This window comes from Uloborus diversus, unplaced genomic scaffold (genome assembly GCF_026930045.1).
Source record: "Uloborus diversus isolate 005 unplaced genomic scaffold, Udiv.v.3.1 scaffold_12, whole genome shotgun sequence".
Classification (NCBI taxonomy): domain Eukaryota; kingdom Metazoa; phylum Arthropoda; class Arachnida; order Araneae; family Uloboridae; genus Uloborus; species Uloborus diversus.
Genome location: NW_026557876.1, coordinates 4237462 through 4289489, shown reverse-complemented (window position 1 = coordinate 4289489; position 52028 = coordinate 4237462). Strand labels below are relative to the sequence as shown.

At 33.1% G+C, this 52028-nt stretch overlaps 1 protein-coding gene across 1 annotated transcript; it reads left to right on the top strand.

The window, feature by feature from the left end:
• Positions 1-13692: 13692 nt before the first annotated feature.
• On the top strand, positions 13693-49885 carry LOC129232434 (14-3-3 protein zeta-like). The gene is made up of 4 exons (XM_054866580.1): positions 13693-13844; positions 38529-38838; positions 49066-49189; positions 49872-49885. The coding sequence occupies exons 2-4, from the start codon at positions 38545-38547 to the stop codon at positions 49883-49885; spliced, it is 432 nt and encodes a 143-aa protein (XP_054722555.1). The 5' UTR covers positions 13693-13844; positions 38529-38544.
• The last annotated feature ends 2143 nt before the right edge of the window (positions 49886-52028 follow it).

The window sequence follows — 52028 nt, the reverse complement described above, 5'->3', positions numbered from 1 at the left end:
TTGAGGTTCTATTAAAATGACCAACATTCATACCCTGCTATTTTTTAAGACAAAATTATATGTACAAAAAATAAAGGTTTGGGGGGACTGTAAAAATATTCTCAGTTATTAGAAAACGTCTATCTGTAGAGCAACGTTGCTTAACGTCGCAAAATTGAATCCAGCAATATGCATGTCAAAACTATCAAAACATGTAATTTAAAGGCAGAAACACCAATATATAAACCAAGAAATGAGTCATTTCTCGCGATCGAAATTGTTAAAAAATGTATCTATTTGACCTCATCATAATTAATGTTCATTTAAAAACATCCATATTCGGGGAATGAGCCTAAGAAAAATATGTTCGTACCACTTTATAACGAAAAACATGTTCATAATATTTTGAAACCGAAGGTATTTTAATTACTAAACGATTTAAACAATGCGTCAGTGTTTAATGAAAACCATGTTCCTATAATAATGTTACTATTATTAAAAGTAACTTGGTTGCAATATTTCCTAGACTCCTCTTGCAAAATTACAAGCATTAGAAATCCCACAATTGCAAAATTTCCATCACAACGCAAGTGTAAACAGCCACCGCCATCTTGACTAGGAAGCACTTCTCACCTCCCGAGAAAGCGAACTCACCACCTGCCACCCGGGTGAAAACGAGAATGCTCCTTCTCGGCAGCTAAAGTCGGCAGCAAGACGTTTAGGATAGCTTCATGGTAGGGAGAAATGGTGCCTCACGGAAAGTGACGTCACGCACGACGAAAAACTGGTTTTCTGACCAGTTTCTCGTTAACGACTCCCTTCTAGATATAATCATTGTAAGGCCCCTGTTTCGTCGCCCACGATTCGGATTTGCATGTCCTTTCCATTCTCTAGCAGAAACGGAAAGTGACCTCTCGGTTGACCTTTGCCGCGCATTTCGACCCCTCCCTCCCGAATAGAACGTGAGATTGCAGCGCAAAGGAAAGACAAAATGTTATCTGACAAATTGTAATCCTATGATGTTTGTTTTTATTTTTAATTAAACAATTTAAAAAAAAAAACGCTGTTCAGTTTGTTTGGACCTGCAGGGTTCGTACGCTCCTTCAAAACTCCTCCATTATTCCTTCATTTGGGAAAATTTTTTGAAGGGCCCTTCAAACTCCTTCATTTTGGTTTGAACTCCTTCAAAACTCCTTCTTTTTTTGTTCAAGACTGCATAATCTTCCTCTATGACAGTAACTTATAATACTTTGATCAACAATTAACTTTGTCACAAGGGCGATTTTAATGTAGTCATTTCGTGCATTTATTTTATTTTCATAAAGATGTAATTTACAAATTGATCATAGTTAAGTCATAAAAGTTGAAGGTGAAAATTTTATTAGATGACTAAAACATTTCATAAGTGAAGTAAAACATGTTTGAATGGTGCTTTTCTATTTTTTCAAGTTTTATGATTATTGTTTTTTCCTCCACCACACTCTTGCAGCAAAAGTCAGGTTGTCTAATTATTATTTAAATATTCAAAACTATGTAAATAGATGTCCTACATTTAACTGATTGTGTTAAAAAAACAATTGTTTAGTAAATCGTAGTTATGATATAGTAAAAAGGGTCATCCACGAGTGATGCCATGCCTTGAGGAGGAGACTTGACTCATGAAATTGTGACAAGGGAAAGAGAGAAGGTGACAAAAAGTGACATCACATAGTTATTGTAACTATGTTTATAAAAAAAATATGACATGTGTCAAGAGGAGGAGTTAGCTGAAGTGTGACACTTTGTGATAATGGGGAAGGGGGTCAAATATGTTGAAAAAAAGTGTGACATCATTTAATGACAGCCTATTAGTACTCCTTCAAAACCTCATATCACTCCTTCAAAACTCCTCCAAAACTCCTTTATTTTATTTCTGAAATTGGGTACGAACCCTGACCTGATTTGGCTCACCAAAAACGGGGAGGGGGGGGTCAAAAGAGTTGTAGGGAGTTGGAGAGGCGCCCTGAAAATCTGATTTTTTTTTTCTTTTTACTTCGTTCTTCGAAGTAAAGGAAGTATTGTATTCGCGAAAAAAATTTCACCCAAAAATCGGCCTCCATTTCCATTTTGCTCGCCCCCGAATGGATAGTGAGTTTTTTTTTTTTTTTTTTTCAACCCTACCACACGTGGATTTTTTCCCAAGAACGTGTAGACTCCCGAAGTATCCATTTTGACGAGCCCCGAATTAATTACAACGAGTTTTCTCGTGACGTCTGTATGTACGTATGTATGTGTGTATGTATCTCGCATAACTCAAGAACGGTATGTCCTAGGAAGTTGAAATTTGGTACGGAGACTCCTAGTGGGTTCTAGTTGTGCACCTCCTCTTTTGGTTGTATTCGGAGTTCCAAATAGGGGTCTTTCTCACCTTTTTGCGGGGAAATCAATGTTAATTTCAATGCAAACTCAAGTGGTGTTATAATTTTGCAAACACTTTGCAATATATCGCCAAGCTTTTGGTCGCCACGTTTTATCGCCAACTTGGCGACAAATTTGCCGTTTTTTTTTTTTTTTTTTTTCTTTAAATCTGGTTTCATTTTGGCCACTATTGGTGATATTTATAGAGTTAACCATTGAATCACATTCAAATGTCCAATATTGGGAATCTGTTTGAAACTTTTTTTTTTTTTTGCTTCAGTTCGCAATAAACTTGGAGTAAAAATATTTGAAGTGTTTCTTTGCTTACTCTAAGGCACTGTTATCATTAAATTGGCGTAAAAGGAATTCGTGATGCACACATCAGCTAAAAATAAAATTAGTCTGTATAATTGGATTAACATGAGCAGGACTGACTAAATGACCTCTAAAAATGCAGAATTTGGCGTAGAAATTTGGAGCGGATGGCCACTAAAGCCTCCCCTTTCCAATTCAGAGTTCTATTCTTATGAAACAACATGAGACAACACCATTTATTTGGAAAGGTTTTATATTCGTGAAATAGGTCAATCCGCTGAGAAATATATCATTGCGCAATTCATCGTTGATTTTTAATTCCGTAAAGTGGGGAGACAAGGCCCTTTTTTGCTTTTGAGAGTGGGGGGGGGGGGGAGCGTACGAGCATCACCTCCTATCGTATTTTCCTGCTTATAATCCGCGGATTATCTGTTGAAAAAGGCAGAGTTCATGAGGTGCGGATTATACGCTGCCGCGGATTACCTGTGATTTCTTTTTCTGAACACCAACGCATTGAACCTCAATATTTACAGTAGGATTCACACCGATAGAGACCGTACGCCAACTGAATGTTGTTTATCTTACAAAGCATGCATGAGCCTTCTTCTCTGCCTGCCTGTATGTTGGTTATTTTACTTTGCTTGAATGTTCCTCTTACGCGATTCAGGCAATGTAAAATAAACAAGAACACAGTGAATTAGGGAGCCATTTGCACAAGATTAGGCCGTTTGCTCCTTTGTCTTTCTTGACTGTATTTCAAGTAATTAGCCAACTATAATCCATGATTTCGAGAAGAAATCATTACATTTTAGAAATTTGACATTGATTTTGTGATTTTTTAAAGGAACATTCTAATTTTTGTTAAAGGAAATACGAGGGACTTAAACGTTAGTTTGAAAAGTGTAAATGATGTCATCTACTATTATTTTTTGCAAGTTTTTTTTTTGGGGGGGGGGGGGGGAGAGGCTAAAAACGTAGTTGCTAGAAAAAAACCATTGTGTCTCAGCTCGACAGGCTTTGCACTGTGTACAACCCAGGAAATCATCAAAAAGACGGTCCCCCAAAACTGATGCTGATCGATTACGTAAATGCAATTTGACGAAAAACAACTTTAAAGAAGTTAAAGTAGTATGAAAAGGTTTTTACCTAAGTGATTGTTCATATAAATCGTCTTAGCGTTTTGTTTTTGAGTAAACTGTGTTTTAAACAGAAAAGAAGTTATTTGTTTTTAAAACGCAGATTTTTGCAAAATTTTCTATCTTTTAACATTGTTCTGTGACTGCTGGTTTTCAAATTTTGTTTTTGGAAGCTGATGATTTTTTTCTCGATTTTTGTGAAAGTACCTATTTTAAAATCAGATTTTTGTTAAGGGTACTGAAAAATGGTAGTAAAATCAGCCCGTATTGGGGCCCTGAGAGAGGTGTCCCTCAAAGGAGATGCTACTGTACTATAAAATGGTAACAGTGTCAGGGACAGATACAAGGGAAGGACGATGGGGGCGATCGCCCTCTAGGGACTCTCCACCTGTAATTTTTCGAAAATGAAGTTCAAAAAAGGCAAATTTAGACTGACTCAGGGCTGGCAAGTTTCTGCCGGGGCGGTTAAAACCACTGGTAGAAACCGGTTAAAACCGGCATGGCAAAAACCACTTTCTGCCACATTTTCGGCAAAAACTGGCAAAAACTCTCAAAATGGCAAATAAATAAATAAATAAAAAACTATTGACAGACAGTAGAAAATGCATGGAAAAAATAATTAATTGTTAACCAAAGCAGTTTAATTAACAATATTATCACAATTCAGAATCAAATGTTACATTGTTTGGACCCTGCTGTTGCTTCTTGGAAAAGATGTTTCCAAAAATCTAAATAGTTTCTCAATTTAATATGCACGAATGAAAAACTTTAGAATATTCTTGCAACAGAAGAGCTATCAGGCAATGCATCAAGGAACAAGCAATATTCATGAAACTTTCAAATTGTATATTTTTTGGTCCATCATGCAGTAACTAGGGTAGTGGTTAAAATTCGAGTGGAAAAATGAGTTTCGAGAAGTGGGGCCAATTTGTTTTGCAAAGCTGTGATATCGAGTACAAAATCTAGATTAATATTGGGAAGTAAAATTTGACACTTTCTTCTTGAAGCACATAATTTCAATCACAAGCAACTTAGATGAAGCTTATTTGCGAGCAAATTACAAACAGTAATGCCAGTTTAATTCTGTATGTCACTCCTCTATCCTAAGAACCCATCTGATTTTCGTCCTTTGTTGGATTAATCCAAATATTACGAGCATCAGCAATTGAAAAGTTCCCTTTCTGAACTAAATGAAGGGCACTAGCATAACATTTTATTTTTACAATGATGAAATGAAGTTTAATTTTTTAGTTTAAACAAATATCATTTAGTAATTACTTTAGTTTTTTAAGACGATTTTAAGTTTCTGCCGGTTTTAACCGGTTATAACCAGTTTCTGCCACTGGCACGGCAAAAACTAGTTTCTGCCGGCAGAAAGCCAACCCTGGACTGACTCTCATTGATGTTGGCTGAAGGGAGGTTTGGGTTCGGGACTCTATCTCGGAACTGTTTCGGAATTCAAGTCCGAAACCTTGGCGATCAATATTTTTTTGAATCGGTATACACGGTAAAAAGTAACTAATAAAAATCAAATGTTTGTATGTGTCCTTGAAGAGTTCACTGACCGCTTGTCCCTCTGTATTACAGGCATCTGCCACACCTGTGGGGAAAAGGTGACTGGAGCTGGACAGGCCTGCCAGGCGATGGGCAACCTCTATCACACCAACTGCTTCATCTGCTGTTCCTGCGGTGAGTCGGCTTTTCAGTCCTTTCAAATATTGGGGGGGGGGGGGGGCGCTACTCGCCAATATAGTAACCATGACCACCCAGTTGGGGGTCATGGAATACTTGGAACTTGGTGGGTACTTGGACTTGGGACTGGTTGGAACTTGGGTGATAGTAATATGAACCACCCAAGTAGGGTGGTTCAAAAATATAGGTAAGAAAAAAGTTTCTCCTAGATAACAGGACAAGGGCGGATTCAGGGGAGGGTCAGAGGGTCAGCTGACCTCCCCCCTCCCCCCCATGATAAAAAGCAATTTCTATATACAAAAGTGACGACCAGCAACAGGCTCTGGGCCCAGCTAGACTGGTCCTAGTCAATTTTCAATCCCCAGTGAAGATCAATGGCCCTCTTAAAACTGTCTACTCCTTTGCTCATTACCACCTCTTCCGGTAAGCTGTTCCGAGGTTCCACTACCCTGCTAAAATAATGATTTTTCCTAATATCCATCTTGGCCTGAGATTTGAATAGCTTAAGACAATGACCCCTCGTCCTGTTTTCAGTGCTAAACTTCAGCTCCGTAACATCTTTCATTTTGATAAGTTTAAACAACTGAATCATGTCCTTTCTTTGCTCAAGACTGTACATTTTTAGCCTTCTAAGCCTGGCTAAATGAGAAAGTCCATTTATTAGCATTGTAGCCCGCCTTTGAACCCTTTCCAATACATTAATATCTTTCTTAAGATAAGGAGACCAAAACTGAACAGCATACTCCAAATGAGGTCTTACCAAACTTCTGTATAAGGGCAGAAGAACTTCTTTAGATTTGTTTGAAATAGATCTATTGATAAACCCAAGCATCTTATTGGCCTTGTTACTAGCAATGCTACACTGTTGACTGTACTTTAAATACTGACTTATTAAAACGCCCAGATCAGTAACATTTTCTGCCTGACTAATGAGTGAACCTTGCAAATAATAACTTGTACACTTATTTCCATGCCCTAAATGTAGCACTTGACATTTCCCAACATTAACAGCCATGCCCCATTTATCAGCCCACTCCGTAATATGATCTAGGTCCTCTTCCAGCTGATTTGCTTGTTCTTCATTTTCTACACTCCCCATAACTTTGACACCATCAGCAAAACTATTCATGTTTCCAGAAATATTTTTATAAATATCGTTCATGAAAATAATGAACAAAACTGGCCCTAACACTGATCCTTGAGGAACCCAGATTATTATAAAGGCGGAATTATTATAAATTTTATTTTTCCTCTACTTATTATTGTTGAGCGTCAATTTGTAGTCCTGGAAAATTTGGTGTAGGTAATCAATGTTAAATACCTTTTTGCTTAGTCCTGTTAGACTTATCTTTTGAAGTCTAATAAATGCAAATTCTATTACATGTAATGTAACTTTGAAAAGGATAGGGGTCCTAAACCTCGGGGGCTGACTCTAGGCCCATGCTTTAATCAGGGCACGTTGAATACAAACTTTGCAACGTATGTGTGCAATGCTGAACTTCTTTTAACTTTGTTGCACAAAATGTTAATGCTGCGACGTTGTTCCTTTCTTGTTTTCATTGAAACGAAAAGTTTCTCGACAGAATAAATACAGTGAAACCTCAATAAGTAGTCGACCGGTTAAGTGGTCACTCCGTTTAAATGGTCGTTTCTCTTTGGTCCCGAAAAGGTCTCATTCACAGTAATGTAAAACGATCCTCCTTTACTGGTCACCAAATTTAATTTTACCCGCTTAACTAGTCACTCAAAAGTTGTTTTCTAAAATTCCTTTTCCTTATGGGATCTTAGAAAATAGTGTCGGACTTAGTTGAAAATCTGTTTGATATTCATTTTTCCTTTAAATCACGATCCTCGGTTCTGGTCATTCAAAGCATAATTCTTGCTGTGACTCTGCCAAGTGTCGAGAATATGAATCTAATTCCTTCCAGCAAGACGACAAAATCTAATACCTGGTGAAAGTTAATCAGTATTTAACATCCGTTCAAAGAACCACAAACACAGAATTTAAAGCTTGATGTATGTTAGAAGAGATAATTCTTTTCCCTAAGCAACAACTTCATCAGTCAACATTGAAGGATGGTATTAATGTACTGTAACTACATTAAAATAAGCTGTTGTTATTAAGTAATGTATAGGTAAGAGAAAACAAAACAAAGTAACTATCATTAGTATTTTTCCCCCTTTTTAAAATGTCCACTAATTTATAGGCATTTATTGCATAGGCTATTGTTTTTCTCACAGAATTCTACTGCTATTCATGAATATTTGTAGGGCATTTTTTTTTTCTTCCTTAATTTCCCACTCCACATAAGTAGTCACTCCGCATAAGTGGTCAAAAATTTTTAGTCCCTTGAGTGACGACTTAACGAGGTTTTACTGTATAAAAAATGTGTTATTTTCATTTATTCAAACAATTTTATAATTATTTTTCACAATAACAATTTGTTTATTGGTGTACATGTACCGTATATACTCGCGTATAGGTCGATCTCGCGTATAAGTCGACCCCCATACTTTCCAAAAACATCGCGAATTATTTTCAAAGAAATTTCAAAATAATGAACACATTTATTTACAAATAAAATAGGAATTAAATAGGAAAACATTTCTAAAAGCCTTCAAACTCGGATTCCGAGTCGGACGCAAAAAAAAAGTTCATTAAAGTCCGCTTCCGTCATCACCGCGTCATCGTATACATCGGCGGCTGCAGAATCGTCAATGATATCAGAGGTTGCGTTCGACGAACCTCACCGGTAAACCGGTAAGTAACCAGTTACTAACCGCGGCGTTCTAACCGGTCGCTCCCGGTCGCATATATGGAATTCGTACTCGCTAGACCCCCCGCTGCGAACGAGTAGGCGGAGCTAAGAATGCAGCTTTGCTACCATTCGGTCGGTCTCATTTCGCGCATAACTCTGCCATATGATAAGCAGCATTTCTTTAGCAGAAATAATTTTACTTTTCATCACTATTTTAATAGTTTGGCAAAGTGAACATTCAAATGGATTTCAGTTTTTATTCTAAAATCCTTTTATTAATTGGTCATTTACTTCTAGTTTTTTTTTTTTATTGAAAAACTAGTGGCGCCATCTATGAAACACAACTAAAATCGGAATAATTTAATTGTTACTTAAATTACTTTTCCGTTTATTTAAAGACAAAATGCAAAAGAAAAGATGAACTGTCTACTGCTACAAATGAATATGGTATTTCGTATTTTGCGGTATATCATAATGTTGGGGGGGGGGGTGAAAATAAAATTGGTAGTTAATGGAAATTATTAATGGTATTATGTAGTTATTTTCAACAAAGTCAACATCTCTTTTCATACTTAGTATAAAAAAAAATTCTGCCAAAAATTTTAGTGAAAGATGGGGGGGGGGGTAAGTGCTCCCCACTTTGAGAAAGTAACGTTTTTGCTATGGGAGTGTTTTTTTTTTATGCTTTCCGATTAAATTTGCATTGAGTACACACCCATTGCCCCTCTCCCTTCCCCCCGAAAAAGTCAAAGTGACAGGAACAAACTTCCCTTTAAAATCATTTAGTTGCTACAAGGGAAGACTATCAAATTTACACATAGCCACCCACATTCTTAAAGCAGTGCAGCAAAGCAGTTTATAATTCTTTCAAGGTAAAATTCAATGAAAAATATTTTCCAATGAACAGCTTCGATTCTTGTAAATTTAAACTTACAAATACAAATTAATAAAGAGAAATTTGCAAAAATATTGCATTGCTAGAATAGCATATTAGCACCTAAAATTGCTATTGACTTTCAGCTCAATTTATTCTTTTTTGGAAAAATTCTGAAGTCAGTCGTAAGTTAGTGATGACTGATGAGATGAGTCAAACTCAGAGAGGCTCCCCCCCCCCTTTTTTAACTTGGTGGTGTAAAGAAGCATTTGAAAATTATATAGTATTTGTTAACGTCAATTTTATCACTCAGTGGCTATAATTCAAGCTAAGTGCAGATGAAAAAGTAAAGAAACTGACAAATGTGAAAAATATGAAGCAGAACAACCCCGCAATAACATGCTCCATGACTTTTGATGTGCAGAAAAGCTTTTTTCAAAACCAGAGGTGCAAATGACTGTTTTTTGGGTCATGAGTATGCGTTGAAAACAATAACATAAGAGACAATAAGGCAGTTCGAAGAAAATTCACAAACTTGTTTGGTACTGTACAGAAAACAATAGCATGTATGAATGGATATTTTTGATTTTTTACACTAACTGGAGTTTTTACAAGCACCTGGGTATAACAAGCAAATATCAAGGTCCCATCACCCTCGTTATAAGCGGATTCAACTGTATAGTATCCAAACCTCCCCAAATTTTACTCAAAATTAACAATGAAAATATTTTAGTAAACAATCATTCATTTCTTTTTCCACTGACATAAAATATAGCTGAACAGGCCAGTAGCCTTCATTTCTAATTGCAACAGAGTGATTGCGATGCATGTATTATAGCTGCCGGCCGCAAATTTCATCAATAACTTGAAAACTTTCTCAAAACCTAAAATACTGTGTAAAATTGTCTTTGTGTAATAAATTTGTGACCTGTTTTGCATCCATCAGTTTCTGGTTTTATGTGCATGAAGCGCATCAGCCTTGAGTTTGATTCCATATGTTTCTTATGATTCTTGCTTCTTATCTATATAAAATTTTGCCAGTTATAAAATTCTGTATTCAAAATGTAGTTTCTAAATGCACTACCCTAAAATAAAATTTTCACATTCATTCGAACATTAATTTCGAAGCTATAGGCATTTATTTGAATTATGACCACTTTACCCCATTGACCACTTTCCCCCACCAGACCCTATATCCCGTAGGTAAATTACCAGACATGCTTTTCAAAAATATAAGAAAATAAAATTATATAACCAAGAGAAAACGCAAGTAAACACAGGCAGATCAGGAGAATGACAGCGTAGCAGGGGCGACAAATAGGGGGAGCAAGAGGGGGCGGTTGCACCCCCAAATATTTTGCGCAAAATATTAAGAAATCGGGAAATTCAATTCACATAACGCGCGAATCAGTGATCATATGCAATAATTAAAAAAAAAAAAAAATCTGCAGACGATCTTTAGTAAAAGTTGATGAAATTCGAGACCTGTCCAGACACGAGCAACTGTTTTTCGCTATTTAGGGTAATAACTTAGAAATTCATGAATCATTTTCAGAACTTCCAGAATAAAAAACAGATGGAGAATAAGTTTGTTTCAACTGAAGAAGAAATTTCCTCATATGGGTTAAATGCCTCATACTTTTAAGTTCAGAGTTAAGATGATGTTTCTGCTTCTAATGTGAAAGGGCAGTGCACAGGTGTGACGGCCCGATTTTTACGAGAAGTTCCTTGGTATTTTGAGTTCATTGTTGCGATTATATTTAAAATGTACGTTCAGTTAGTGAGTGAACATTGATTCCTTCTGTTAAGAGGCATATTTGAGCAATTCAATACATTGTATACTTTCATGGAAACTTCTTACAAAAGACACGATATTTTTGAAAAAAATTCGTGCATCAACAAGTACTTTTGTTGGGTTTACTTTTGTATTTCTTTAACTGAGAGGTACAAAATGGTATTCAAAAGTTAAAGCTAGAACTCTTGATTGAGCTCCTATTAAGAGTTTCTTGTTAATTTAGAATTATTAGACCCATTAAAAAAAATATTTTAAAAAGTGACAAAAATTCACATGATGATGCAAAGTCCTATGTTTGGCTCAATATTTTGTATCAAATAATAGATTCATTCAGTTTCTAATGAAATTAACACAAGATTTAGCGATAAATCTAAGTTCAATATTATATGTGCAGGTTATTGAACAAGATAAATAAAACATTTCAGTTACATGTAAAAGTTGTTGAACGAAGCAAAAAGAATTGTTTTGTGAAGAGCCAGTGTACTTCAATGATGAAAAATGAAGACTAGAGCACAAATTTTAAACTTGCGTGGTTTTTTTTATGAGAAAATTTTTAAAGATGCATTTTCTAACATAACTTTGTAGCTTCAATTATTTTTCACCAATTCCAATCAACTCAGCTAACTGTGAAAGATCATTTTCGTGTCTCAGAAGGTTAGAGATTTTTTTTTTTTTTTGGTGCATGATGGGACAAGCAAGACTTTCATCTTCAGCTATACTGCCAAGAGCATGCCACTGGACATTGACGGAATATAGTACCAAGATTTCCTTTTTTTTCTGGATTCCAAAAATCGAACATTAAAAATTTACTTTAGAAACGGCAGTATCAAGATCTTTTCCGTTACAGTTTGCTATAAAATAAATTAAAAGCGTGGAAATTATAATTTGAATTTCTTTAATGACCTTACTTAAAAAAATGTACTGGTATTTTATTCCATATTGAGAAAATTCATGTTTAAAAAACTCGACCCCCCAAATGAAATGTTGAAATGCCGCCCCTGCAGCGTAGGTACTTCGCGGTTTGACGCGGGAAAACGTTGACGTGAGAGCGCGCGAAAATGTTAACTCCTCCCACTTGCTCGCAGCATGGGGTCTAGCGAGTACGGATTCCATATATGCGCCTCGCGTTTCGAATACGGCGGCGGCGGCAGCATCTTACACTTTGAGTTGTTTTTTGAGTGCTACTCCATCTTCGAGTGCTCTGGCAGATGATTTTTCGAATGCTACTCCATCTTCGAATGACGAAGATTCCAATCGACCGATCGATTTTGACGAGTTATGGTCGACTATCGATGACGCGTATAATGATGCAAAATTGTTTGAACCGGCTACTCCAGCTCCGACCCATAACGACATAGAACATTATTACACAGAGTTTGTAAAAGAAGTAGAAAATTTATACCATGATGTCTAATATTTGAGTCCCCATGTATTTTTTTAGAATGTATAATAAAGTTTTTAGATGTATTTTTTTAGATTTTTTTTTTTTAAAGCATATATCCGTATTACCCCGGAGCATCCGATCATCCGAATTGTCTTTGGTCCAAGTCAGTCCGGATACACAGAGGTTTTACTGTAATATTATTAATTATGCAAATATTTCCGATTTTTTTTGCATGTCTAATGGTCTCATTAACACGAAATTTACAGAACCAATCTTCTCAGTCACAGAGTTTGTAAAAAAAAAAAAAAAAAAAAAAAAAAAAAAAAGAAAATTTATACCATGACTGTAATTAATTTGATGTTTTCTTTTTTTTTTTTTTTTACCCGCAGCAGACCAATCTTCGCAGTCACAGAGTTTGTAAAAAAAAGTAGAGAATTTATAACATGACTAATTAATTTGGTGTTTTTTTTAAGTGTATCTTAACAGAATAATCTTTTATTTTAAAGATCGGTTAAAATATAATATATTATCGATATTTTGTTTTTTTTTTTCATTATCGTTTTTTTCTCAGGGGTCCCGTCGCTCGAAAAATATTTTGAGTGACTGTACATCGTGATAAGTAATGTAAGTTATCTGCTCCCAAAACAAGCCCAAATAAAATTTTGTACTTTTTCTTTTTTTCATTTTATGCTGCCGTTTTTTTTTTAATTTTTTGCTCCCCCCCCCTTTTCTAATTATGAACCCCAATCGCCGCCTCTGATTTGAAGCCATTTCCCCTTTTTTATAATGAAAATGAATTTGATATCATGAAAGTTAAATAATTGTGATTTCCTTTTTGAAGTTCATTGTAGCCATGACATTTGAAACAAATGATAGAATCATCTGTAATTGAAACTGAAAATATTTTAAACCACTGTAGCCACTCGTTCATCCAGGAACAAAGCATGTCCTATCGCACTTTTTCTTTTTACTATTTGTAGCCATTTACAAACAATTTCAATTCTCTATAAATCTAGTATTATGGCATACTTTCTCATCACCGGCGGGAACTTGTGCGTCCTCTCGCGGTTTCCTCTTTTGGAGGGCGATATTCGTAACTAATTATAGGAACACTGGCCGATCGGAACACTACTCCTTCTAGGCACTATAAGCTGTTCATTGCTCGCTGCAGTTATCACTCCAACTAGCACTACCTCTTCAAATGAATTAATAGCCTTTTTCAAATACATCTCATTTTTCTCTACAAAAAGAGCTCGTATACAAACTTTACGTCTTAATCAGTTGTTTACTTTCTACGTTATTTTGGCTACTACGAATTTACAAATAAATTAAATTCATTATTTCCACATAAGCAAGAATTCATTGTTATGGGGCGATGAAGTGAAGTCAAAGTCAAACTGAAGCTCTGCGTGACCAATAGAAAATCGAAGTCTTGTTACCCTTTACTCACCGGTATTAATTGCTGTACTATATCCGTATCGAATAATTTTTGCCTTTATCTTTGCATTATTGGGTAAGCATTTTATTTTTCCATGTGTTAGATGAATTGGCATACTACTTCTACATTTTAATTTATGCTTATTGAGTGCGTTCCTTTGGTACAGGTTTTCACGTGTATAACGCTAAGCATGCATTTCTGTTAAATACCCGCCATCTTTTTAAAAAAAAAATTTTATGTTTCTAGAAATTAAATATTTTTGCTTGCTTCTGAGTTAAACTTTGCTCAGAAAAATTAAATTCATTGCGCTAATGATGTAATTTTTTTTGTACTGCATCCCATTTATGTGCATCACTTTTGATAGTGAACTTCCAAATAGGCTATGAACTAACACTTTGTGCTCTTATTATTTAAAGTCATATTTTTGTCGTTTCTGATATACATTCAGCAAAGCGAACAATTTGGAGTGACTTTATTGTGTGAAATTATTTTAATGCAGTACTATTACGTTAAAATTGCTATTGAGATATTTGCCTGTAGATGGCAGTGCAGCCTAATGATTAAATATATCTTGATCAACTGCTATCAACAGCTTTTCTAAAGGTAATATCTAGACTATAAAGTTATATTTTTAACGTTTGCTCTTGTTTATGCAATCTGTAGTACTCATAGACCTTCTCTTTTCGTCAACGATCCTAGCTGCTTAGGATCTGTAAAAACGCTCATTAAATCCCTTCCGAGTTTTGTTTACCTTGTGCTTGGACTCGCTTTTTTTTCTTAAATAACCGTGACTTGAATAGTTCCCCCCCCCCCCTTAAAGTTTTGTCTTTGATTTCATGTCCTTATTTTTAATTTTTTTTTTTTTGTTAATTGATAACTCCTGTATTGGAATCTAAATGACAGAAGTTTGACCGACTCTTCCAGGGTGAGTTTTTACTTGAAGTTTAAAGCAGACTGAAGATAATTCATATTGTCAAAGTGTTTAGACAGAAATATAAGATTTATTGTTACTTGCATATATTTGCCAAAACCAAAGTTATCTCCAAATGTCAATAAGGAACAAAAAAATCTTCATCTGAAATGGGTGGAGAAAAAGTTTAGGATTCTATCGTTGGCAGTCTACTGAGCATTTGGCGAACGTTTTGGTTTTGATGAAAATGATTAACAGAATTATAAGCCTATTAATTTAAAGAACAGTACAGTGTTGTTGTCGTAATTCAACCTTTGACATTGACTGTTTACCTCTTTTTTGGGATGCAAAAAAGGGGTAATTGCCACAGATTTAAGTTGGAATAATTTTTCCAAATGACTGAAAGTAACATAAATCAATTCAGCACTAATTATTCTTCCATATGTCCCGAAAAGATGGTAACCATCGTCAATGCTGGGAGTCAGCTTATTGGAGCAGCAATATACTTCTTAAAAAAGTGTTTCGCTCTTAGTGTTTCATAAAAAATATAAAAATGAAGCATTACTGATTTGGCTGCTATTGGACAGCAATATAATGAAATTTACGTTTAACCCTGCTCTGTGCAATAACTAAACCATTATGTTTTGTAAATTTCAGGGGAAACCACCTAAATACTCAACAACATTGAAAATCGCTTAGAATTATGTTTTTGATGCTTTAATTTCAAAAAATTACTGGTCCCAATATTACAAAATATGGCCTTGCAATTGCATTTTTAAGAATTTAGTTTGAGAAAATATTCGGGCAAAGGTCTCCATGCCGCCTTTCTTTAATATCACCAGGGTTCGAAAATATCAGATATTTTAGTATATATCTGATAATTTCAATTAGCACAAACTAAAGTCTTCAAAATAGTAAATGCATCCTCAAATCACTATTTATTTTCTTATATTGTTTTTACAATATGTAGACTTAAAATTACGGTTTCTTTCATTATTTATATATCAATATTTCATTTAACATTTTTATCAATTTTAAGAGTTAATTTAGCATTAGCTGTTTTACTCGTTTTTCTTCTGTTGGCTACTTTTTCACAGTTATGTGATTCAGACATAAAAAATATGCATCAGCCAGTGCACAGTCATACGACACTTTCTTTTTTTCTGACTAATGTTTAATAGTTAATTAGGCACTTGTAATATGAATTAAAATGGTTACATTACTAATAATTTCATGAAAATGAAATAAAAAAAGAATATATTACTTTGTTATATTAATGATGTATTAATGCATCATAAAAATATAGTACATAACTTTTTAGTTATTTTGAATAGTAAATGAACAATATTATGATGATTGATATAATTTTTATAGTAAATACCATAGTTGAAAAAATAAATATCGAAAATATCGTATTTTCAAGATAAATATCGAATATATATCATGATATATATCGGCAAACCCTGAATATCACAAGCAATAGGTTTTTTAAACGACACACTTACAAAACATTTAAGTGGGAATAGCCCCTAAATATGAAACATTGCTTAAGTGTTTAGACCATAATTTTGTAAAATTTTCCAAGGTAAGGCTTCAGATCCTCCTTCCCTTAAATCTACAAAGTTTGTCTGAAATTACATTTTTGAAACTTCATTTTCCAAAACTGGCAGGGGGGAGGAGGAATTGATTTCAATCTATTTAAAAAAAAAAAAAAATCGATCAGGGACAGTCCCTGAGCTCCATCTTTTACCCTAACGTCAATAAACATGGCCTATAATCGTGTTTTTAAGGCTTCAATTTCTAGAAATTTCTACTGAGACCCCTATACCTTTTTTTGCTATAGCATCTGCAGAGAAGTCTAAAATTGCGTTTTTAAAACTAAAAGTGTTAAAATTTTGACCGGACCCCTCTTTCCTATCTGATCAAAAAAAATTTTTTCAGTGTCCCACCCAAAACTTTTTTCTGGTTACGTCACTGTATGCAAGAGAAGAATTCAAAGAATTTTGGTTTGAACTAAGCAAAGGAGAAGTAAGTGCCTTTTGTTTGATTCTAAAGAGTTATATTCTCAATTTGTATCTGCATCAATGATACAAAAGAAAAGACTGTTTTGGAGACTGGGAGGTAGGAATATTTTCGTGCACTAGGAAAAAGTTGAGAATTGTTGCAATGATCCTCTGTTTTGTGTGTCTATGACTGCATCTAAGTATTTTCCTGAGAATTATCCGAGGGCAGCCAAAAATCCTCAGATCCTAAAATCGACCTGAAGGAAAAAAAAATTGTATAATCTGTGGATAAGGTGTAACAAAAAGTTTAGTTGCTCAATTAGTATGTTTGATCCAAACTAAAACATAAAGTAATTACTTTGAAGGTATAATCAAAATTAATCTAAAAAAAATTTTTTTTTTGTGAAATCATGATTTTAGTAACGTTAATTATTAGAAAAACAAAGAGTCGAGACAAAGGAGCAAACTGTCTAATCTTGTCCAAATGAGGGATTCCTCTTTCACTTTGTATTGTTATTTATTTTACATGGCTTGAATCCTGTAAGAGAAACATTCAAGCGATGCAAAATAAGCAACATAGAAGCAGCGAAACAACATTCAAGCTATGTAAAATAATCATTCAGCCAGCGTACGATTTCTATTGGTGATTCCTACCGTAAATATGGAGGTTCAATGCGTTGGTGTTGAGAAAAATAACAAGTACTTTAGGTGCCTCAATTTTCATGGACTGATACCGTTTCTTTTCTCAACAGGCAAGTAAGACGCAATGTGAATATGGCAAGATCATAGAATAGCTAGATTTTTTTGGTGTAATGAAGTAAAAACTTCACTCCAGTATTATTAGGGTAGAGGCAGGTCTATTATTTAGGGGGTCATGGAGATTCCCCCCTCCCCCCGGTTTTGAAAAGTTCTTTCATTAAGTAGGAGTGATTTTCATTGCTTTCCGATAAAATTTGCTTTGAGTATTCACCCTTGACCCCCCTCCCCCCTGAAAAAATTCAAAATTATGGGAAGAAGTAAGGCATAAAAGTATCAGTAGGGTTATTCCATGTCAGTTCAACCACACCCCAACACCCACCATCTCAGATTTCAATGAAACTTTGTACACTTCTATGGTTCATAGTCCTAAGTAACCTCCTAAAATATTTCTTCTCTATTGAAAATAGTTTTTATTTTATGACCCTTCAAAGTTTTGAGATTTTGCATTAGTTGTCATTCACAGTTCTCTTAGAATGAACTGCAGCTGTTCGCAAAAAAAATTATTTCTCAACAACTAAAGATAAAAAGTTTTTGAAAATTTTCACATTATACATTAAGACTTCAAGCATTTTAGAAAAAAATATATCAAATCTAAATTTATATTCAGCAATTAAAAAAATTAACAAACTGAAAATTTTAAAAAATTTTCAATAAAAAAATGATTTTCAAAATTTTAATTTTTTGGGATGAGGGTCTAAATTAAAATAATTTATATATATTTTTAAATGATCAGTAACATGTGTGCTAACATATAAAATGAAAATCTTTAGGGGACTTTGAGGGATTCTGCCTCCTTGCCCCCCTTATTTTGATAAAAGAAAAAAAAATCGATCACAATCTTACAATCTTAGCTAATTACTAATAGCATCAAAGAAAATTTGAATAATGACATACATTAGTGTTTGAACCCAAATTTAAATATTTTAATGCTCAAGCTTTTTTTGAATTGAAAGTAGTTAATTAAATTAATAATAGACAATAAAAACAAGTTATCGCGAAATTCGAAATTTTCCTACAACAATTTATGCATACTAAAAATTATTGTTTAGTATGCATTAAGGCAACATAAAAATTTTAAAAAAATCATCTAATTCTAATTTATAACTAAGCAATTAATACAAAGTATTACAAATCCAATAAATACCCAGCTCATAGTTCTTAAATTCCTTCTACCTTATGTCTGTTTTCCTGCTAAGAAGATTAGAAAAAACATATGTCATTCTAATTGTTGTGTTGTGTGTAATCAGATCTAGGCCAAATACAAGTAAAAATTTGATATCTGTCCAGTAATGATTCCCTTTGCCCTGTCCAGTAATGGGCAAAGAACGGACTAAAAGACAAATTCGAAGTTTGACACTTCTAGTTCGCAGAGCTTTTAACTTGTTTCATTAATCTAATATCAAACTGAAACATGGATTTGTTTTCCGCTTATCAAACAGATTACCCCAGTAAAGTTCAATTTCCCATGCCTTCTGCAAAAGATTTTTCTGTATTCGCCCCTGAAGGGGGGTATGTTGTTTAAAGCCACTTTTTATTTTATGCAAATGATTTAGAGTAGTATTATGATGATACTACTCTAAATATTCCTGTTTAAATACAGTGAAACTTCAGTAACTGGACACACTGATAATCCCTGTAACTTCACATTTATTTTTCTTAGGGTTGGCCCAGTGCCAAATTCAATGGCTGAAAATCTATCTAACTTGACACACATTTGCGAGAACCCCCTATCAGTCTGCACCCAATTGCTATTCTAGTTCAATTTTTGCTACCAACATTCTTCCATATTAACTTTTTCTCAGAGTTTTAGGAAATTTCTTTTAGAGAATTCTATCTTTTATCCAGGGGAGTAAGCAACCACTCTGAGCTATTAGTGTAATTCTAAAAGGATAGCATAAAATATACCAAACTGTAGAGAAAGAAGGCACCATTATACCTGTATTCTAAACAAGTGTGAGCAGGACTTTTTATCTTTAACAGACATGACTAACAAGAACTTTTATCGCTTTTCAACAATTATGTATTTATTCTTCATAATATATTAAAATATATTATTGATTTTACTATATACTTTTCAAAGAAAGAAAACGAAAAGAATAGAAAATTCCTTTACTAAAATTAGTTTTCATAATATGAATATTAAGCATCAGTAAGTAAGTGATACACACAGAAACTCTTTAGGAATTAAAATTTTTAAACCCCAGTAAGTTAACATCCACTTAAGTCGAAATTTTTTCATGTTTCCTTGGTTTGTCGAGTTATGGAGGTTCCGTTCATGGGTGCAAGACCTTCCGTCTCAGGACGGATTTCAGTCTTGGACACAATTTCCGAGACGGAGGTGGGGACGGAAAGAAATTCGATGACTTTCTTTCAGTTTTTACGTAAAAAAGAAAAATTTGAGAGTTTGAAAAATATGCTTTAATATTACTGAACCGCTCCATAACCACGAATTTACATCGACATTTTCTCGATTTTCTGCTACGGGTTTGTTTTCTTTGCAACCTGCTTTTGGAGGAGTGGCTTTTAGACTTGTGTCATTTGACTGTTTTTAGGTATAGCTCTGTTGTTTCCAACTCACTGCATTGCAGACCGCGGAGTTGCTCGCTATTATCCCTGATTTTTTGAAATAATCAACTCTAATTGAAAATTTAGCTTTTTCTCATGCTATTTTCAATCATCCTTTCGGTTTTTTTTTTCATTTGCGTTTTTTTTTTTCAAACTTTACACGCATAAAATGAAAATTACGTACGCTCTTAAAATGTTTTAAGAGTTGAATCTGAATCACCGATTGAGAATGATTGCTGACGAGATGAAATGTTTTCGCCACAGAAAGGGCGTCCACATACCAGGTAAAACGGAAACTATCGGGGGTTTTGAAGATTTCAATGAAAATGGGAATTTTGGAAATAATCGATGGGAAATTTCAAGCTGGTTGGAAACACCGATGGGCAACCGTTCCTGCATTTTTGACAAAGACTTGAGGAATCACTATATTTCAGTGTCTTTGAACCTAACATTCGCTAGACTGGAAATATGGGGTACGATTGGGGACAATCTAAGAGGGGGTAGGGCTATTCAAGGGCTCCAGTATGAAATATCAAAAAACTGAATTAAAAGCAGTTTTTGAAGCTAGGAGTGGTTTGATATTTCTCCTTTGCAAACTTTTAAAAATCAAAAAGTTCTAGGCTGTCTTTAATGATGTAAAAGTGGGGAGGGGGAGGTTTTAAAAAAAATCGAAAACTGGAGTCTTAAAAACACTAATTTAGGCAATCTTCAGTGAATTTATGAGAGATGGTTTTGGTGTTCTAACATGAAAATGTTTTGGAGCTGATGCATTAAAAACTATTTGAGACTATACTTATATGACAAAGGGAATTTGGAACCCTCCCCTGAAAAGTGTTTGTAATTGAAGTCTTAAAACTTTTAGGCTATCTTTGAAGAAGGAAGGAGGGGCTCTTTTTAGGCAAAATAACGAAACTGGAGTCTTAAGAGCGCAACTTAAGACCGTCTTGGGGTTCCCCTTCCCCGAAAAATATTCAAAGATGAAGTGTTCAGATCTCAGCTTTAAGTAATCTTTGGAGTACTTAAGAAGAGGGAATGCGAAGGCTTTCTCTCAGTAAATTTTAGAATTCAAATTCTTAAATCTTCGGTGATGAAAAGGGGGAACCACAAATTTAAGTCAAATTTAGTAAGCTTAGGAGAAGGTGTCCGGGGGGGGGGGAGGGGTCTCTTTTCCCGAAAATTTCTTTGCGCTGAAGTTTTGAAATGTTATTTTGGCTATTTTGGAATGAGTTAAGGAATTAAGGGGTCTTTCTCGAAACATTTTCGAAATTGAAGTCTTAAAACTTTGGGTTGTCTTTGGCGATGCGTGGATGGGAGTTGCTCTCTCAATAGAAAAATAAATCTTAAGCACAAACTTACACTGCGTGGGTATTCCTCACCTCAGCACGAAATATTTCCATTTCTGAAACTTTAAGTGCTTTGGGCTATCTTTGGATGACTTAAGGGGGGAGGGTATAGGAAGATTCTTTCAAAAAGTTTCCAAAATGAAAGTATTAAAACTTTTAGGCTGTCATAAGTCATGTTTATAGGTAAGGGGGTACTACTCCTAGAAAAAAATTTAGAAACTGAAGCCTTAAAAATTGAAATTCAAGGCATTTGTGGTGAACTCAGTGGAAGTGGTTCGGGAGTTCTCTCCCGAAAATTTTTTGATGCTGAAATATTTAAAGTGCCACTTTTAGGCTATATTTGAGTGCCTTAAAAGAGGGATGTGATTCGAGGACCCTGCCTGGGGTTAGGATTCAGATCCCCTATTTCTTTTTTTAATTAATGAATATTGGAAAGTGTACCTTGTTTAAAAAATATATCTACTTCACTGAAGCGGTTTTTTTTTTTTGGCTAATTTCATTACCTGCTATTTTATAAAAGAATTATTTTTCAAGTGAAGGCTATATGAGGGAATGGTGCCAGTTCATATCATTTGTCGGCCATACCCTTCCCCCACTTTTCCTTCTTTTCTGGTTTGTTGGCGCTACCTTGGATAAACTTTCCGATCAGAACTGATTTATGTTGCCAAAGTGAAAATCTTATGTCCTAAGCGGTTTTATTGCTGCAATAAAAATGTTAACGTTCGGGGAAAAAAACTAATGGTGGGGAGCTGCGAAAGCTTTTACTCCTAACATTATCCAACACCATCTAAAATTGCACTTTTAGAACTTCAGTTTTGAAACTTTGCTGTAGGAGGGTTCCTGAACTCCATCCCTTCAATAGTGCATTCAAAACGCTTATAAACGGTATGAAAGATGGAGTACAATTTTGTTTTTAAAGCTTCAATTTCGGGGAGAGCCCAGAGTGCTCCCCCCCCCCCCGCCCCTTCTCTAATATTTTTGAAGGTCGTGCAATATTGTGATTTTGGGACTATCAGTTTGAAATAATTGATGTAAGAATCTCTGAACCCCTTCTTTCTTTAATCTTTACCAAAATTTCCCACCATTACTTGGAATTACGATATCAAAATGCTTAAATATTACAATTTAAATGCTTAAAATTCAAATCAAATACAGATTCCAAAACAGGTCCACATTGTAAAAATCTACAACATTTATACACATAAATTTTTCCTTAAGCCCACATGCGGACGGGGGGCTGAAAATATTTTCCGTCTTGAACACATCACCTAACTTGCACCCATGGTTCCGTTGTAGTTTGAATTAGCAGATTTTATACCAATATCTTTTCTCTATTCTATTTATTGCACTTAATTGCATTGCACTAGTGTACAGTACACCCCCAAAAGCAGTTGAGGAAAAGATGCAAGTTATGTGTTGGGAGGGGGGGATCCGGACAAATATTGTTTTTTTCCCTTGCAAATTCTAATTTGGTTTCTTATTCTCATTAAAAAATGTATAAAAATCCATTGAATATGAGAGATGCGATTTATTTCCTCATTTGCTATAAAGGGAGGGAGGAAGGTAATTTACTTTATTTAGAACATATTATTACTAAGCAATCAGGCTATTAACTTTTAAGGGGTGTTAACTGTAATTTCAAGAAAAGAAAAGGATGAATTTGTTGCTGTACAGCAGTAACACTAAAATGAACAACAGTTCCACTATAGCAATTTTTCTCAAACATAAGGGTGGCGGTGGGTGGGGGGGGATCCTGAAAGTGCTAGAAACTGCATGATTATGAATTGGTGTTGGCTTAATTTTTGTTCGCATATGCTACCTTAGATTGGCATATTTTTTGTTCAATTTTAATAAAAAACTAATAAATTTATTTTATGGGAAACATGCCAACGTTGAACGAACTCAGACTTTGAAAAATTGTTTCTAGTGTTTGAAATTTCAATATTTTTGCATATTGCAAATATTTAAATATATTGACTAATCGAATGTTATTTTCATACATGCTACCTTAGATTAGCATATTTTATGTTTAATTGTAGTAAAATATAAATTTTTTTTACGGGAACATGACAACATTGAACTTAATTCGCAAAAATTTGCTTCCCTTGTTTGAGATTTCAATTCTTGTGCATTTTGTAAATATTTATTTTTATATTTTTGGCAATTTAGAAGTTATTTTGACACTTGCTACATCAGATTAGTTTATTTTCTTTTTTATTTTAATAACTAAAGAATTAATTACTTTGGTCTTGTTTAATTATATGCTTATTTATTTTTTGCAATTTTGTATTTTATTATCTTTCGCTAATTTTCGGTCATAACAGATTTTTTGAAAAAAAAAGCAAATGAGCAAGCACCTAACAAATTAAACTTAAAGTTTGTATTTTAGATATAAAGTTGAATTATATACTTTTATATAAATTTGAATTTATAAGTACATCATTTTCTTTATGGCTGCTAAAATAATTAAGGTGTGTAACATGGGTAATTATGTTCTGATTATTCTCTGGAAATCCAGTAGTGTTCGTTATGCTTTTACCTCCCTATATCTCTGATTTTCCTCTTTACTTCAAATGTTCAAAATTACTACTTTAGTGAGGTACTTGAAACAGCTTACGGAAAGAGGCTGTAATCAGCCAGAGGGTTGATACTCGTTCCTTAAGGAGGGTCATAGATCTTCATTTGGATCCAATAAATTGACTAGGACTAGCCTAGCTAGGCCCAGTGCCTGTTGCTGGTTATCAACAGGCACTGAGTTTGGTATTTCTATGCAGAATATTTTGACTTAATAAACTATTTTAACATAAGAATTAAATTGTATGCATATCAAAAGTTATTGTTGCTCATATGTATATTCAAGTAATAAGAGTCTTGGTTTTAAAAATTACTCTCCCTCCCCCTGATTTGCTCTTTGAAACTTTCAGGTAATTTTTTATGAACTCACAAACCATAATCACACCTGAATATTATTCTCCTTCTAAATTTAAATTCTAATTTCAATATTAACCCATTTGTTCCCAAAATAAAACTACTTGTGTCATAATATATGTCAACTTCTTGTGAACTTTTTCAATTTCGAAATATTGCTCTATGAATCTGAACTTGCACATTTATTGATTATTACAAGTTATTCAGTGAAAGCTGAATAGGCTCAAGTTTACATTCAGAGTATTTATCATTTCTTAAGCAGCTTTTGTATATTTTAAGGTGTGGAGACTGGACTGTGAACTTTCATAAACTTTTTTACTAACTTTTAAATTTACTCGATGACAGCTGAAATGCCTTATTGGCTGAACAACTAATACATACATACGAATAATTGATTTGCATACTTTTAAATGATTTGCGAACCTCTAATATTTTAGAACTTAATAGTGCAACCTGAAATTACTTTCTGGGTGGTGTTTTTGTCCTAACGGCCCTTATATTGTAATAAACCACCGTATTAATATTGGAAATAAATGTTGAAACCAGGGGGAGGGGATTTCAAAAACTTCTCTCTGGCAATGCCATTGAACTTGGGTATTTTGATTTCTTCCCTTTTTTTTTAATATTAATTTTCTGATTCTAGAAAATACGCTTCTTTGAATGTGGAGAAAAATTAAACCTCTTAGGCAGGGATGATTGTGTTCCAGTATTTTACCGAATTTTCGGACGTATTTCCGGTATTTTTATATCCGAAAATACCGGAACTGTGTTTTTTTTTGTTATGCTTTTATCTCCCTACCTCCGCAATCTTTTTAAATTATATAATACTCATCAAATATACCTGCAAGAGCCTTAAGATGGACACCTATCCCTTAAGATGGACAAATGTTAAGATAATTTGTATAACACCAGCTCAAAAGTAACTTTGTAACCCATTAAAAATTTAACCAAATGTACACACAATATTTTGACTCCGAACTATTTATTTAATACATTTAATACTATGGCAAAGGTGCACGGGCCAAAGATTACCCCCCCCCCCCCCCGTTCTCGCTTTAAAACTTTCAGGTATTTTTTGATGAACTCACAATCACCCCTGCTCTTAGGATCTGCTTCTTTTTATGACTGAACTTTTAAGACATTTTCAGAAAAACTTTCGATACAGTAGATCTTTCATCAAAGTGTCTCTTGTTGTAGAAAAAGCAATTTTGTTTTCCTATACTTTTTTGTATTATTGCTTTATTTCTATGTTTGCAGCATATGAAATCTGCATACAATATTTTTAGTATGAATTGAAAAAAAATTTTTTTGTCATGAAAAGTACTTGAAAAGTGCTTGAATTTTTTTCTCCCTGAAGGGTATGAACCCTGATTAGTCGTAGCATGGAAAATGTCACAAATTTGGAAACATTTAATTTCCCCAGCTGTGTTTTTGTAAATAACTTGTTTTGCCATGTATATACATATTACTTTTGTATATTATAATATGTAGCATTGTTATTTCAGTTCAATGTAATTTTTATCGCCCCTCCCCATACTTACGATGTTTGGGGGAGGGAGTTGAGCACTCTCTTTCAGTTGAAATAAGAAGTCAAAATGCTTCCGGTATATTACTATCCACAAGTCTAAAAATATTGAGTGGTGTCCTGTTATCTATTAGAAACTTTTTTACATGTATTTTTGAACCACCCTAGTTAAGCTATTTACTTATTCACTAAAAAATAAACATACAATCTTCCTCAACTTACATTAAGTCAAAACAGTGAGAAAAAAAGAAATATGTATGCGTTTTATAAGATAAGAATTCTAAAAAAGTCTTTTTTTCAGTCCTTGATGAGTTTTATTAAAATATTTAAAATACAAGAAGCATACAGTTTCCTTTTTTTCTTCGTGCATTTTATTTCAGGTGTTATTTTTCCAAAAAAAAAAGTAAAATAATTTAATGTTCTACTCTATTTTTATTCTTTCTCAGTTTATATACTTCCATATTATTTCTCTTTTTTTTCCTTAGAAAAAAGAAAGCTGTTATTTATTTTGATTGTTAAAAAATTTATGGAAAATACACCCATATGGATATGGGACTTTATATTGTAGTAAGATTTTATCAAGCTCAGATGCGTAATTATTTTCTACTGATTACTGAATTACTCAAACTTAGATTTTATGAATTTTTAACTATATATAGGAAAAGAATTATCTAATTTAACATCTAACTTGAGCATTTTAACTTGTTAGTATCAAATACTATATTTAAATAAATTTAAATTTCAAAAATTTTATTTAAATCAGAAAAATCCAATTTAAATAAAAAAAAATCAGAGTTTTTTTATATATATTTTTAAAAATCCTGATTTTTATCAACACTGTTAGGAAATAAGATCGAACAATTTCAACACTAGTTTATAATCTGTTTAATGAAATATGTAGTTTTTTGTTGTTCTTGAGTACTGATTAAAAATTTCCCAATTTATCTGATGAAACTCACTGTATTCTGTCAGTGCATTACGTTTTTATACATCATTCATTAAAACTTTTTATACAGTTTAACCTCAAATTATTTGACAAAAATTTCCAGCAGATTCCATCAATATTTCCGTTTAAAATTGCGTTTGAGGAAAAATATCAGCAATTTGACGCTAAAAAACATTTATCGCCGCTTTGATTTCATTAAGTTTCATAACGAAACTACCGTTCTTGCCACTCTAATCTCTTTCAAACCGGTCTCCGGGCTTGGTCATAGCGGCCAATGGAAGCAGTATATGAGTCGTTCCTCTACCCTATTATAGAACTCTTTGGTACAAACAAGAACGTTTTCGCAGTAGTCAACGGTTGCGATAGTTGAAAATAAATGCGAAATACAAAATGCAACCTAGCTTTCTTTTACGCATTTTCTGTTTTTTCGTGAGAAATTTGGTTAGTAGAATTATTATTAAATAATTATCTTTGTGATCGATGCTTCCTTCCGGAGATGGAGTGTTGAAAAGTATGTTTGTATTATTGAATAAAAAACCTTTTTCTTCCGTCATAATATATTTGTTCTTTTTTTTTAAACAAAACGTTTCAGAGAGAATCTACCTTTTGAAAGGTACAAGTACCTGTAACATCAACAAATTTTTACAATCAAATTTGGTCCTTTGTAACATCAATCACTGTATATTAGTTATATTTCGAAGTTGTGAAATTGAGAAATTATCTGTGGTAAAATTATACAAACAAATCAAGTTTCAATTTACATGAGTTTGGTAGAATTCCACTTTTAAAATTTTTGGACCCATAACAATATCGTTACTTTTCTTCAGAAATTCACTAACACCGAAAACTCAACCTGTAGCGAGGTACAGACACATTTATTTATTTATATTGGGCTTTTGAATTGAATTTTTCAGTGAATCCAAGTGTGAATCCAAATGGATTCGTATTCACAGATGTAAATCAGAAATGATTTGGATTCATAGGTCTGAATCTGAATAGATTCGGATTCATAGGTATGAATCCATCCGAATTTCGTATTCGGATTCACACTTGTGAATACGAATGTATTCGTATTCGGATTGACACGTTAAGGTACTCTGAATCAAATTCGTATTCAGATTTACGAATACGAATCTGCCCATCTCTGATGATAAAAGAGAAAAAAAGCAACAGCCAAAAAAAAAAGAAAGATAACCAATTGATTTATTTTTTTTAATTGAAAACATAACTACAATTTCAGTAATGTATGGATTTAGGTACACTATACATAGTTAAAAAAATTAAATTACGTTTAATCATTCAAAAAAAATATGAAATCGTCAACAAATTACGCAATTAAAGTGGAAAGATTGCACGTAGACATTTTTTAGTCATCAAATTGAACAAAAAGGGTAATAGAGAAATTGCAATATTAAATCATAATAGAAATATTTTTATACTTATTTAAAATTTATGAATAGAAAAGTTTGTCTTTTCATAAAAGCTGTAACAATGACATAATTTTTTTGCTGAAAAAAGAAATAGCCATGGAAAAAACGAGGTTCTTAATACGCAGCTACAATAAACAAACTCGATATTTATACCAAGTTAATAACTGAATACATATACTACTTGATCTGATGTTTGCACACATAATATTGAACAATTTGATTGTTTAATCTTTTGTGAAGCTCTATAAAAATGTTGTAGTTAATTTTTTCAATTTAACAATTTTCTGAAGTTTAAAAAAAATGCATAATAGAAAATCCTTGAAACTTTTCGATAACATATTATTAAAAATATGATGAAAATAAAAATTATTTGTTGATTTTATAAAAATACATAAAAATAGTAACTTACAATAGAAAAAACTCGATCGCTATAAATGATGCAAAAAATTACGAAATATAGGTGAAACAAGTATGAGAAATACAACGCAAAATGACATGTCTTGAGCAAAATAAATATTCGCTAAATATTTAAGAAATTCTTGAAACGATGCGAGAGGGGAAATCACCCTCCGAGTTTGGAGAGACTCGCAACATTAAACATCGGCCCCACACACACAACTTCGGCTACATTTTTTTAGTAAAGAACCGCTACCACCAACGTGTCGGAAGGGTTTCTGAACCTACTGCAACACTTCCAAAGAAAAAATTCAGAAGATTCTTGATTTCCGAATTATGTCGCTAATCAAAACATCTTTAATCAATTTCTTACATTAATGTTCAAAATTTTTCCCAAGTGTTTTTAAAAAAATTCCAATTTTATAAATGGTGTTAGTTTTAAAACAACTTGGAAGTACAACTAGAGTTCAATTTCAGAAATAGGAGGAAAAGGGGGGGGGGCACACAAGTGTTCTCGGAAATAGAAAAAATACTCGTAAAAAATTGAGTTCAAAATAATAAGTATTGAGCGGAAAAACCCTTTTAAAGCTTGCACCCGAGTTTGTTTTGACATGCAGTGGCGGCTTTAAAATATAGCAAATGTTGCAATTGCGCGAGAGGCCCCATAACCATAGGGGCACCATAGGAGTTACAAAAATGCTTATGACAAATGCTTTACAACTTCTGTGATAGAGAAATAGGGCCCCAAAATGTATTTCGACTGGTCCCAAACTTGTAACTCCGCCGAAGCGATACAGAAAAGACTGCATTACTGTGATTCATATTACAAATATCGAAAATTAAACATGACCGTCGATTCAACGGGAATCTAACAAAATGACACAAAAACGGTTTCGCCACCTCACATTTGTTTCCAAGTTGGTCTCCAATCCAGCAAAAATATATCACCAAATGATCGCCTAGTCTGAGACGCTATATTAGTTTTGCATTGAAGTAAGTAATTAATAGCCACAAAAAATAAGTAAATAGGCTTTTTAGAACACCCGATTGAAAACAAAAAGGGAAGTGCACAACTGGAACGTACGCAGACCCCCCGGCCCCATCCATGCGAAATTTAACCTTCTACAGCTTACCATTTTTGAGTTATGACTTATGAGAGATACATACGTATGCAAAAAAAAAAACTCGATAATTAACTTGTTTGGGACCTGAATGCAGTATTAAGAACTCTTTCAAAGGTAACTAAAATAGAAATTCATACTGAAATTTAAGTAAACAATTTTATATAAAAACAACTCCCATTACTTTGTATTAAAAGTAAAACAGCAAAGGTCCTTTTTTTCGAAAACATCGGCCAATTCCATCAGCTTTTCGATGTTTTTAGGGCCGATGTTTCCTGCAAGTTAGCATCGGCCGCCGATGGCTAAATTGTTGAACCATCGGCGCCGATGCATCGGTTGAATCCTATAGTTTATACAAATAACCACTCCGATTCTTAACTTTTTTTCCATTTTACAAATGAACGTTAATAAAATAGAATGGCTCCCAAACGCGATTTTTCATTTAAAGTTGGCAAAAATGGAAAGAAAAAAAGTTTCTGACCATTATAGAAAAGGTCAAGATTCTCGATATGCTTGAACAATTAAACGGTATTTTGAAGGTAGCACGACAATTAGGTATGAGTGAATCTTCAATATGTATAATTAAAATTCAAGAAAAGGAAACCCGTAGACATTCAGAACTTAGTTTCAATACTGAAGCTCGTAGAGTTGTGTCTTAGCAAAATACAAACATCATGAAAATGGAAGCTGCTCTTTCATTGTGGCTTAAAGAGGCCACAAAGAAGGGTGTTCCCACACCGCATAAACCATTATCTTCATCATTTTAAAAATTATAATTAAGTGTGTGATATCTACTGTTCAGTGATATTATAATGCAGTAATGTGCTTAATGCAAGTATTGTACTGTTTTAATTCATGTATCTCATTGATTTTGTGCTTCAAAACAGTAATTTTTAGAAACGCTTTTTCAAAAATGCAGCAAACCGTCAGTTCTTCATATAAAAAACGGTAATATATAGTTAAGAAATGGTTTGAAGCAATTTGAGGGCTATTAATACATGTCTGAAATAATTGAGTATGCTTATAAAATATTTCTAACTATACGTTGTTCCACAACGCGAAATTTCGACTTGCGCGAGGAGTCTTGGAACGCATCCCTCGCGTAAGTCAGGATCTGACTGTAGCTACTTTTTTGTTATTAGTAACTAACATAATTTCATACGTTAGTTGCTTTTGATTAACATTCAAACGATATTTCTGTTATTCAAACAATCTTAGTTAAAACCTTGCATGAAATACTGTAACTCCTTGGTACATCATGCCGTGTTATATCGCTCATTCGGACAAATCGCGTTTTTTCTCTGTTCACCGAAGAATTATGTTTAAGAGGGCAAAAGCTACTTTATGTTTGATATCACAGAAAACAAAATTATATATTCTATAGAAAATGTATTTCCATTTTTTTAATAAACAAACAAAACTAAAATACTTTCCACAGTCTTAACTCATTGCAGTTTCAGGTTCAACTTTCAATTCATATTCTACTGTAAAACTATAAAATTAAAGAATTTTTTCCTTTTAATTTAAAGGAAAAATTGGTTAGTAATTTTATTTTGTTTTCATTAAGAAAATCATCCTAATGTGACATTGAACTAGTAATTTTGTAGATGTACATGCAATTAAATTTTAAGTTAATTTAATGGCTAATTTTTATGATCTCGGTTCTATCCCATTTTCGGATATATTGCGCTTTTTTGTTGTCTCCCGACAAGTGAGATATAACAAGGTGTTACTGTATGAAAATGATAAGGTCATCTTAAAGCAATAGGCTAAAGGTAGAGCGTAGAGAAAAGTATTGACATATGAAGCATGCTGCAACAACAAAAATGCTCATATTTAGTCAAATCAGAAAAACTAAATAACAAAATTAGCATTATTTCAACCATCAATTTTTGTTTCAAAAAAACCTTGAATTGTAATGCACATGAAATTTTAAATCAAATGATAAGTGAAATAAGGAAATAAAATGAAGGTTTATTAATTAGCAGAAAATAGTTAATGTCCTGACAGTCCAGTCTGTTCCGTTCTCTGACACATTTGTAACTAATTGTAGAATGTAATCTGCTGTTTTGTCAATATAAATGATGAATAACCTCAATTTCAGACAAGGCAATCAAGTTTTAGAAGTACGATGATTTGCGTCGATAAATGTTTCTGTCGTAAAAGATGTAATCAAGACATGCACAATAAGGTGTATAAGGGAGATGTCATTGCTATACCATTGTCAGATTTGTAAACGTAAAAATGCATGTTATTAAACTCAATGTGTTATACATGTTCTACTATGGACAAAAATAACAGATATTTTCTTGCACTTGAGAAAAAAAATTTGTTTTTTGTTTTTGCTATTTTCTTCAGTTTGAATCTAAAATAATGGGGTAAATAAATGAACTTACACACTCGAGCGTGAGTGTGTTTTTTCAGAAAATACGAAGTCAATTTTATTTTTATATCAAAAATTAAAAAGAGGAAACTATTCGCATTGTTAAATATAGAGAAACAAAAAGGCAAACTTAATGTAGAATGGCAAAACAGAAAAGAGAAAATGGCAAAACTTAATTTTTCTGTAGAAATGCAATCTTAAAATATTATTTCGGAATACCAGCTTATCTAATCTATTATCAATGTTATTGAACAGAAGAAGTGTTCGTTTAAATTTCAACCAGTTTTTTAACGAAAAAAGTCAGGACAATAAAAAACCCGTATTTGTCTAAGTTTAACAAGTGAAAACACACACAGACACCAAGCGAGGTCGAAAACATGTATATGTTTCCAATTTTCAAAGGGGAAAGAAATCTAAATATCATGAAAATCTCAGAAAAGAGAAGAAAAACCACATAGGCCACAGAAATATGTTTATAATAAAAGAAAAGTTGAAATAGCGAGAGGGCGAGAATAGTTACAATTAGAGACGTACCGAGTAGCACTTTGGCAGAGTACCAAGTACTCTGCCTTTCACTACTCAGCCGAGTACCGAGTTACCGAGTATTCAGCTTTTCACTACTCAACCGAGTTACTGAGCATCAATCATGTTTTAAGAAGAACCACCGACAACACATGTGATGAATTTTGAACTTATTAGAATAATATTATAGACCTCCTTGTCCATATAATAGTTTTGAAAACTAAATTCCTGCTGAAATTTAATTACGCATTATTAAAAAAATTTTGTTTGTCACAAGTTTTACAAAAGAATTATTTTTAAAATTAAAAAGAAATAAATAAATAAAAGGTATGAAGAATCAAGTTAAAATTAAAACAAATTATACCAATCTGTTATAGTTCTAGTCCGCCAAAAATAATTTTTAAAAGTAAATAAAACAAATGTGCAGGAACACTGCAGACATTTTTTTCCTTACTAGGAACGTCTTTTTCAGTGCATAAAATGTGAGCTAAAGAATGTAAAGACATTCGACAAAAAATCCGACTTTTGTCGGATGCCTTTAAATCCACGAGCTCACATTTTGTACATTGAAAAAGGAATTCCTTATAACGCCAAAACACGTGTCTGCAGTGTTCCTGCACTGTGCTTTTAATGTTGTTTTATTTCCTTTTATTTTTCAAGCAAAGGTATTTTTATGTTTCTTATAACTAATTTTTGTTTGTAGCAAAAATTCATTTTTAATATAAAAATTTCATATTTTCTATACTTACCTTTTTGCACAATTTTTAATAAATAAGTTTTATTAACTTTGGGGACATTAAAATAAAGATTTATGCCATTGAGCATTACAAACTTCATTATTCTCAAAATTTAAATTTGACTTGTCAATTTGAATTGTAAATGATATCGGAATATTATATATGCTTGCGCTTTTTTATCAATTTTAATATCTATCTTTGACAATATTCAATTTTTTGCAACTACTCAGTATTGGCCGAGTATCTGGTCAAAATTTGGCCGAGTTCCGAGTACTCGGCAAATTGGCAGAGTACCCAGTAGTTACCGGGTACTCGGTACGTCTCTAGTTACAATAGTATTTTTAAGTGTTTGAAGTTAAAAAAAAGGTAATAGAACAAAACTTTTATGAAATTCATGTGGCATGATGTTTAAAATTAGGTAAATAAAATGCAAAAAGCGACCAATACTACAAGTTATCCTCGATCCAAGTAGTGAAAAAACCTTTTTTTCTCAGGTTTCAGAATTTAGATTTCAATCAAGTTGAGTTATAGTGGAAATTGAAAATTTCCAATAAAAAATTGCCAAATGTTTAGGCTAATTCCATAGTGACAGACATGACATTCACACAACTTTCTAATCCAATATTATACATTAAAAAGTTTTCATTGTTCATAATAATTCATAAAAATATACAGAAATAGGCAGACGGATGTGAACAACATATTTACCAGAGAAAAAGTGACAAAATATTATTTTTAATAATAATTGGGGGCAAAAAAGCAGTTGTGACAGACATGACAACAAACGGACATCATTTTAGAGGTTGTTTGTTAAACACAGAAAAAACTTATTTGTATGACAAATAAGAAACAGTTGTTTATAGTTAATATAAAAGCTAGTTTATTAATAAAGCATTTAAAAAACATGAATTCTAAAATAAAGTATAGTAAAAAGAAGTATTTTGTCATGTGACAGACATGACACTTCTGAAATGTTTTGAAAAAATTAATTACAATGATTAAAACATGCAATTATGTTTGTGACAGCAGTTTTCATTAGTTAATTATTATAAATAAATTGATATTTATTTCTTTAAAGCTTATAAAAACTGCAAGAGTTCACTGAAGTTGGAGTGGAAGCACTAGCGATTATCTCCTCTCTTTTATACCAAACAGCATTATTATCAGATTCAAACTTTTACTGCCCAGATGTAGTTTGCTCCAAACATTTTATCTTGAACTGTCCTTTTGCAATCTCTATCAGTCCATGAAACTTCTGGTTGTCATACATAACTGTTACCCACTGGCCACACTACAAGCTGTCATCTGGATTTGTAAGGGCTGTGATGGTAGAATTTTTTTCACATTCAGTTACACACTTTACTGTTTTAAAATCAAATTCTGTGCCCTTTTCACATTCAGATGTGAAGCTGTAGAAGATTTTGCCATGGGAATGTGATAGAAAATAATAGGCACTTCGTGTAGCTGGCATTCCCTTAATTTCATTATTTTCGAAAGTCCTTGTCTTGCCCAGGTTATCTTTCATTCCTAATATACTTTGTTCTGAAGTATATAATATGTTGATCTCTGGACAATATGTCTTTGCGTCTTTGGCAAATTCTGCTGAGGTTCTGGGATCTATATTTCTTGCTCGGGTAGCATCACGGGTAATACACCATCGTCGTATATAATATCAAAGTGTTCTGCCAGTGTGTAGACTGAATTTCATCCTGATATGCATGACAAAAATTTTCGCTAAAATCTACTTGGGTTAAAAGTGTACCATAAGGTAGATTTTCCTTTAAATTTTTGAAGGCTTTAGCTTGTATACGTTTCACATAAACGTGCCACAAGAAATATTTCAGCTCTTTTTCTAACAGGTTCAAGACATATAAAAGATCTGAGTCTTTGTTTCTTACAAGGATTTTGAGCATCAGACTTTATCCACTGTTTGTAGGAGACTTCTAATCCAAGTTGATCTTCATCAAAGTTTTTACAAAACTTTTATATAATTGTAAATTTTTACATTTATTGCATGTTTGAAACATACATTCTTTTTTCTCATCATTGCAAACTATAAGTTTTACTAATTCTGTTGATGTGTTTGGTAGCAATACTGATGAAGCTAAAAGTAACTGAATATTTTCGTGGTAGATACATAAACACGTATCTAATCTTAAGTAAACATGTTTTGGTCTTAAACTAGCAAACTTTGAAAATCCAATTTTAAGTAAGGGATATTCTTTAAAAAGCTGATATGCCTCACTGATCGTTAGTTGTAAGTACCTTTTCTGCATTTTCATTTTTGCAGTTTTATTCCTTATAATGCATAACTCTTTAAGACCTGGAGCTTGACTAGATATACCATCACTAGTAGAGAAACTTTCAACTGTTTCTTTTGCCGTTTCATCTATTGCATGACTAGTGTGAGAGACATGACAATTTTTAAATTCTTTTCTTGCTTAGATATCTAAATTTTTCTCCAAACTTTCTGTTAAGTTTTCATTTTAGTGTAAATAAAGAGAAATAAGAACCTTGTGTGCATACATCTAATACATTTTGTAGAAAACTAAAACACTCAAGTTTTTTGTGACAGACATGACATGCATTCTATGATTACATTTAGGGGTTATAGGAAATATAACTTTTTCAATAAATTTTCTTATCACAATTAAAGATAAAGAGTTAAAGATACAACACATAAATCAAAGAAGGAAAAATTGTTGGAATTTCATTGCTTAACCCCTTGAGGACCAGCGCACGAAAAATGAAGCGCAGCTACGGGACCAAATGTTCCGAAATGGAACGCCGCCATCGGCCCGAGCATTTACAGCAGTTAAGCCTAACTGAACAAAAATATTCATATAAAATCAGCATCTCAAAATAATGATTTGAAATTTTAAATTTGCTTAAACAATGTACTACTGATTAGTAATATAAAGACTACTACATTATTAGAAGGGAGTGAAATAAGTAGAATACTAAAACTTTAACTATGTGCACAAAGTTAAATGATATGTGCACAAAAAGAAAGGTTAGACAGCGTGAGTGCGGAATCGAAGAAAAAGAAATGTAGCAAAAAAAAAAAAATGTTCCTTATGTAATTTTAATTAAAACAACTAAGGTCAACGAATTTAAAGTAGTTAAATTCCCACGCGACAAGTCTCAAAACTGCTTCATAATTCACTCTTCGCTAACCATTTTTATTGCAGTTATCCAGTCTCCAAATGAAAAAGAATAAACAAAGAAGATTTGAATCAGAAAGGATTCGAAAATAATCAAACTTCAGTGCCTCTTGAAATCATTCCTGTACTCTTATAGAACGGACAATCCCAAAAGTCTGGAACACATAAGCAAAAATATTTTAACCTTCCTCCCCTCCCCCATAATTTATTTAGCTAGATGTATATCTCTTTCAATTACTCGTAACAAAAAAAGAGAAGCAAAGATATAAACAAGAGCAATTGAGACCTCATAAATCATATGCGCAGAGCAGTGATTCAATCACTGTTGTCTACATAAAAAAATCTATCCCATTGAGAGACCCAAATAAGCCTGCACATGAAGGTCAAATACCATGTGACTCGAATATGATCAAAGTTATAGCCATTTAGCGCCGTCTGTTATCGTTTAAATATTCAATTCAATCGTTCCATTTCAAGAAAGCATATATGTGACGCTGGGATGTCAGCGCCAATCAGAGCGCGTAGCAGGGAAGTGCCGCTGGGCTGATAAGAGAGGAATCTTTGCGTGGCGTCCGTGTGACGCTGGGTGCGAACGGGTAAGAGAGCAGTAAAATTAGTTTCAAAATTACTTAACTACACTTTTCCTTTCTTACTGGACAAAAGGGGGGTATAAAAATATTAAGAAATACATATAAAAAAAATTGTCATATTTTCATGCCATTTCAACCTTTTTCTTTAAAATGGTAAAAAATTATTTAAATAAAAATTTTAAAATTGGGTCTAAGTTTGACCTTTGCATGGAATTACCCTTTAGTTAACAAAGAAAACATCCAATATTTTTGAAAAGATAACTGGGTGAGGTTTTTCCACAACAGTTTAAAATAAAAAAAAAAGAGAAGGAAGGGTCCCCAAACATAATACCTTACTTTCACACAACTAAAGGTAAAGTCAAAATTGTGTTTTTAGAACTTTAATTTCGGAAAACATCTGAAACAAAGTTACCAAACAACAACCCTTCCCCTAATGTCATCAATGATGACCCACAGTTGAGTATTTAAAACTTCATTTTTCTAAAATGATCCGAGGAAGAGTCTTGAACCCTATTTCTTCCCCTAATATCACTCAAGGTGACCTACCGTTACGTTTATAAGACTTTAATTTGGAAAAATCTCCGGGGTACTACTCCGAACCCTACGAGGCCCGGATCTATAAATTTTGGAAATCTGTTGGGTCCCTTCCCAGAGGCCAGCAGTGTATAATTGCAACGTTAATACGTCTTAGTGGTAGTTTTTTTTTTTTCCATTTCTTGGGCTGTTGGGCCCCTTAAGAACATTGTCCCCCCCCCGCTCTGAGAAGTCAGCGGGAATTAGAAAACCCCGACTGAATTCTAAATTTGAATTTTCTAATTCAAATTGTCACTCAAACCAGTCATTTTCTCTTGATAGTTCTACTTGAAATTAACCTACCGGTATTTTTGCGTTTCCTTTTAAGAACTAAAATGAGTTCTGTGTGAAGATAGGATCCTTTTTCATTTCTTTGTTACATTGTAATGAAATAAATGCTTTTCAGCAACATCTAGTAAGTCAACTTGATGAATACTTACTTGTGTAGCTGCTTTTGAAAGTAGAAAAGCACCGCCGTCTGTTTTGGTGTTACGTCGTTCTATTCCAGGGGATCTCGGGGAGGGCCGGTGGGACTTTTCCACCAATTACTTCCATATTCAACTACCCAACCACCGGGCTATAATAATGCTGCAGATTATTTTCAACTTCTCAAAATTGTGTAGCAGACTGGCTAAAACGTTTGCTACTGGGTACAGGGGGTGGGGGGTTGAGCTAAAATGAACGTTGCGTTTAAGAAGGGGGAGGGTATTTTGTCTTGACATTCAATCCATGAGTGCATTTTTCAAATTCTGTACTTGTAAGATTTTTGAGTGTGATAAAGATTTAAAATATATCTATTTAAGAAACAATTTATAATAAACTGGATATTTCATTTATTTCTAATTTTTTTAAAATTGTTTTTAGATAATTCCTTATTAAAATGGAGAAAGACGAAATGGTGCAAAGAGCTAAGTTAGCTGAGCAAGCAGAGAGGTATGATGATATGGCTGCTGCTATGAAAAGCGTGACAGAAACTGGTATTGAACTGACAAATGAGGAAAGAAACTTGCTTTCGGTTGCATACAAGAATGTTGTTGGAGCGAGACGTAGCTCATGGCGTGTAATATCAAGTATAGAGCAAAAGACTGAGGGCAGTGAAAGAAAGCAACAAATGGCCAAAGAGTACCGTGAGAAAGTTGAAAATGAACTGAGAGAGATTTGCTATGATGTATTGGTATGTATAATTAACTATCAAATAAGTGCAATAATTTTACATAAATTTTATAACAATTTACTTTGTTTTTGGACAGTGGATAAATTTGATTTTACTAGTTAAAACTAATTAAAGTACTACTATAAGAAACCTGAAATTATCATGTGAATGAAAAATAGGTGAAACTAAAAAAACTTATACTAAAAGCTATATTGATTTGGGATATACCTATAAGTAAATTGGCTAATTACTGATTGTTTGGCTATTGATTAATTGTAATGATTTTTACTTCTAAAATTTCTCCATCAACTTTTTTCTTTTTTTGTGGATTTCACCTTTTCAACATTGGTTGAATTTTCATTTCTATAAGCAATGATTTTTTTTATCAATGTGGAGAGTTTTTCTTCGTAATGTTTCAAAATTTTGTTCAAACTTTACAAGACAGTTTTCCTTTTATTGTTGACTAAACATGAAAGTCCAAATATTTGTTAGTGAACCAGTCCAAAGATACTTCTAGTTCAGCATCAAATTTCTTATTTTTAGTAGTATTTAATGCAGGCCTTTTCTGTTCAATGAAAATTACAAGGCATCTCAAAGCACTATGCTGAAAGTAGGGTGTGAAACACTTGAGATGCGTGCAACATTGTTTATAAAATCTATGTGCAAATCAATATAAAAAAGTTTCATAGCGTTCATTAAAAAAAAAAAACAATGTATAATGCTAACAGTTTTATTGATTGAAGAAAGCAGTCATTAAAAAAAATTATGAAATGTGTATTGTGATTGTATACATAAACTGAATACGGTCGGACCTCGATATAAAGTCGCTCGCTTATGAGGTCACCCCGCAGGTAAGTTCACTTTTCTAAAGTCCCAGCTTATTGAATAGGAATTCTATGCTATGTGTTATCGGTTTATATGGTCAAGTATTAATACATTAATAGCTTATAAGGTCACTTGTGTCTGATTTCTTTAAATGATTTCAGTGCCTAATAGGGCTGGACGATATCTGGATTTCCATATCGCGATATATCAGAAAGTAAACATCATGATATATCGATATATCGGTATAATCAGCTGTATACATATAGAGAGGGACTTATCCTGGCATCCCTTCTCCACACCTTTATGAAATACATATCAAAATCAGGCTCTCATTTTTTACAGGATCATACTAATAATTCCATTTTTCAATTCGAAAAAAGAGTTTTGAAGAATTTCCCAACCTTTATGGGTACAAAGGGGTCTGGCCAGAGGATATTTGGGTCCGTTAACGGACCCTTCACAAAAATCCGATCAACCAAAACGGACCTTTCACAAAATCACGATCAACCAAAACGGACCTTTCACAAAATCCCGATCAAACAAAACGGACCTTTCACAAAATCCCGATCAAACAAAACGGACCTTTCACAAAATTCTGATAAACAAGATCGGATCTGTCACAAATTGTTTATTGAAAGAGCAAATCTGAAAGCAAAATAACGCATATTTCTGTGTATTAAACCGATAATTTTTGGAACCTTTTTTTAAGTCAAATTAGAGGGATCAGCTTATACAAAATCGGCTAATTTTGAAAAAAAAAAAAAAAAAAATCGGCACTCTTGCGATGCTCCTGCAAGCGATAAATAAATGCTACTGCCAAATAAATATAATGGTTGTTTGTTTTATCACAGCTAATTAGCAGCAGTGTTGTTGTAAACTTTTCTGAAAAGGCATTGGTAAGCACTTTTCTCCGCTCATGATTTAATAAACAATAATAATATATATCTGCGAAATGAACTTAGAACTGCAAAGGGATACCAAGGGTGAGGAAAAAATATGATCGCTTCAGATAGGGTTACCAACTTCAAAACTTTCACCACTTAGCGTCTGGCGTTGAACCTTTATAATGACTTGATTAGAAAATATTCTCATCATTTTGTCGGCTTGTCAATATTTGCGTTTTTAGGGTGCAGTGCGAAGCGATGTTTAATTGTTATTTTGGAGAGAAAATTATATGGGTTTTGATTTTTCGATGCTAACAAGGATGATTAACTTTAAATAAACTCTTTTAATTACCGTTTTTTTTTCTTTAGATGTCTACATTTTGAAATATGTAATCTTTTAACATCCGATATGAGAATCATATTTTGTTCTTTTTTCAAGCTAACTTCGCTTTATTAGGATTCAAATAAATGAAAAGTCTCTTTATTTCAGTTAAAACTCTCATTTCAAATTTTTAAAGCAAAATTCCATTTTCTGTTAGGAGTCAAAAATTAAAATGCTGAATAGATGGTTTATTTTATTTTTTTGGGGGGTCAACTGTGTTCACAGATATTGATGATATGTTATCATAGGACTCTAAAATGCAATTTTAAAATAATTTTATCAAAAATATTTCTTTTACAAGCCGTTTTTATACTTTTGATGCCTTCACTTTGAGAATTGCGATCTCTCTGCATTCGCTATGGGAATCCGATTTTTCGAATTTTTGATGATTATTACGTTTTGTTAAGAGGTAAACAATTGAAATATCTTTTTATTTTTGTTAAAATCACGGAATTTATAAGTAGTGTTCACTCTAGGAAAAAAAAGGGCAGGGTGCTGGCCTTTGAAAGGGGCACTTTTTTAAAAAAGGGCACTATTTCAACGCAGTGTCCCCCACCCAAGACCAATGATGCACCACTCGAAAAGTAGAGCACCGCCCCTCATCCCCCCCCCAAAAAAAATTAAGAGAAGAAATAACACTTAAAACACCTTGCAAAAATTCAAACAGTCTAAGTCTGCACCATGACCCCCTCCCCCCTTGACCGCCGTCACCACTGACTTTAGTGTTAAATATGGTTTCATCCAGAAAACGCACTTGTCTACAGAATAGGGTTAGCTCAACCCCCCTCCCACACACACAAATGCCAACTAAGCTAAGCACATTTTCCACACTCCATAGGAATATTTAGCTAATGCTGAAACTTGGCTTTGAGAGTTTTTCAACACTGTTCAGGCCATAATTTTAACTACCAATAAGAGTTTAAAACAATTCTAGGCATTTCAAAACCCTTTGAATTTCAATTTAAGAACAGTATTTAATTACTGATCTCCCCTTCCTACGAAAGAAACTGCCTAGTAATGTGCATTGTGCCATTAAGTATTTTAGTAGACATCAAAATCGTGATGAGTGTAAATTCTCCTTTTTTAAATATATTACACTTCAAATAGAATAAATAACTTAAAATACTGTGTGCAGTGCTTCAAAAATGCAGTGGTAGCAAGTTGCAAGAAAGCTTTGTCAGTGCGATATGTTTCCATTTCTAACGCTTTTTTTTATGCGGGGAGGGCGCTGGGGATGGGGGTTAAAAATCTAAGTTATTAAAGAAATACCTTTGTATTTTAACCCAGTGAGCTTTGTACTATGTTCTTCTTAGGAAACAATCAGAAAGTAAACTTTCCAGAAACAGATGTGAAAAGATTGCTACTCAATCACTAGCAATGCGCTAAAATTAGCTAAGCCTAATTTCCACGTGCAAACGAAAAACGGACACAAACGGCTGAAATGTTAGGAAAATGTCCTATTTATTCCCTCTCTCATTGTTGATTCTCAGAAGATCAAGGATGGGAAGGAATGAAACAAAGATCTCTCCCTTCCCAGAGGACCCTACTCCTTCCAACAACCTTTCAAAAACCCACCCTCAGTAGAAGGAAAAACATGCCTTTGTTTCCTGCTGATAAGCCTGTTTGAATTCTGAGAATCTCATCCCCTTCTATGCCTAGGTATTTGCTTCCCCTTTTGTTTATGGGGCCGTTTTCAGGGTGAAATTCTGGGAACAAGGATAAGACATGGGTGTTTTTGCAGACGATCGCTGGACAAATAAAATTGCCCAGATATCGCGGCAGGTCGAAACGATGGTTGAGGCATCTTTTTAAAAACCAGGGTGCAATTTCTTATTTTTGAAAAGGGCGGGGCGCATTTCGCGATCCAAAAGAAGTGCAGGGCGCATTCTGCTGATATGGAAAAGGGCAGGGCGCTGCGCCCTTCAAAAACGGCCTAGCGGGAACACTATTATAAGTTTTAAACGAAATTCTGTGCTTTTTAAGAGTGTCTTGGGTCAAAAAGTTGAATGCTGAACCCTATTCTGAATTTTGTTTTATTTATTTATATTTTTGTTACAATTATTTTAAATACTGTACAGAAATATATCTAGTATAATTTAACATAATTCACATAATTCAAACCCCCCCCCCCCTCCGCGCCAAATATCAGAAAAAAAATCCAGAATGATTTTCTTGTCATAGAAGAGGAAAACACTCAACTTAAAGTTTAATTGATGCAGTTTGTGCCATCTCTAAATTCTAAAATTTCGTTTTAACAAAATTTTTTTTTTTTTTTTTTTTTGCGAAATTCTTTGATTTTTCACAAATTAATTTTCACAAAACTATTTGATTTTTCACAAAAAACGGACCCTGTGAAAAATCCTGGACAGACCCCTGACAATACAAGAGCGTTACAACAAACACCTTGGGATCATTTGCATCAAAGATTTTGGCATTATATAGACAATTTCTAAAATTTATAAAATACTATTCAGATACCAATCAGCCAATCACATCAGAATACAGGAGTGCCAATCGCCCCCCCCCCCTTTTCTCAACCCTCTCCCTTTTTTATTTTTTAGATCTCCTTATTTCATTTATTTTTTTAAATATTTTTGTATATATTATTGGTTTATTATTATTATTTTATTAGAAATGTTCTGTGTGCTACGCCAATGACACACACCCACAAACTATATAAATAAATGAAATAAAATATAAACAGAACAACATAAATAATTTAAAATAAAAATAAGTCAAAAAATTAAATAAATAAAAAAAATTAAATAAAAAAAATTATCCCCCCCCCTTGGTCCATTTTTTTTTTTTTTTTGGATGGCGCAAGTCGTCCTATATCCCTCTCCTCCCTGTGAGTATCCCTGTCAGAATAAGTTTTAACTATATATAACTTATAGTGATATAAATTGCATCAAACGGTCTAAGCATAAACTAAGAAGAAAGTTAAAAAAAGAACAATAGGAACAATAAACAGGAAGCGATCGGGCGGAGAAGGGGGGGGGGGAGCGTAGTCTTCGGGAATCAGCAGATCTTGGAGGGGAATCACCGATCTTCAGGCAAATCGAACGTCCGTCGGAGAGATCGCTATTCAACCGGTTTCGTGCAGCCGATTCTAGCGTCGGTGAATTCGAAGACACCTGTTTCGTTTACGATATACCGCCCGCCGTGATATATCATGGGTTCGGTTTTCAAAAAACCGGTTTTTATGATATGGCCATGAAACCGGTGTTCAACGGTATATCGATATATGGTCCTGCACTAGTGCCTAATAGATTCGCTTCCAAGAATTTTTCGCTATATACGATCTTTAAAAAGTTGAAAGTCGTGTTCCTTCTATTAACGTAGCATGTACAGGTAGAGTAGCACCAAATGTAATAGAAAGTGAGTATTACGACAGTGACACTAAAATATAAAGCAATAATGAGGGCACTCAGAGTGTATATATTGCACTTTTTTACCAGTCATGAGAAGCCAAAGAAAATTTTCAGAAAACAATTAGAAACCATTTTGCTTCAAGAAAACCCATTAGTCCAGAATTAAGTTAGGTAAGTTGGACATCAGTTCTTGGTTTGGGTATATTTGTAAGCAGCTTTACTCTACATGAAAGTTCTAAAAAATCATTTTAAAATTTCTTATCGACTCCGAAGTTTTTAATTGGTTCAAGTCTATTAAACTATTATAGCCTAATTACTGATATTTTTGGAAGTTTTAAACTTCAAAAAGAGTTGATGTTTTTACATGTTTATCGCTTACATACATGTTTATTCTTTAAACACGTTATAAAATATATATGAATCTGTTAGAAGGTCACCCCGCTTATAAGGTCAGTTTCGTGAAATCCCGAGGGGTGACCTAATATCGAGGTCCGACTGTACAATTGCTGAATAACAAAAAAAAAAAAAAGAGAAACAAAAAGTTTGAATCGAAATGGTCCCCTCAAATTTTTTTTTAAGGGGGGGTCTAATACATACAGGGTCTGTACCTAAAGTAATGATGATATTAAAACGTTTTTATAGATATTGCTACAAAACTTAAGTAGTACTAAGTCTCCTTGAGCATCAATACATTCTGCTGGGGAGTTTTCAGTGCTTCATACGCTCCTTGAAAGTTGAAATGAAACTTTCTTAAAAGAGTTAAGCCGCCCTCAAAGAATGCAACCACTGCACCCTAAATGCTGTCCAAGTAGATTGCATGCATGTTCTGAAGGATGCTTCATTTTCTGACTTTCAGGCAGTGAACGAAGCATGGAAAACTCCCTTGCAGAAGTATGTTGTAACTCAAGGAACATACTTTAAAGGCTATTAAAGTTTTGTAGTGATAATTAACCGACTTCAAAAAGGAGGCGGTTATCAATTCATACCGTATGTATGTTTTTTTTTTTGTTTGTCCACTCATAGCGTCTCACCTAGTGAACCAATTTTGATGATTCATTTTTTAATGGATAGGGGATGGCTCAACTTAGGTTCCATTACTTTGTTTGACCATATTTGTTCTTTAAAAAAAAGTTATGGGCAAAAAACAGTAAATTTAATTAATTTAAATATTATAGCGAAGTTCGCACTTTTTCATCCGTGGATAACGGTGGCTCAGTGGTAGAATTCTCGCCTCCCACACGAGCGACCCCGGGTTCCAAATCCCGACTAGGACAAAGTGAATTTCACTAAAATTTCGCTTCTACTGTTTCCCGTATTTTCCTCGAATGTTCTATTAATTTCTGTATCTTTCCAAGTCTGGAAAGTTCCAGCACTTTCTCAAGTTGTATACAAGGAGATGTAACGTCCATTCGAGGTTCTGAATAAAGATCTCGAGTTGAGACTAACGAGTATTCACGAGTTTGACTTTCACATTGTCTTTGCTATCTTCATCTACGCGACAATATGAAACTCATTGTTATAAACGTTTGGTGCCATATAACAGTAACATTAATAGTAATTGTAATGATGATTTTGGATAAAGGCTTTTCTAAAGCAATACAGTGATATAGAGCCGAACTTCTTACTAGGTAACTTCTTACTTTTACTGAAATATCTGCATTTACACTAAAAAAGAATGAAATAAAAAAATTTTGAAAAAAAAAAAAAAAAAAAAAAATGGAACCAACTTCAAAATTGCTCTAAAAAGTGAAAAATAATTTTATTCTTTAAACACCATCGATAATACTTTTAAACATAATTTTTGAAGTTGGCGCAAAAACAAAAAGTAAAATCCATTGTAACCATGCTTCGTTCATATTTTTATCAAAAAATCACCTAAAGTTAGGAACGAAACATTTATATCGTTACTCAAATATGCTGTCATTAATGCATAATGCATGTGGTAGTGAAGAAACTAGACCTGGTTAAATTTATACTTGTAGTTGAGTTATGGCTGTGAATGATTTTATCGATCGTTTTTGCGCCAACTTCAAAAATTATGTTTAAAAGTATTATCGATGGTATTTAAAGAATAAAATTATTTTTCACTTTTTAAAGCAATTTTGAAGTCGGTTCTATTTTTTTTTTCAAAATTTTTTTTTTTCTAAATCTGATTTGTGGATATTTTCTCAACTCTTAAAATAGACCTTCCGTACATAACCAATACGTAATCTCCTACTTAAAAAATTATTAATTTGAAAATATTTCTAAAAATGAATGATATAATCTTTTTAAATATTTTATCTACTATCAATTTATAATATCATGTTCCCTTTTGTTGTAGAATATTAAGTTTATTATTTATGAACTAATTCAGCATAGTTTCTTGTTCTATGCATACTTTAAGTAATTTTATTGAAACATACTTTTCTGCTGATTATTTATCAGCAAAGTTGCCAATTACCTAATGGTAAATATTGCTTTTTGATTAAAAATGCTTTAGGAGATATAATTTAACAATTATGTTGCTTGTGATAGTGGAAGTTGTCTAACTTCGCAACTTTGATGGAACAGGTGAAGTTAAACGATAAAATGCAAGTATTCATTTTTTCCAGTGCTTCGCGAGATTTTGCAACACTTGTAGCATAATGGGTATTTTCTTCCCTTTATAAAGTACAGAAATAAGTTTAACGAATGGGGAAAAAAATTGGAACTATTAAATGTATTTGTATTACTAAAATAGTTTTTTGTATGTTTTGGAAACTTTTCATGGGTGGTTTGATTGCAACATATCTGTAAGGTCATATTAAAAAAAAATGTTTGTTTTTCAATGCCAATCTTGATATAATGAGTAAAGCCTATTAATGATTTTAGATGTTGGTCCCTATCTTTTGATTATAGCAAGGTGTGACTTAAGCTATAACTTTCTGTTATGACCCCTGTGGCAGAATTTTATTTTACTTTCTGAGACAAATTTTCTGGGCCTAATTTCTTTCTGTAAGAATGCTCTGTGAAGTGAAAAATGAACTAATGGACAAACATTAGTGCAGTTCATTTCAAAAGTGAAAAATTTATTTATTAACGAACTTCACACAACTTCTTTTTTATGTAAATTCCTTTATACGAAAAGCATAAAAGCTCAGTATCAGGGCTTCCAACAGATTTTCAGTTTTCGCTATGGAGAAAAAAGGGGGTGACCTTGAGCTAAATCTATATAGTAAATATTAACACCATGGTAACAGCAATTGGTAAGTGGAGAAAAAAATCAAATCTAACCAAAAGTAATGTAAATTATTAAGCTAATTTATGTAATGCTAGTGTAATTTATTGTTATAGCAGGGGTGATTGTTTAAACAGAGATGTAACTCTCATATTTAAGTTTTCAGTCTTCGTCTCTTAGCACTTACTTATCTGTAGTTCTGAATACCAGAAAAATACAGATGCAACATCTATTCAATACTCAAAGAAATAAGATCCGAAGAAAAAATAATTTTAATTAAAATATTCATTACAGTTTGGTGTCCCCCCCCCCCCAAAAAAAAACTAAAACATGCATGTGATTTGAAAAAATAAGGATCACCCCTCCTCTCATTAAAAAAAACTAAATTAAAATATGCATTTTACACAACTAAAACGAAGTATCCCCCTCTCCCCAAAAGGAAAATGAATTTAATTAACGCATTTTAGTCAGAACAAATTGAAAATTCAACCCCCCCCCCCCCCAGAAGAAAATAGGATTTTATTAAAATACTAAAGCAAAAAAGAAATCCCACTCCGGGATCGCCCCCCCCCTAAGGACAAGGGCGAACCCCCTTCAATATCGTCGAGACACCCCTCTGAAAAAATACCCCCCAAAACTCCCCCCTTCCTCCAAATTTTAATGCCTCCGTCTGCGCCATGACCCCCCCCCCCCCTCAGGTGGGCACCCCTGCCCTCTCCCTCATGTGAAAAAAAAGAATTTAAATCAAGTACTGGAGCAAACAAAAGTTCCCTTTCCATACGAAGAAAAAATAATTTAATTAGAGTATGCATTTTGAAAAAAAATCTAAAACTCCTCCAAAGAGAGAAGATTTTCATTCATGTTAGCACCCCTATCTAAATAACTATTGGCCAGTCCAAAATAGAATACAATTTATCAAGTATTCCATCTGTTTTCTGTTCTTGTAACTTGCGACACTGCAAATAAGCAATTTTTTAAGGGCTAAAATTAATTTTTCAACAGAGGTGAAAAAAAGCAAGTTGGCACAAGTCTTTCACACAAACAAATACAAACATGTACATTGCCAGCCACTCTTGATCAACATAGGGTTGCTTTAAAATCGTTCCACGTGGTGAGAAGTTCTGGTTAGAACTGGTTTCTATCCATGCCATACCTCCTGATCTCAGATGTTGCAGACTACCAGTCGTCAATGATCGCTCGATTTGGCGCTCGCCAAATTTTTTTTTGTAAAATGTCGCAATTATTTTATTTTTCGTAAGAAATCAGGCCTTTTCTTTAATTCATAGTCCAGTTACATTTTTTACCGAGAAACGATTATCCTTTGGTATTGTTCTGCAGAATGATTTTAATGCTGACCTTTTTTCCCCCTATCCCTTTTTTCCCTCCTTAGTGCAAAATCTTTCTGCACAAACTCTCTCATTCTGCAACAATGTCGGCGTGTCGGCAGCTTTCTGCCACGGGGGTTATGACTTCCATGTGAGTTTTATTATGTTAAGTCGTGATTGATAATAAGTTCAAACTTCATTTACTTGCAAACTTTTATTCTGTCTATTAGTAAAATTAGGGATTTTTTTTTCTCTTTTTAAGGGTCTTTTGGATAAGTTCTTGATTCCTAAAGCTAGCAATCCGGAAAGCAAAGTCTTCTACCTCAAGATGAAAGGAGATTATTACAGATATTTAGCTGAAGTGGCTTCTGGCGATCAAAAATCAAGTAATACTTTTTTTTTTAAATGTTCATTTTAATCATTTATAAACCAATGTTCTTTAAGGTTTAAAAAAAGGTTAATTAAACGAACAAATGTCAAGTTAAGAAAAATGCACAAAGATAATTTAGGAGTGGTTAGACACTTGAATTCTGAATTTTGTCGTTAAAAGTTATTCTAGTTTTCCCCATCAAGAGTTAGGCAATTCCTTGAAAAAGTGGACCATGAGGGTTGAAATTTAAAAATTGCTATGTTGCTACAAGTAATATAACAAATAAAAGGTAATAATATGAGGTTTATGAAATTTTAAAGTACATTTTCATAAAAATTATCTTTTTTTTTTTTTTTGAACCTAAAATTATTGTAATACAGTCATTGCTCTTTAGAATGACCATTCTTTACTGGGAGCTTTCTCTTATAGTGAGTTGTGCCTTAAGTCCCGTTTGCTACTCCATCGATACAATGGCATTTTAATGTCCGTTAGAACATCTAAACTGAATCATTCATTCTAATACAGCGTCCGAAATCAGATTTCATCTTATTTGTATTCTCAAGACTCTCTTCAAAAACAAATGCTTGACAATTTTGTGGTTCTAAAAATGAAATAGTTCCATTTAAATTGTTTATTTGATGGTTAAAGGGTCAACGAATTAATGAGTCATTATGACATTAAAAAGTATATTTTTTAAGGAAAAGGTCAATAAAAGCGGAAAACTTCTACAATACCTAAATAAGGTGGGATACTGATATTCGGAAAAATAGTCTCCAACAAAGCAGATGCAAATAATGATCTTAAAATTAGAAATAACTAATATTGTTATATTTCTAGTGTTAAATGTATTCTTTTAAAGTTAAGTGTAACTAATGATTGGTATTTATTGTTTTGTATCAGACAAAAATGTCAGTATCCTAAACACCCACTTTTTATCTTATACCATAGCAAATGCATTTTTCAATGGAAATACATTAAACTTTCAAAAAGTATAATGTTTGCAAGCCTGAATAAGAGTACAATTTTTAAGTTTGATCAAAGTTTTATTCTGTGAAGATTTTGGTATGACAAAATCATTGTAATCGGTTTGACAACATTTAAAATAGTTTTTAAAAACTTTCTAAATTAAATAAAAAATTAAACCATTTTTATTTCTTAAAAAAATAGTAATATGGGAGTGAGATTTAATTAAAAATCCTATAATTTGGCATCTTTGAATTATTTGGTTTTATTTTTGGTTATTTAGTATGGTTATTTAAATTTAATTCTTGAAACATTTTCAAAGGAGTAAAGTAGCTTAAAAGAAGAAAATAATCAGCTACATTTCCATTAACTACACTGTTTTGTGAAAATGTTCAGTCAAATTATTTTCAAGAGGTAAAATGTAATATGGGAGACATTAAATTCTTCTATCAAGTAAACTTTGCCCAGAATTACAGCACAGGTTCTTGGGGTGAAATTAAGTCTCATTAACCAATTATCATATTTACAAGTTTTGTATGGTTAAAAGCAATACAATTTGCTCGCACAATTCACAAGAATTTGTAAAAATATGAAAGCAAGTGAAAGCTCATGTCTCTCAGCAATCAGTCCCATCAGAAGATTTTTTATCGATTTCTTAAATTAATCTTTAAAAAAAATAAACTCTACAGTTTTTTTTTTTTTTCAGCTCATTTATTCAAGCAAATGCATAGTTAAACATGATTGAAATACTTTGTTATTTGTTAACTGATTTATTGCTCCAAATGCATCAACAAGATTGAGGGGAAAATGGAAATTGTTGTAACAGAAACTACTAGGCTAATATTTATGTCATACATGTGATTGGGAAAACATAAAAAATGCTAAGTTTTTATTTTTAATGAACCCTTATGTTTGATTAAAGCACAAATTTGATATCATTCTGTGACGCGCATACGAATTAGAACATAAGAATACTCTTAAGCAACTAAATTTTCCATACACTGTGTTCTAACTTTATAAAACCCTTAAAAATATCTTTGAAATATAAGTTTTTTACCATCATTGGAACTTGTTAAAAGCTGTTTCTTCTCACTTAATTTTTCTAAAGGCTGTCCCAATAGCAAAAACTTTCTAGCCAGTCTGCAACACTATTTTAGGTAGTAGAAAATAATCTGCAGCATTATTAGTTTCATTTTAAACTTTCGTAAAATACGCAAGTCCCTTGTAAAGGTCAAGGCTCAGACATTTTCCAACTGGCCAGTGGCCACCACTGTTGCCGAGTTTTAAAGTATAAAGGGGGAGAGGGCATTTTTCATTATTTCATTAAAATAAATAGAACTCTGCACACTATGAAAAACAATTAACTCTCTGATGGTTTTAAAGTCCTATCAGGCCCTAGCGAACACTTTTCAAGATCATTTTTCAAGATCATTTTACACTTATTTTTCTGATGCTAAATGTTCGTTGTCAAGCAATCCAAGGCACAGGGTGGTAGCTAGGGATTGACAGAAGGTAGGGCTCTTGATTTACATGGCAAATTACTCCCAAAATAAATTCACATGGAAGAATTTCATGCATCTTACTCATGACCCAGGACAGTCAGAGGGTTAAATCTGTTTTTGATTTTTTTTTTTTTTTCAAAAAATAAATAAATATTAGTAAATGAGAAGTTGGTAGGAAACTGCATTTTAGATTAAAGTTTTAGTTTATAGCAAAGCCTCCAAATCAATGAGGATCAAATACAATTGTGCAGATAATTCATTTTTCATGAAAATAATTAAAAAAAAACACTTTATTGAACATTTTATGTTTTCAATAGTTTGTATTGAGTTAAAGTTCCAGTTCTGATTTTGGAAACTAAGGCAAGTAATAGTCTCGTCTGCTTCCATCTT

Excerpts from the sequence above, each read along its gene's own strand:
- LOC129232434 (XM_054866580.1), top strand. The coding sequence starts at position 38,545 with ATGGAGAAAGACGAAATGGTGCAAAGAGCTAAGTTAGCTGAGCAAGCA. Across the intron at positions 38,839-49,065 it reads AGATTTGCTATGATGTATTG|GGTCTTTTGGATAAGTTCTT; the intron begins GTATGTATAATT and ends TCTCTTTTTAAG.